At 39.3% G+C, this 67,081-nt stretch overlaps 1 protein-coding gene across 2 annotated transcripts; it reads left to right on the top strand.

The window, feature by feature from the left end:
• Positions 1-30,066: 30,066 nt before the first annotated feature.
• On the top strand, positions 30,067-61,517 carry LOC101918547 (putative N-acetylated-alpha-linked acidic dipeptidase). 2 transcript variants are annotated; one of them, XM_055802468.1, is made up of 19 exons: positions 30,070-30,326; positions 31,654-31,759; positions 34,863-35,049; positions 35,837-35,938; positions 40,326-40,451; positions 42,185-42,371; positions 43,819-43,912; positions 46,074-46,172; positions 47,280-47,365; positions 48,367-48,486; positions 49,873-49,955; positions 50,248-50,311; positions 50,859-50,926; positions 52,974-53,065; positions 53,894-53,984; positions 54,766-55,030; positions 56,218-56,299; positions 58,007-58,099; positions 59,164-61,517. In XM_055802468.1, the coding sequence occupies exons 1-19, from the start codon at positions 30,209-30,211 to the stop codon at positions 59,351-59,353; spliced, it is 2,253 nt and encodes a 750-aa protein (XP_055658443.1). In that variant the 5' UTR covers positions 30,070-30,208; the 3' UTR covers positions 59,354-61,517. The 2 variants fall into 2 exon arrangements, 1 of the variants encoding a protein (XP_055658443.1); XR_008746905.1 differs by lacking the exon at positions 59,164-61,517 and having other exon boundaries at positions 30,067-30,326; positions 54,766-54,876.
• Positions 61,518-67,081: the final 5,564 nt, after the last annotated feature.

The following is a 67,081-nucleotide window of genomic DNA, read 5'->3' as shown; positions in this document are numbered from 1 at the left end:
AGAGCTCCCCAGCTACAATTCTGGAGTCCTACAGCTCCCTCTGCTCTCCCCACTGATGAAGAAGATATTGCACTGCCTAGGTCTAAGGTACCAGCTGCATCAGTGCTAGCAAGGTAGCTCCTGTATCATCTTTAATGATACAAGGGAGGCAACATCAGCTATGGGACCTAGGGAGCTAAGAAGAAATGAACTGGGTAACAAAATTCATGTTTGAGAAGACACTATGTTGAGACCAGGACTGACCTGGGGATCTTTACTCCATCCTCCATTCTGCACCACAAAGTTGTGAATCTGAGGTGCCTCAGACTGCCAGCAGTGGGAATCACTTGTGCACGTGCCAGTCAAGAACAGATTTAACAGCAATTCTGTTTTCCCTTTTGTAATATTGTGTAGGACAAGGCAGTTTCATATCCCTCTACCAAAGTACTGCACTGCAGATAAATTTTGTCCTAGTTTGACATTCTACTATCTATCTGATCTTCAACATAACTTTCTGAATTCCTGAACTATGAAATTTCACAATCAAGAGATTAACAACTTGTGACTGCATCTGCAGGAATAGTAAAATCAACAAAAGCAAAGTGGTGCACCTAATTTCTGGGTTTTGGTGGGTTTTTTTGTGGATTGTTTTTTTGGGTTTTTTTTTTTTTTCCTTCTTTTCCTTAAACAATTGTGCAGGGGGAAACTTCAGTTAGGCAGAAAACAGCCTCTGAAATTTCTGGATTATCTGGAAGTTGAGAATCTAAACAGCAGCAAATAAATGAGTTTATTTCCAGTCATTTTCTTTCAACAGCTAGCAGTAGACTGATTTACTGACAAAAGCAGCTCTTTTCCCCACAGCCTAATACAAAATAGTTACATTTACAATACAATGCACAGATTTAATATAATGCTACTGAGGCAAAGGGCATCTGCAAATGAACCAGATATTGTTAGATCATAAAGATGACTCAGCAATATACTTTTGCACGGTTCTCATTTGACTGTTAGCAGTTGGACAGAACATCTGGTGCCGGGAATTCATCGACTATTCTTCATCAACACGCTTTCTAACAGAGTGGTCTACGTGTGACTCTGAATGCTGATCAGTTTTTCCTAGATTCCAGGGAAATCACAACAGGTAAACTGAATATAAAAAAAAAGGAAGAGAAATAAGGCAGGGCCGTGAACATACAAATAAACAAACAGATTGTTGGAGGCAAGGAAGAGCCAGGTAAAAGCATAAATCAATTTCACCTATTTTAACATCAGAAACCCTAAACTGACATGAGAATACGCAAACTCATTGTATTAGCTGCTTTTAGTAAATCAAAGCTCCACAAACAGCAGTACAGAAGCATCTACATTATAGCAGACTTGGGATATGCATATATTTTTACCTCTGCAAAACTTCTATTACTGTAGTCTGTGCTGGCAGCCTTGCAATCAGGTTCTTAGCCAAAAGGCCAGCACCACTTACACCTCTGCAAAATATGCATAAAAAGCAAGGGACAACTCTTATGCTGAGTATGCATGTTCTTGAACAATGAACTCCTTTCTTTTCTACTTAAGCCTTAAAGAAGGCATCAGAGTTACCACACTTGTGCCTACACTTGCTTTTGGCTGCAAGAGCAGCTTTACAGTTTCCTTAACCATTTGGCAAATCGCCCTGCAAAATTCTACAGGGACTCTACTCACAAGGCTCTTCCCACAAAACTGATGACCAAAGTTTATTTCTACTCATTAATCAACTCTAGGAATTCATCAATCTGGTTCAATGTTCTCTCTCATGGGGATTTAGACTCTTAATGTTGCAAGTAATTGCTTCTTTTAATAATTTATATTCCTGCATCAAGACTTCCCCCCAAATTAATAGGGCTTGTGCTGCCTAACATGAAAAGGTTTTTAAAACACAGCTAGTCCGAAACAGAAATAGTGTGCACAGACCTCAAACCTGAAAGTGCTACATACCATCAAGTCAGTTGCTGCAGTGATTTGCTCAGTCCACGCAGCACCGTAGGAATAACAAAACTGTACCCCACCCAAAAAAAAAAAACAAACTCAAAATGTCCAAACCTTCTTTAATAGGAGAGCTGAGAGATTCCAACAGCTTATGGAGAGCTGTGCTCCATACAGCCTTAAATCTCTTTGTTGGCAAAAGTATCTTCCTTTGTCCTCCTGACTCTGAACCCAGTTTTATTATTTGGATTCCGATTCACGTTGTCCACTTTCAACTCCACACACTGCCAATCTACAAATACATCAACTTTTTATCAGAAGTTTTATACTGTTCTAGGATAAATATCCTGGGGGGGGGAAATGGCATGTGGATTAATCCTTCCACTTTTAGCAGTGAAATACTGGCTTTAGTGATCTGGACTGTGTTGAGTCAAAGGTCATTACACTGATTTCTGAAGGGCTTGCAATAAAATTCTGCTTACACAGGAGATCAAATAAGTCAGACCTGCCCCTTTCAGACCTATCAATGTTATTAGACCTTGAAGAGGCCACCAGAGTACTACTATAAAGCCTCACATCAGACAGGTGTGCAGCCCTAAATTAATCTCTAAGTTATCTGCTACAAAAACAATTACTACCCAACATCTTTGATGTCTTTTTATATTTCCCGATGCTCAGTTTTAACACTGCGTTAGACATTGCGATGACCTACTAGATCCTCCAGGCTATCATCTATTTTACAGTCAAGCAGTGTTTAAAATTACTTCATCCAATTCTATGGGGAGTCTGGTGCTCCTGTCCTTTTACTTAACCAGAACTATGGACTAAAACTTCAATGAAATCTTCATGGTATTTTTTAAGTGACCTAGAATTCCTTGTTCTTACCAATAAAGTCTGAGTTTGCTTAATGAGTTGGGATATCCATTAGCAATTTTATGTTGGACTAGAAGCATTGACACAGATCCTTGAGTCAAAACTATAATTCCCAAACAAAAATCCTGATGGCTTTGCTGTCCCTCATTTAATCGTATGGCTTTGCACAAAAACAAATTCCCTGCAGACCTTTAGAACTTCACCTTCATCCTCTCCCCTCTCCTATTTTCCTTTCTACCAGTGTTCAACAGATGTACAGATTTTGCCAAAACCTATGTTCTATAATCAGATCTTTTTTCCTAACTGTTGTTGCTCAAACATTCAGCCAGAGCACTATGATTCTCACTGTTTCTTCACTTCTACATCTTGATCCCTTTTTTCTTTTGGTACAGAAAAATTACAGAAAGTGGAGTTTCTGTAATGACTTTCCCCTGAAGTAGAGTAGTTCCTGGAAGCTAATTGCTTACAAACTATTGCTTGAACCTGTGCCAGATTTTCAAAAAGCAGACCAAAATTTCAGCAGACCAAATCTGCAGATACTTGCCATATGACTGACTCTAAAGTTATTAGCCATGCTAAAATGCAAGTCAGTTTTTCCATGACACAAACTTCTTTCTTGGATTTTTGAGTAGTCACATCCCATTTTTGGGTGACTGCAAGTTCTTGGATCATGAACTTGATTTAGAGCAGTTCTGCTCTGAACATCCCCCTTCCCACATTTTTTCAGAATGCCTTTTCCAAGAGTTTCTCTGGAGTTTGCCTCCTCCTTTTGGCATTTAAAAAACCAAATACTATTACTGAGCTGCAGACCTAATGACTTCCTTGCACTTCCAAATCTATCCATTTAACTTGGTAGGTTTTTCAATCCAGGAAAGAGACTTTCTTTGGATATTTCTGATGCTCTCTGCTAACCAGCCTTGCATTTATAATGATCTTTTCTTAAACAGGTTTGGATTTTTGTGGGTTTTTTGGTTTGGTTTTTTTGGTTGTTAGTTTTTTTGTTTTGTTTTGTTTTTGTTTTTTTTTTTACACTGCCAGCATTAAAGGAATTACTTTCCTTAATTTTTGCATTGCCAATTTCCTTTATGTTTAATAGTTCAGTGATGGTATAACTGGTTAAACCACAACACCTAGGGTAGAATCTTTTTTTCCCTGGACATGGAGCTGTACTTATGATTGGTTTTCACCTTCTGTTGTTCTCATGTTCAGCACCATAGCAAACTCTATTTTCCAAGTGTCATAGAATCACAGAATGGCTGAAGTTGGAAAGTACCTTTGGATGTCATCTGGTCCAACATCTCTGCTCAACCAGTGTCACTTAGATCTGGTTGCCCAGGACCAAATCCAAACAGTTTCTGAATATCTCCAAGAATGGAGAGCTCATAACCTCCTTGGGCAAGCTGTTCAGTCACCCTCACAGTAAAATCATGTTTCCTGATATTCAGAGGAAACCTCCTGTGTTTCAGTTTGTACCCATTGCCCCTTGTCCACTCGCTGGGCACCACTGGAAAGAGCCTGGCTCCATCCTCTTTGCACCCTCCCTTCAGGTATTCATAGACGTTGGTGAGATCCCCTTGAGCCTTTCCTTCTCCAGGCTGAACAGTCTAGCTTTTTCAACCTTTCCTCATAGGAGAGATTCTCCAGTCCCTTCATCACCTTCATGGTCTTTCACAGGACTCTATCCAGTATGTCTATATCTCTCCTGTACTGAGGAGCCCAGAACTGGATGTAGTGCTTACTCCAGATGTGGTCTCACCAGTGCTGAATAAAGGGGGAGGATCACCTCCCTCAGCCTGCTGGCAATGCTTTGTCTAATGCAGCCCAGGACACCATTAACCTTCTTTGCCAGAAGGGCACGTTTGCTGGCTCATGTCCTTGGTATTCTTTAGATTTCACCCCCATCAACTCAGAGACAGTTGATACTTTCTTCAATCTTTAGCTTTTGACATGCTTTAGCTAGTTTACTTTCTGCTGCATGTCCAGGACCTTGCATCACTTCTGGACCAAACTTTTGCCTGAGAACAAATTCTTCAGTTTTATTAGACTTGGGTGACTTACCTTGGCCATTAAGATATACTTTCACACCTAGTCATTTACTTGTGCTACAATACTGAACTAAGAAAATAAGCTATCCTTACACATTTTTATGTAAGCTGGGACATGCTGACCTCTGGCCACATGACCCTCTGTCTAAGCTGTGCTATCATTACAGAAAATACTTCTGTAATTGTGAATTTCAGCCTGCCTAGACATTTTGCATTTATTGTTCTAACAAGAGTATTCAACTAAATGTCAATTTTTCCTGCTCTTTATGGTAATAAAGATATAATGGTCTTTGCATTGTTTAAAGTTCTGGAAGAACTATTTGTTCCACATTATTGTAGGCGAGTACTAGCTCATTCTTCAGGTGGCCTTCTGGCCCAGAAAAAAAAGCTAAGTTAGCTTCTTTAAAATCAGGCAGATTACAACATTGTGGAAAAGCTAGGTGAAAGCATATGTTTGCTGCTGATGGTGGTTTATAAGCATCTGAACCCTCTCAAACACAAGGGATGAAGGCAAACAAAAGCAGTTTCCTGGCTTACAGCAAGCAGTCTTCTAACCCATTCTCCACATTTCTAAATTTAGATTTGATTCTTTCTTCCAGCCTCAGTTCAACCTCTCCTTTCTCCACCTCGGTTTCGTGCACACCAAGGATCCTTCACAGAGGTTATGCTAACTACTGAATACCATCATAGCTTCTTTTGGGCAGAATACACACTCAACTGTCTTCTGTAGCTATTTTACATGAAAAACAATGATTCAGTGACGTTTTGCCTTAGCCTTTTAAACTTAAGTACTTCATTGTTTACACAGTAAAAGAGTTTAATGTAAAAAAGTTAAACACAGTTCTAGCTCCTCTGTCTTGTCAAACAAACATTGCTTTTGATTGAATGGTATTTCTCAAACACAACATCGCATTAAGAATCTTTTGTTCTGTAAATTTACAAGAATGTCAGGTGTTTCTAAGAGGTATCAGAAAAAGCTTTTATTTTCCAGGAGAAGGCTATGCTGTTGAACTCAAAATACATGTTGTTTCATAAAAGTACCAAATGTGAGGGAACTAATAAATGTAAGGGAATCAACAATAAAATTGGTATATCACCAATTACTCCACCTGGGATGTCTCTGTGTTAGAATGGCTACCTCAGTCAAGTGTACCAAAGCACGGTAATCCAGCTGATTGATGCTAACAGCTTGTTCAAAATAAATTGCAGCTACTTCATACTTTACTTCATACCTTCTAAAACACACAAGTCTCATCTTAACAAGGGTCTGGTGCATCAGAACCTGGCTCCAGATATATTGAATTCATCATGCAATTGATATATCATCTGGGAATGCCTGACAACCCTATCTGCGGCATCAGATTTTAATGAAGTTCAAAGACAGGTGGTTGCACTGATTAAGCACAGCTTCACTTGTGCCTGCATTTCAGTTTTCTATATGCATGAATATGGGAGCATTCCATTCTGTCAGACTAAAGACTTTTGCCTACCATCTGTATCTCTTCCAGGATACCTCTTCATATGTCTGGTATGTAAAGTCACTTAATTTTCCTCATGGCAATCCAGAAAATACATGGATCAGCACTAATAAAAAGATAACCAACATTTACTAGAAGAAAATAAAATATGGAGCTGTTTTCTCTAGAAAGGGAAGGCTAGGGAGACGTGTGTTGACTTTCAAATATGAAGCCATAAAAAGTGAAAGGGAATAAACTCCTCTCTATGCCTACCATGAGTAAAACCAGTATTAATTAATGGTTTAAATTACAGCAGTAGAGATTTTGTTCAACAATGGAAAAGAAAATCTTCCTAGTAATAAGGACAATGAAGCACAGGAATAAGTTCTCAAAGTTGGTTGAACCTCCACCATACAAGATTTTAAGGAACTGTTGGTTCAGCACCTTTCAGAAATTAAATACATCCCATGTACACCTACTTCAGGTATACCTGCATGTATACTGTCCTTTTCTTTATCTGTGCTCCTTTGCAAACTGTTTTCTGTGATCAAGTCCTCCCTTTAAGTCAGGTTCAGAGAACATTCTCAGGCAGCCCTGTCTGCTTCAGAAGGCACTTAGACATCTGTCTATGTTCTGACGTACTTCCAACTTTACCACTTTCAGATAATACAAAGAAGCATTTCAGTTGAAGATTCATTGTTTGATGTCTAAGTCATAGATTTTTCTAGGGCTCTGAAATGCAATTGCAGCCTCTCCAATATATGCCATTTTTATTCTCTAGACATTCCCATTGACTGGGTAGAAAAAAGTAGCTATGGAGTTGCACCTAATGACGATTTTGATACATAAATACCAAATCTAGGAGGGGTTGTGCGATAAGTGGATTTTAGCACTCTATCAGTGTCAGGGCACAGAATTTTGATTATGCCAATTTTATTTCTTATACTTATCTTGCTTGCCATATTTTTTGCTGCACAAAATTCAAATGTAACTCCACTCAAAGTCTTATTTAATTTTCTATCAGTTTTCTTTCTCATAACTGTTTATGGACTTTTCTGATATGAAAATCCCAAGCTGCCAAGATTCATCTGAATCAGTTCTGGGAAACGAGCAAGGCTGCAATATATTATATACTTCTAGTTCACAGGTGACTTATTAACATATCAATTTGCTCTAGACCCTTGAATGATGACTGTAAAGTACAATCAGCCACTGTTGTAGTTTAACACCAGCTGGCAATTCAGCCCCACACAGCTGCTCACTCACTCCCCTCAGTGGGATGGGGGAGAGAAGAGTAATAGTGAGAAAAGTTGTGGGTTGAGATAAAGACAGTTCGATGGGTGAAGCAAAAGCCACGCACACGAGCAAAGCAACCCAAGGGATTCACCCAGCGCTTCCCACGGGCAGGCAGGGGCTCAGCCATCCCCAGGGCAGCCGGGCTCCGTCACGCGCAACAGGGACTTGAAGACAAATGGCATCTCACCTCAAATGCTTCCCCTTTCCTCCTTCTTCCCCCAGCTCTATATGCTGAGCATGATGCCATAAGGTATGGAACATCCCTTGGGTCAGTAGGGGTCAGCTGTCCCAGCTATGACCCCTCCCAGCTTCTTGTGACCCCCACCCCCAGCCCACTTGCTGGTGTGATGGCATAAGAAGCAGGAAAGTCCTTGGCCCTGTATAAGCCCTGCTCAGCAATAATGGAAACAACTCTGTGTTATCAACACTGCTTTCAGCACAAATCCAAAACATGGCCCCATACCAGCTACTATGAAGAACATTAATCAAAAGCAGGACAGTCACCAGCTCTACCAACATAAGTCAAACTGTACTTTTGCTGAAGGGCAGAAGGGTGCTCCAATACAGAAGAGAAAGTATTCTACAGTACCTTACATAGCTTATTAAAATGTTTCAGTACATATACAAGTTCAAAGTTACCCTAATGCTCAGTCTCTCTCTCCACCACTGGAAGCCATCTCCAGTTCTCTGCTCCTCATGGTAAGGTGAAAGTGGAAGTTTACCTACTTAAGCTCCACTTTCTTCCCAACTCTGAGAAAAATCTGAGAAACTTAGAAGATCTGAAGTCATTGAAGACCTAAGAAAAAGGCTTTAGTACAATTTTCTGACACTAAAAAGTGCACTGAGAACAAATACTTCAGCATGCTCTGTAAGAAAACACCATACCCAGCTGAAAGTACAGAACATGAAATGCAAGGGATTTAAGACTTATTGTAGATTCTGCTTCTACAAAATGCATCAATTAGTCAAAGATTGATTTTCCAGGGCAAGCAGCTCAACAGGAGATGTTTCCTGAATGATCAATATATTATTGCTTATTCAGTGAATGATAAAGCTTCTCTGCCTGACAGAGCATTATCAGCTCACCTGGAAACACATCTTCCCTGTTCTCTAATACGGAGACAGGCCATGAGCAGTGGACATCTGTGACACAAATGCAGTCCACAATGGCATTACCATTATCACATTTTCACTAGTAGCTGGATTATTGATGTATGTCACTGGCACAAGTGGAAAAATACTTCAGTTTATGGTTTTTTCTAATAGCACACTTTCCCTTTTCTGGCACATTTTCCTGACTTTTGACATTGTAATCATGAAGTATAGCTGAAGTATAGAGCCCGTCACCCTGTTTAGTCATTCCCTCTCCCCTCAAAAGGCACATGAATTTGTGACCCGTCCTTAAAAGCATCCAAAAAAAGGAGATTATGCCCTCACTGTGGATAGCGTCTTTCTATTTTTCATTCATGAGAGAATTAATTAGACTCCCTAAGAAAAGTTATACCAGGTCAACTCAAGAGTCCTTATAGTCCAGAATTTTATCTCCAACAGCTACAAACAGAAAAGTGTAACAAGACAAACACGCAGTAGTATTTCTTCAGACTACATTCACTGGTTGTAATGAATTCTGACTTAGGAAATCACTGAACCAGAGCTGCTTACTGTTTTTTCTTTATACGCAACTTAAAATTCACTAAAAGGGTAAATTTAGGTGGAACAAGGAAAGTCTATGCTGAAGAATTATACAGTTAATTCAAGATTCAGCATTGCAATTTATATTGTCGTGAATATCACTTGAAATGCTTCAAAGGCATTCAATTAAGTTTCAGTTAAGTTCCAGTTATCCCATTTCATCTATCTCCACCACTACCACTTGCTGCCACGGCTCTTAAAAGACTTCAGTGTGCTCTGAATCGGGCTCAGGAAAACACTTGAGCACCAGCTTTTGGAAATTGCTGCCTAGAGTAAACTAAGGGTCAATTAAAAGTTTGTACAATAGGATTCCCTTCCCTCCTCTGCTTGAAGAAGACTATATTCCTCTTCCCCCCCCCCAGTTGGTTATCTAAAACTAGTGACTTTGGTTTAGGAACAATTTCCTTTTCAAGTAGGCAAAAAGGACTTTGTAAAAATAAATAATAATCATTTGAAAATTATGATTTCAACAAAGACACCCTTGCCTAAATTATAAATGTGCTTTTTCTAATCTTTCGAAAGAAAAGTATTTAAAATCTTTTCTCTTTTTTTAATAGGAATTTTCCTCTTCCTGTCCAGCTTTCTTTCATATATTGCTTTCTGCTTCAAACAATATACAAAAAAGCCAACAGTGTTTCCCACATGTAAGATGACAAGGATTGTTGGCGAAAGATATATTTACAAATATAAACAGGTGTTAGAGGTAAGAAAAACCATGTTGCATTTATTAAAATTATTGCTCATGTGCCTTTTAAAAATCGTTACTTAATTAGCATTGACCTAACATCCTCATTTTGCAGTTGTATCTCATCATACTTGTGATTTTCTTCTTTATTTTGATTTGCCTGATTAATCTCTGCCTCTTGTAAAGATTAACCACTTTAGATGGCTACATTCTGCCGCAAACAAGACGCTAGGAATATCTCAGCTAAGTCAGAGGATGCAGCAGTCTAATACTTTCCCCAATTTCAATATAAAGATTCCTGAATGCCAAGAACAGTTCTCAGATTTTAGAACAGCTCTGCAGCATACTCTGAAGGTATTCAAATGGAATCACACAGTTTTGCTTTTAACTAGTGGCTAGGCAGCTGAAGCAACTAAGGAGATAGTAACATGGAATAGTGTCGATTTAGTACAACTGGCCTGTTGTTAATTCACTAGGCATACTTCCTTGACATGAAAAAAATTAGATGCAGTGGAGACAACATAGATATTAATTCGTTTTCAGATGTGGGCTTATGATGTCTGAAGACCTCTGAATAGTGACATACTTCAGATAGGCAACTGCATAAATTACCAGTTCACTTGGACTGCCAAAAGGAAAAAAAAAAAAAAAACCAAGTTCACCTCTTAGTAAATACCCAACTGAACGAAACAGCAGCACAGATTTCTGAATGCTCTGGGCTGAGAGCTAGTAACCAAGCCAAGTTATGAGGTGGTTTCAGCTAAGTTAATTTTAATCTTCTTTGGATGTTTTCTGTTTTTTCTCCTCCTAGCATGGCTCCCTTTGGACAGCTTCAGTTAACAAACAGGGATTTAAGTCAAAAAAACTTTGAGCAAAAAAATTATGAAGGGGAAAATAATAGAGAAATGTTAATTTGTGTTGCTTAAGAAAGTCCTGGCAAATATTTGAAGAAAAAGAATACTGGGAGGCAACTTAAATCCTTAAGACCCCTTTGTTTAGATACAGGTGTATTGCACTTAACCAACTTAAGAAGTTTCTTTTTATTGCTGTTTAATTAATTAAAAACATGGGAAAATAGCTTATCTTCTCACATTGGATACACAAGAGTAGAATGTACATAATATAACATATGATGGCATTTGTGTATTGTATTTCTAAAAAACAAACTGAAATTGTGAAAATGCCTTTGAATGACACAGGAACCTATGCCAAATTAAAAACCTGACTGAAAGTCTCTATTGAAATGAGTGTTCTTAAAGGGTAAAGACATAAATATTATGTTTAAATACAGCTATAGAAACCAGCTTTAGAATACAAACCTGCTTAGCTTTCCCACCCTGGAATACCCAAGGGCTTCATTACCTAAGGTGGTCTAGCCAGGGGAAAAAACCTTACATTTTTAGGGCTCCAGAGAGGAAATAAAGGGCACATGACTTTGCAAAGCTTCAGTAATGCTATTTTGATTAAAGGAAGGTTTCATTCTAAGGAAGCTATTAACTACAGGAATTTAAAAATGTTATTTTAAGATACAGGAGTACAGCAGTTGCACTTCAGTGAACATTAACAAGTTATTTCTGGCTCCTTTTAAAGGGGTGCCGAGGGGTTAATTGGCTTTCTGCAAAATTGCAGAAGGATATGCTGACAACCCCAAGTATTATTTTGAAGACCAGATAAGGAAATACACATGCATACACACAGTTTGTTCAAGTGCTGTCAGCTAAACTGACAAGCACTGCCAAGTTGTATGTACATAAGGTATCTAATATCCTGTATAAACACCATACCAACCTTAGAGAAGTAAAAGAGCCTGATGACAGTGGCTTGCTCATTTTGTGGGTACATCGAAGGGAGAACTGGGATCCTCCTCAGTTGCAATTTGAGTTAAGATGGACAACAAATATTGCAATACACCCATATTGATTAGTTGTCAACGGCTCACCTTGCAGTGGTAAGGGTCACAGGCTCTCCCACTTGTCTCAGCTACATTGGGCACCAGTTGCTGTAGCCGGAGTCCAACTCAGTCAGCCTCACACAGGGCACCAATTGTTGTACCACAAACAAACTACCAGGCTGCAACAAGGCTTTTACCATCAGTCAGATTCTACTGTCCATGCTGTTTTCTCCTTCCTCCAGAGGCCAGGTCAGACCACACCACTCCTCCTCCCATCCAACCCCCTCTCCCACACTCCTCAGGGCTATTTAACCACTTAGCAGAACGAGCTACAGCTGCACATCATCCATGTCAATCAACCCACTGCCTCTGAGGCAAGGCCACAGCTGCATGTTATCAATGCTAATCAACCCACTGCCTTCATTCCTCTACACTCCTCCAAAGAAATCTTGGGAGACTGTGAAAGGTTTCTTTTAACCAACTCCAAGAGCTAAGCAAAGAGTAAAACAACTACTTCATGCATTTTTACAGGTTTGCCATTTTGCAGCAGATATCTGGGGTGAGGGCTTCTGAGCTCCAGTGATTATTGAGTTTCTTCAGTCAGCCTGGATGCTTTGGGATATCAGAGTTAGTCTGTCAGTGCTGTTTTCAGTCGTGGATCATGTCAGTCCTAGACCCATCACATTAAAAGGACCCAGCAGAAAACAGCCCTAACAGCAGCTGTTGAGGACAAGTGAGTGAAAGTGAATGTGCAGCACATCTGGTGACTTTCTGTGCATGCAAGATTTCTGCACCAGACTCCAAAAGCCCTGTAAGCCTCACTGACAGTGTTGGCCTCACCACCAGCTTGTCATTGCAGAGGAAGATTCAGCCAGATATACATGCACACACGATATGATGCCTGCCCCTTTTTCAACACTGAGAGGAAGAAAGGGTAAAGTCAGTGATGGATTATCTTTCCCACAAGAACACCGACCAAGACAGCCTCCTTGGCATTCCAGTAACAGAGAGAGTACACAGTGTATCGCACACAGATAGTCAAGTCCAATAAGCAGCTCTTTCTTGGGTTTATCTAAGTTTACCATCATTTCTGCTTTCTGCACTTCTATAAGCTCAATGCTTTCGTACTGGCATTCTTTTTGTACCCACTCTGTCTGATGCCATCAGTCAAATGTGCAGCAGAGAGTCATCTTGTTTTGAAGTCTTTCCCTTACACCCATTTTAAGCCCAGGAAGGGATGGCCAGGCCCCAGGATTCCTGCTTCAAATTATACAGCTTACTTCAAATAAGCTGGCAGCAAAGTCCTGGACATACCCTTCAGCGACAGACATTGCTGCAGAAAGGACTGCACCCATTTCAAACTGTGAGTGAAAACAAATCTCAGATACTTGGTCTCTCATGAACAAAACCATCATCATTTATTGTCTCCTGGCACTGTTGAGTCAATGTGCATAGCTGAATGCTAGAGATGCAGGAGGACAGATAATGGCACTTGATTACGATTACGGAAATGTAACCCAACTATCTGATGCCAAGACAAGCTTAACAAATTTGTAAACAAAATCCAATACTTTTAGTTAAGATACTACTGAGAGAAAAATGCTACAGAATGCAAATGCTGGTTGAAATGGCCTAAGATTCAAGCAATTTCTTGTCAACCCCTAATTTCTATTTATTTTTTGTAGAAATTGTGCTGAATAATGAAGAGAAGCTACCTAAAAAGAAGCATAAGAAGGTAGTTGTTTAGTATGACACCCAAGGCAAAATAAGGAAAATAACAGGAGAAAGCAGAAATACAGACAACAGGTAAATCTAGAGTCTAACCATCTTATGGAAGCTGATTGATATTTTTCACACCTATTTTGGCAGCAAAAAGGTCTTTTCATTATACATGGCAACACTGGCACTTTATTGTCCCTAAATTCTTACTAACCAATGTGCCCCACTACCCAGAGAAGAAAAAAAGCTAATTAAAAAACAAACTCAATGTAGTAAGAACTTCTTCCCACTCTTGCTACCCTTTCTGAAAAGCAGGAAGTACTACATCTTTGCAATGTTCACAAAGGACTGGTATCACTACTGCTGTTCTTTGCAGACAGCTACTATAATGACAAGTATAAATGTCCTGCAAGAAAAGGATGTTGGCAGCATGATACATTATATTTGAAAATCTTTTTGAGATTGACCAGGCTTTCACTTAGTGACAGCTTTAATCATAATGGAGACTTTGTGACAGGATCTTCAAACTTAAACTACTCATGAGACACACATTAATCCTGGAGAGTAAATGCCATTAGTCCTGCTCTTCAAAAAGGCTATCAAATCTGATCAAACTCTTATCTAACTTAGAAAAAACATCCTAGGGAACCCTAATAATGGGAAGGATAACCCACACAGGCTACAATTTACAGGAAAACATGTGAATTTCCTAATGTAGAGCTCTAATCCCACAAAAAATCCTTGGCTTCTTAGTTTGTCAAGAGCAAACTGATTTTACTCCAAGTATGCAATTCTATATTTGAAGTTGTTACAAATGAATTGCTCATTTGTTCCTTAGTAGTTTCACTTTTTTTCTCTCATCTGAACATAGAACTGCAATTTATGAGCTACAAACACTGCACAGGGAAGTTTCATTCTTAATGAAACAAACTGTTTCACCATTTTCTTTTAAAACTATCCAAGAAAATGTATGCATGTGATACAGATAAGAAAATTTGGAACCTGAACTTCTACTGTGGCATCAGACCACACCATCTTAAGATTTCTTTATATTGTCTGTGGGCTTTGGCAGCTATCCTAAAATAAGTCCTAAACAAAGAGGTATAGCTTTACTCTCAATACAGTTTGAGATTTGTTGCTGAGTTTAAAAGCAGAACTCAAGTCTCTAAACACAATTCAAACATGATGCAAGAAGACAGACATCTAACCATGTAACTGACTCATCTCAAACAAAGGTACACGATCTGGCAACTAAGCATCATCTGTCTTCATACCCTTACTTGAAAATATTGCAAAAAAAAAAAAAAAAAGGTGGTTTATCCAAATATCGCTGCTCTGAAAATCACCAGGAAAAGTCTTCTGCAAGCATGACATCAGAATACATGTCCAAAGGTCAACGCAAATTTTATAAGGGAGATATACAAAGCGGCAGTTTTGAGGACAAGTTTATAATTTCATAGCTGTCTGTTAAAAATAAAGGACCAGATCCAGACAAGAATGCAGGGGCGGGAATTATAGAAAAAGGTTTTAATGCAACAATACTACTAGACATTACTAAGGCAGTGTGTGAAGAAAGATTAAATTCAGGAATACTATGGCTGCCCTAATGATCCAATGGATAGGATACACATAGGATACACAACTATAAATTCCTCCAAGGACAGAAAACAGGGAGCCTCAGAGACATCAGGCTTTAGTCTTATTTTTTAACTGAAAGGAGTTCAGACATTTATGGGGACAAGGATAGTACAAGAATATACACAGAATTAAAAGTCAAATATTGGGAAGTTCTGCCTGAATCATTTGAAGAATTAATAAGACTATTCAAAGCTCTTATAAATACTATGGCACAAATTGTGGCCAGGAAAGGAGTAAGTTCTCATCTTCCTGATGTAAAATTTTATGCCAGCGACTTCTACAGGAGCACAGAGCAACTGGAATGCAATTGCCACAGCCTAGCTAGATTTGCTGACATAGAATAGAATAGAATCTCATTTGTAAATGTCTGAGTACCTGTGAACAATCTGCAGAGACAACTAAGACACAGTGATGTATATAGGTGAATGATGGGTAGAAAGAGGAAAAAAAGGGTGAAGGTAGGGGGAGCTTTGTTTTCTGAGAGAGGCAGTGGTGGAGATGGGACAGGGTGAACTGTGTAGCAGAAGGAAAGAATGCCACATCACAGCGTAGTGGGCAATATTCTGGTTTGAGACTCTTTCACCTTCTGCTGAATTCTTTTATATTTCATACACAGAGGAGTGTATGGCTCATGGTACCCTAGGGTTTGCTAGAAACCAGACACACACATTAGAAAACAGGTATATGCAACAGCGCAACATTCCTTAACCTCATGTGATTACAGTGCTCATCACAAACCTCATAGCACCATTCACACCCTCCAAACTATTGGTCTGAAACACTGCAGTGCTTTCATTATGGTATCACAGACAGAAAACACTGCAGTCCTTTAACAAAACTACCCTCCGAATTATGCTGGGGTGACATTCAAGGCAGTGAATCTGAGTAGCCAATCTGTTGTTGATCTAGGCTGTTCAAAAGACCCTTTCAGTTATACCCCTCACATTTTCTGCCTCCTCCCTTTGTTCCAATGCATAATTCAGTTATTCAATAAGAATCTTGTAGGTACAATTGCTATGCTATCACTATGATTGCAGAAGCAGTCATTCTTTCCTAGCTTGATCACTTTCTCCCTTTGCTGTCCTCTACGTAGTTGTAAGAGTACAAATGAGTGAAAAAAACAAGACCTGTTTCACTGTAACGATTTTCATTTGAGGATTGCTTTATATTCTTATGGGAATGAAACGGGAAATTGAACAAAATTGTCTGTGTTTTATTCTATAAAAGAGTGAGTCCCCAAAATAACACTTTTTTTTAAAGGGGATCATTTTCTAGTTAACATAGCAAGTCAGAGCCAGAGTAAAGACAGGATCTCAGATACAAACCTTCACACAGCTCAGAGAGACTGATTTTCCATAAGTAGACTCTCATGCCTGTCTGCAAAATCAGATGAACAACAGCAACAAAAACAACAAAAAGATAAGGTCTTTTGCTTTCTCTCAAATTGAATTCTTGCAATAAGTAGCCATTTTTTAAAGTCTTAACACAGGTTTCTATTGCAGTTGTTAGATAACACTTTTTCCACCCAACACGCATTCGAGTGTAGCATATGAGAAGCAGGCAAAGATATAAGAGCATACATTGTAGCGGATACAGTTGATGGGAGTGTAAAGGCAGGGGCATTTTCATGTGATCTCAGGAGTAGTACCAGTATTGCTCACTGGAATATAAACAGATATCTTCTGTAATAATAATAAAAGTTCAAGATGTTTCTACTCTAAAAAAGCAAATATGCAGGATGGAATTTCCTCGTGTATAACAGCTGGTAAAAATAACCACTGAGCTTTTCTGTTGCCATGCAGCACAGAGCACATAAAAAGTTCCAAGGGTACAGTCCTTGCACAACCAGTTCCTGAAGCAGTAGGATCAAGGCAAGGACCAACAGTCAAACTGAGCTTCACAAACATTTCTCCTGTAAAAAGCGACTGGCTGGCTAAGCACCACAGCATCATCCTTACTAATGACTCCGTTCACAAAATGACAAAGTATCCCAACAGCCTAGCAAAATACCAGGTAAAGAAGATTGCAAGAGTACTTTATCCAACAGAAAAAAATATCTCCCACCCCCAACCGAAGCACTTAGCAACCTCAAGGATCTTTCATAATATAAATATTCCATAGACAGTACAATTGCAAATGCATTTTTAAAATGTAACTGGTTTTGCAGCAAAGGACTCTAGCAAGTAATTTACAGTTTCTGCAGTGCTCTGTAGTCTATGTCCCTCTTAAGTAATAGCAATATAACATGTTCGTTCTTCCCTGTGTATCCATCTACTGAAAGTGAAGAAGTTTATAATATAGCAGCAATTACAGATCTATAAATTATACAATATACATTCTAGGAGGTCAGGTTTTACCACTTGTCTAGTGCAATACTAAATTGAATAAAAACAATTATTTTATTATGAAACATGATATTGTTTCATAGCAGAGAGGGTCAGTTTTATACTCTCAGCTGTGTGGCATTGCTTTTGGGGGGGGGGGGGGGGGGCGGTTGTTTGGTTTGGGGGTTTTTTTTCCAAGACATTAGGAAATCTCAAAAGCACTAATAGAAATGAACTGTAGCTTAGCTATTCAAGACTGACCACCTGATTTTCAGGACTGGAAACAGAAAGCTTGGGTGTATCCATGTTGGACCCAAAACATCTTGAAGATATAAGGGTGCAGCATCTTTTATTTTAGTAAAGCACTGGCAGTTAATATTCAAAGCAAAAGTTCTAATAGGAGCATTCTTTCACATTACCCTAAACGGAAGGCAAATGACCTTGCCTTAGGACACGAGTAACATTCTTTTTTTCTAACATGAAAATAAAAATAGTATTGCCAGCTTTTCTTTCCAGAAGAGAATGAGCAGTAACTGCTGAAATCCTTCCCAGTCTACACATGTGAAATAAAGTAGGTCAAGAAGCAGTCAATGGTAAAGCCCAACAGGAAAGATACCAGCAAATGAAATACATGGGAAGGAAAGAAGTGGGCCTGCGATTTCTCATCCATGTAGCATTTCAAATTTGTACGCTTCTGTTTAAGGTAGAACTGAGACAAGTGGCTACGTAGGAATCAACTTCACATGCATGTCCCTTTTGAAGGCCAGTCCTCAGATCAAAACCAAGGATAAGAAAACTGAAATAGCTGCTGGCAGAATCAAGACTGCACCGTGCTTCAGCCTCTTGCACTCTCCTTCAATGTGTAAGAGAAAGGGCAGAAATACAAGGGACCCATACAAGTGGCTCTCACCTCCCTCCTAGGTACATCATCATAGCTTCCTTCCTGCTAATTGATTTAATGTGTTGGCTGCAACTAGCTGACCAGTGCATCCCACCACCGTGCTGCACCTTTCCATCAGGTAAACAGAACAAAAGAAAAGCCTGTGGCACTGTACTTCAACTACAGATTTACAATCCAACAGGACCCTGCTAAAGAGCACACTGTCCTACTATGAGACACTGTGATCCTAGTACTTTAATACAATTTTCCATTTGAGCTTGTACATGACTTGATTTCCATCAGCCTGGAATAACCTCAGGGTGGCACTACAGCCTGCTGAGCCAGCAGCTTGCTGATGGCCAGGATGTCATACCAGAGAGTAATTAGATGTATCTATAGAAAAGTAGTTCTGCAGCAAGGAGGAAACCCCCCTCTTTGTTCATCCACATCACACGGTGACTGAATAAAATAAAATTATGTTACTTGGCTTATCACTTCCTCAGACTACACAAGTGCAAGATTCCCAAGATTCCCCAGTCACCATCACATCCTAAATCCCTAGCTGTGGAGAAAGTTTCAATTTTTGTTCCACAGAGGAAAGGACACACACCACCCACAATGCACCATTCCACATTACAAAGCAGTTTTGGTGGAGTTTTAGCATCATTTTTTGCCGGCCACTCAGCCATGCAACTTTTTCTCTGGATTTAAACCTCCTTTGAAGGCTTATTTTCTTTCTTTTTTTTTCTTTTTTTTTTCCTTTCAAAGATAAAAGGTGTTTAAGGAACCAAATAAAAATCCCACAATCAGTTTAGTTTAATACCCTGAAGGCTGGCCAAAGTCCAATTAGTTTTAGAGTGCCATTTGCTACCCTTCTTTGCATTCAGGAAATCCAGAAAAACTACGCTAATATAACAAGATTTCCTCTGGAAATAAACAAATATCATTTAGCCACTAGGCCTCATTTTAGTTAGTGCACATCTTTGTTACCTATGGGCCCTCCCAGCTGCCTACCCAAATTATCCACTGGAGCAACAAAGGTATAAAAATGCAAGGGTTTTGTATGTTCCCCAGACCCTGCCAGCTCAGAACAACCTAGAGCACACAGGCAAAATAAAAGCCAAATCCAAAGCACGCATCTAGCAGCTCACAGGAAAAGGCAGCTTCTTGTGTTGCTGTTCTTGTGCCCTCCTTAGACAATAATTACTAAATTAAGTAGCCACTACACCAAAATTGAAAACAGTTCTAACAGCTCAGGAGAACAATAGACTGAAGTGATATTGCTTGTTCAGTGAATGCTATAGTGCCAGTAACCCAGAATACCTGGGATCTCTCTCAGTTCTGTCTTGAAAAAGATCTTGGATGTCTCCCTACTTATCCTGGTGATAATTCTCCCACAGTATTTAGATTCTAAGTTTGCTTCTAAGGTTCTGTCCCATGACAAATTTGCAAAGGGTCCAGTCCAGCACAACTCAATGTCTGCAAAATGCTGTCAGTCATCTGACTGAAGAATTTAAGCATCTGTTTTCAAGGTACATAACACAGGCTTCAACATTCATGCTACTGATGATGTCAGAGTGGAAGAATGGAGGTATTTTTTTAACATTAGTATGCAAGAGTGGAAGGCTGGGCTGAAACAAGGATATGGCATCCTAACAGGGTTCCCATAGGAGGAATACTCTAAGTAAGCTATAGTACTGCCGTATCTCTTGCTCAGTAGGCTTGATGGGGGAAGAAAGAAGGCATGAGAAAGAATGAAAGAATGAATGACGGTAAAGAAAGTTAAACAGAGTCTCTCACATTGAATGTATGAAATTTAACGAGTGTCAGTGTAGTTGGTAGGCTGCATGACACCAGTTGCTGTAAAACTAGGACTATTGTTTTCACAAGCTTAGGCCAATATAACTCGATTAAATATGTATCATTGTGTCTTTCTGCAAGCTGAGGACCTGACCTGACCTAACCAGACGCGACCAGAAAAAGAGTTGTGAGAAGAATGTAGCTGTCAAAGAACTAATTTCCTCTGTGGATTTAAATGCATTACACAGGCACATCTTTGCACACACACGAATGTAGCAGGCCTGATTCTTCACTTTCTCAAATGCTGTAGCTGCATTTATATAAAGCAAGTGAAAATCAGAAGAAGCAAACCCGTGATGTTAATTTTACAGTTGTATTTCTTTTTGCTGACTTCCTTGAAAGCAAAGTGGCTCTGTTGGATGCTGAACTCGGGTCATAGAAGTTACATAAATAGGAAGTGGAGATGCTCAGATCGGTGGGCAGGCTGTGGTTGCCATCTGGTGGCTCATTCTAAATAGTACAGGAAAATAAGGAAATACTCCCATCTCTCCAGCGTGCTTGCTTAGCATTTTTAAAGAACGGTCGTGCATTACCACTGGTGTCATTTGTTTCGGGGTTAGTAATATGTAAGTAAAAGTCCAAGATTCATTACCTATATCTGCGAATTCTCAGAAATTTAATTATTCTCTTTTAACCTTTTGCTTCCAGAAATCATCAATTATGGCACTCTCCCTCATGTAACTTAATTCTCTGCAGACTAGCTCTAAAAAGACTTAAAAGTAACTGCATGTAGAAGAGCAAGAGATTCTCATGTGGTCCTCACCCTTTGCCTAGTAGAACACCAACCCTACAGACCATTGCCTCGCTCACCACCCCTGTACCAGCACATCACTAGATCCTGTAGAATTTAGACAACATTGTTAGAGAATAACAGATGGTGGTGATTGATTTTCATGTCTGGGTAGCTGATATTGAGGAGGCTAAGAGCATCAGAAGAGGGACTGATAATATGGACATTGTGAGGAAGGCGGGTGACTGAAGTGTGATGTTAGGATGCAATTCTATAAAATCTATGTAGGAGAGAATGTTCACTTCCATTTTCCTATCAAAACCCCTGCAATTTAAGGCCTTGTCACTTATATCTTCAAAATACCAATATACAAGCTTTCCACGCATTCTCCACAGCTCCCTTATTTCTATGCTGTCTTTTCAAATAACTTCAGCTTGTTCCAACAGAAGAACAAGTTGCTATTGGCAACATTTCTTTTTTAACTCTCCTCTGCAGGACTGTCTAAAGGATTCACCCTGTGGGTTCAGAATGTAAAGCATAATTTCTCTGAGGACTCAATGAAATGCTATAGTAAGTCAGACTGTCTTTATCTAAGCTCTTCAGGTGAGGAAGAAATGATTACACATTTTGGTAAAATACTCATATAAAACCTGCAGTCAAGTATGTATAGTCACAGTGCCGTATTTCACAGGCATCCCTATGTATGCATAGCACCAGCCCCATCTCAGGCTGTAGGTGCCCATAAAACACAAATTAATAACATAGCATATGAAATGTCATGTATGTTCTACAGAAAACATGTAATTTTATTCAGATGATCACATTTACAGGTTTGGTTGCAGGATACAGACAACCTTTGCAGGTCTTTCTTAGCATCCTAGAAAGATCCAGTAAGTTTTCACCAACTTGTTTGCTTTAGTAGTCTTTTAGCAACAAAACCTAAAGTCTGCATCAATTTCACTGACCATCACCAGCTGCTGAAGGGCCAGAACCTGTGAGTTAAAGGCTGTTACACTAAATACATCAACAGAGCTAAAGTCTGTGTCACCAGTAAGATTTAGGCAGGACATGGTCAACGTCAGTACCCCATACGTACCTACTGCCATACATCCTTTCACTTCAGTCTTCCACTACAGAGGTGCAGGAAATGTGTTTGGTTTGCCCTTCTTGCATAGCCACTGAAGCATGTGAGAGGAGATCTTTTACATGATAATGATATTCAGCAATTAAAACAGACCAAGACATGAATGGGACCTGCCCTCTCATGCCTGCCATTCACATACAAAGAAACGGAAAAATAAACATGGGAGGTCTCCTCAGAATTGCTGATTTCATTGACTTGATACTTGAAGTTGAGACATAGGTGTAATTTTAACTGAACCACAGAGATATATGAATTATTATGGTATCTCTTCACAAAAGAAGAAGGAGAGGCATTTACAAATGAAGTAATTAATCTTGTAGTGACTGAGGTAAGAAGTGGACCCCACAGATCCAGTTTCACTCACCCTGCAATCTGCTAGACTCTATTTTCAATCAGTTTAGTTTAGTGCTTGTTTTAAGCTCAGCTACAACGATGCATTTTCAACATAAAAGGGCTCAGCAGAAGTGGGCTTTGCTTACACTGCTGGGTAGGACTACCAACGTGACTGAATTCTTGAAGTTAATTTCTTGCTTCAAACAACATCATATGCACTGACTGAACATGGAGAAACAGCTGTTAGCACTTCCTTTTCACACAGAATTTCAGAGAACTGATGGCTTCTTTTTAGAGGTCAGGGCAGCAGAAAGAATTTTCCCCCTTACACTCCAGGACTTTCACGAGTTATTGTAAAGAGTTGTTTATTTCTTGCCTTGCCTTTCTTCAGCTTCTGTCTTTAATCTGAACTCTGTCCTTTGCTCATATTTTTTCTACAGCTGCATATCCTTTTATTGCTCTCTCAATTGCTTTTTTTGTTTGTTTGTTTATCTGGAGGATGGGTGTACTTTAATTTGTCCTTCGCATGGTGATCACACAAAGTTCAGGAGTGTGATTTACTTCTGTATCATTCCAATTTCACACCAGTGCAGTTTCTTTATAAAGAGATTAGAGAGTAGCATGCATGTAATTCAGGCCGACACTACAGATTTGTATGCAGTACAGAAAATCAGCTAAGTATTTAGGTGTCTGTTTAAGGGACAGTTCATTTGAGCCACTGGGATATTCTTCAAGGAAATGCTTGAAATATGCAGACAAATAGGGGAAAAAAACCTTGCCACTTTTACTGACAGCAGAAATTATGATACAGTAAGTGGAAATTTCCCTGGTAGCATTTTTTTCTACATGTGCACAGTACATAACTAACTTTGTCAAATTTGCCTTTCCATTAACAGCAATTGCAAAGACCAAGGACTAATTAGCTCATCATCTGAAAATCAGATGTAGACTTCAGGAATACTGTAGGCTTTGGATTCAGGGAAGTTATTGTAGTCTTGTGGTCAGGACCCAGGGCTGAGAAATCAGAGACCTTCCTGTCTACTACAATGACCTCAGACAAGTTAGAAAGATTCCACTTCAGACCCAGAGAGGACCCTGCATAAAGTGCTTCAAACCACGCAGGAGAAATGGTGCTGTTTAAGGCAAGTACTCTAATTTCTCCATATAATAAAAGAAATAAAAGAGCATGAAATCTCCAACCACAGAATTATCCTGAATAGGACAAAAATTGAAACAGCCATTGTAAACTTCTGGAGCAAACATTTAGTTCTTACATCTGACCACAAAAAAATCCCACTGAGAATTATTAGCCTCTCATTTCTGAGAAAATGAAATTCACAACAGGAAACTATTAAAAAATGAGCTTCATACTTTGCATTACAATGCAATCACACAACAAACACAAATGTCCATAACAGTGGTGCCTATTTTTAACTTGTTTTTAAAATTTAAAGCCACTATGTCTTATTCACTGACAGAATTGAAATGGTTCCCTGCTTCTGACTACATATACTAAAACTCTTCCAGCTGCAACAGAAGATCTTAAAGAATAAACAGCTAGGAGCACACAAAATTGCCAAAACATATACAACAGTGATAACCACACCAACACCACTATTCTGTAATATTCAAAGAATACATATTGGTTAACTGACACTCAGCATCAGTAAAGATGGGTATTTAACAGAAAATACAATTCAAGTCTGTATGGGTAAGCGCAGAAAAAACCCCCGTTATTCTTTTCTCCTGTAGCACGCAAAATCTAGGATATTAGTAGGCTTCAGAGCGCTCCAGTGCAGCTAGGAGGAAAGCAAAAATGGTCAGAATGCTCATCTTAAGGCAGTTGCAACATGACTAAATTGCATTTATTGATTTCTCAGAGCAGAAGGGCACATATTTTAACATCAGCTATGCCCTAACACCTGAAAGGATTTCCATGGATTTCCATTAAATCTACTCCATTCTGCTTGTTTTCCACATTGACATCCCGGTCTTTGCCAGAAGAAATTGTGCTTGCTACATGCAAAAGATCAATGCCCTGGGAAGGAAAAAGCTGGAAACAGCCACAGAAGGAACTGCCTTTCTGTAAAAACTTGTTCTCAATCCATAGAAACATTCAAAGCAGTTCATACATGTAGGGTTAATTCTACAGTAATAACAAGCCACTTATCTTCTCACGGTGACATTAACACAGAGAAGCTTGATTTAATATTTTGCTGCCACAAAAGGGGAAGATACTCCCTGGATTACCTTTTGCCATATCTGCAGCTTGTCTGACTCCTCCACAGATCAATTCAACACCATAATCCAGATGGAAACTGAACTTGAGAGAACTAAATACTCTTCTGTGCCATACTGATTAAGCCCAATCAATCAGTTCATGAGCAGTCCAGTGAGCACTACGACTGGGAGAGAACCAACTTGTGAAACCAAGAGCAGAAGCAAAAGCAAAAGCTCCCTCATTCAATATGACAAGCTGTTAAATCAGGGCAGGCATCTTCATTTAGCTTTATCCTTCTGCATCTTGCAACACTGGGGCTGAGTGTTACAATTCAGAATTATCTCAGGTCTTTCCCTGTGGAGCACAGATCCTTAGAACCTTCACACTAGTTCACAGTACCTTCTTCTACAATGTACTACCCTAAATGCTATATTATTTGAATAACTAGACTTCCTTCTGCAAATAGATGGATATTTACTACTATGACTTCTGTAGAAGCTAAAGGGTTCCAGCATTTCATTAGCAAGCCCCGGAAGATAGAAGCATAATTACTCCTGATAGAGTAACTACGGTCACCATTAAAGATAGAAGGGAGTCAACAGCACAGCACACCTGGGCAGGTAGTTACTACAGCCAATTCATTACCACTTTCACTAGGGCATAAGAATTGATTTCCTTGCAGAGTTTTAAGAGCTGGGAGAGGAGGAAAGAGGACTCGAAAAGAACTCAGAAGACAGAGGAAGGGCAAATGAGTGAAGCATTATGGTAGGAAAACAGCTCTGCCACCCCTGCTTTTTCAGGCAGTTACCAGAGCCTCAGCTGAAGGAATGTTATCACTGCAATGATCACTCCACAAATCTCTAAGCACACTGCATAGGGACAAGGCACAGACTCGACATGGAAAGGTAATAAACTTAACTACCAAAAATTAAAATCAGGGAGGTGCTGGGAGGTGATTTTGTCCCTCTATTCTGCTCTCATGAGATCCCACCTGCAGTGCTGCATTCAGCTCTGTGGTCCCCAGCATACGAAGGTCATGGACCTTTTGCAGCGAGTCCAGAGGAGGCCACAAAGATGATCAGAGGGCTGGAGCACCTCTCCCATGAAGACAGGCTGAGCCAAATAGAGTGGTTTAGCCTGGAGAAGAGAAGGCTTTTATAGCAGCCTTTCAGTCCTTAAAGGGGGCTTATGAGAAAGATGGGGACAGACTTTTCAGTAGGGCTTGTTCTGATAGGACAAGGGGTAATGGTTTTAAACTAAAGGAGGGTAGGTTCAGACTAGATAGGAGGAAGAAATTTTTTACAATGCAGGTGGTTAAACACTGGCACAGGTTGCCCAGAGAGGTGGTAGATGCCCCATCCCTGGGAACATACAAGATCAGATTGGATGAAGCTCTGAGCAACCTGATCTAGTTGAAGATGTCCCTGTTCCACTGCAGGGGGGTTGGACTAGGTGACCCCTAAAGGTCCCTTCCAACTAGACTATTCTATGATTGTTCAGTGCTTCATGTAGGCGCAGAGACAGCATTCCAACTTCTTATATAGACACCTACAGGGAGAAAGATATTAAGAAACTAAGTTTTGTTTCAGGTACATAGGCACATGTGGCACCTTGCAGAATGGGATGTTTCAGAAGCACTGTAAGAGCTTGTGAAAAAAGCAGCATGATTTCTAGACACCTGAAAAAGTTTTATGTATGCAATGTCTGTTGCAAATACAATGAGAAGAGTATACAAAAGGGCAAAGCAAACATCTGCATGCCTTATATAAGTAAAAAGTGTGAAGCTGGTATTTTGAATAGTTTGAAAATACAAAGCTAAAGTGTAAGGAAAATTTCCTAGGTGAAAAGTCTTCAAGGTTTCATTTCCTGCTCTTGCATTGACACTTTACAACAATACATCTAATGTAATTCACTCGTGATGTAACAATAACTTATACCAGAAACACTTCAAATTTAATCGGAACTCATTAATTTTTTTTTTTTTTCAAAATAGATGATTTAATCCTACAGAACCCTTGGGAGCTAGGCAAGTCTTTTCATTTTATCATCTGTATGGCAAATCCCTAACAGAGAAACACAGACTTTACTGTTTATAAAGTAGGCCACGAGTTAATCCAGAAGCAGCTCTCCATTAAAACCACAGAATTGTAGGTAAATGTTAGAAGGGATCCTAGGAGGTCAATCCAGACCAACTGCTGCTCAAAACAGCTCACATCCTAGTTAGGTAAGGTTGTACAGGGCTTTCTTCAGGTATATGCCACATTTTGGGGCAGCTTGTTCCAGTGCTTACTCAATCTCGTGATGAAGGACCTGTAATCACGAGACTGCTTCTAGTTGTTTGAAAAAGGTTTCATCCATTTTCTTACCTCGAGAGAGCAGTCAGTAGCAGATGACTGACATAATGTCCCCTTGTTGGCCTCCTCTCAAACCCTGACACATGGGCTCTCAGGCAGCCTATCACCAATTCCACGGTACAATTCCATGCATTTGAGTATATCCTTTGCATCTACACTCTCACAGTTAAAACTGTAACAGAGACTGGCAGCCATAAGTAAATACACCTGTATTTGACAAGTTATGTAAACTGTCCTCAGACACTACAGTAACATTACCTCCACGTTAAACTGGCTGTTCCTCCAGTGGGTTTAAATGACATGACCGGTTTCACCTTCTTCACTTTATGCTCTAATCAAAAGTGTGTGGAAACTCCTGTCCCAATCACCTATCAAACTAGCTTTGTGACTCAGAAGAATGAAATGCTACTGCAGAAACTGCCACTGAGACAACTTTTCCCCACACTTCCCAAATCCCAAACGAGTAAATGCACAGGATGCATTTAGTAGGTACATCAAGAACCCTCTCCACAATATTTGTAACCCTTATTTGTGTAAATTAATGTGACAACATTTTCACATGCTGAAGGGCTAGCAAAGAATAAAGGAGCAATCCTGCAGGTATATCAAAAGAAAGCAGCACAGAGTTGATCTTACTCTATCTGTGTTTGAACAGCATCTTAACACACAACTGGGTTCCTCAACACCTTACAAGTACAGCTCCTAAGAGTCACATGAAATTGGTTTGAATTGGACGTAAGGAAAACTGTCATGATAAATTATATGTGAAGGGATAATACATAATCAAAACATTGCCTAAGATTTGCATATCAAAACCCAGTTTGTTTATTCAGGCAACTGTATTGAAAAAAAAATTTTCAGACATTTCTCCCAGCTCAGAAATAAGAAAAAAAAATTATAGTACTTTGATTAGTAGAAGATTTTCCACTAAAGCATAGAAAAGAAGCATTAACTTTTCCTGCTTTTGGTTTATTGAACATTTTTGGTTTAGTGAAATGGCTTTGCCTGCAAAGTGACCTAAACAATTCTGTATAGGAACAAGAATAGCATTTTATGCATTTATCATAACTGTAATCTACTCTTGAATAAAGGTTTCTTATGTCCTTTGGCTGCTGCTATTGTGTATTTAAGAGTCATAATGTCCTGTCCAAGCTGCAGGCGCACTGGAAGACTATAAAATGTCTCAAAGCAGTAATTCATAACTTCTAAGTGCTATGGGCAGGTTAGTTTCAGAGTACTGAACAAAGAGCACCAAACTTTTGACTATATTTCCATCTCAGTTTCCTCACTGTTTCTTTCCATCTTATTTTACTTTGAATAAGTGTGGCGATAAACCACTGGGATTGATTAAATCCCTCTAGAATATTAATCAAGAGATAAGATATGCTTTTGCTCCGTGCCTAGTCCCATGGTGCTTCATTAACTTAATTTTCAAGTGCTTCAAACAGAAATAAGCTGATCCAGGAGTTCTTCCAAGTTTCTATGCCCAAAGGTGCGCTGTCCATATTAATCTTTTTAGGAATATCGAAAAATATGCCCATTCGTCAGCCCACTTATCTTAAACACCACATTGATTTCAGCTTCCATCAATGAGTAGTGGTGGAGTAGCAAACATGGGCACATTATGCCCCTCCAGGTACAGAATGGGGAAAGAAAGTAGACTGCTGAGTAGAGGTAAAACATTCCACTGTGCTCATTTCCAAACTCAGGTTCCCTGTATATTATAGGGGAGAGCTGGGCATTCCAGAATGGTATCTACAACAGCCAGCATGCTGAGGGCAACTTGGCAGGTATCTGGGTTTGACTTGACAAGTGGCAGAGTACCCTGCTCAAAGTACCATTAAAAGCTGGGCTTTTGCACAATAAAGCCAGTCTATGTAGGAGACAGGACTAATATCACAAATACTGACTTTTTTGTTAGTATCTGTCTAGTCATTTGAAGTTTTTTGTCTCTTAAAGATTTTGCAGCATGCTACTGCCACGTTGGTATATTGATGTTTGCAACAAACACTTCTGCTTGCCACAGGGCCCATCTAGCGGTCTTGTACTAAGATTTCCTAGTGCAACGGGCTCTGCAGGTGAGGTCAAAGCTCAGTGTCTGGAATTTATCCGAGATTTTGCCTGCATCAGCAAGTAGTGTGGTGCACTAGGAGCAGTCCTGTAGAGAGTCTGTTGAGAACATGCTGCCCAGACTGTATGTGGATATGGACACAAAATAACCACAGACATTGTGCCTTAAACACCAGCTGTCTCCCTAGCTGGCAACTGGGCCAGGTTCTGGGGATGAAAATACACACAGAGCCCCGGAGCTCCCCTCCATGTGCAGTTCCTCTCTGGTCATGGCCCTCATCCCAAATCCCCATGAGCAAACTGAATGGAGAGGCTTTTCCCAGAGGTGGAAAACAAGACTCCAGCAAAATCAAGTGTGTACAAATTTTCAGGTTTCTCCTCAAAGCAGCAGCCGGGGTGCACCAACACTCCGGCATTACACCTCCATAAAACAGAAAGAAACACAGAGGACAGATGTGGGGTAGTCAACCCACCTCCACAGGGGCACATTTCTCTCTGAAGCGTCTTTACAGCTTTTCAGGGCGTTGGGTATTGAGATACAATCTTTCTTAAAACAAATCTCTTAAAATAATGGGGTTTACCTTTCCACCCCACCCCCGGGTTTGCCCCGCTGCGTGTGCCTGGCAGAGGGTGGCGCGGCCCCGTGTGTAGCAGCCCCGGCAATCACCGTTTCCCTCCTCACCGCACATTTGTAGCAAATTAAAATAATTAGGGGATGGCAGGCTCTCTAAGACATGCGGGGAGAGAGCGGGAAGGTACAGGGGAGGGTGTGCACGTCTGGACGGACTGACATCCCTCAGCAAGCGCCCGGGCAGAGGCTTCGGCAGCCGGGCGGGCTCCGGTATCTCCAGCCTCGCCCGGGCGTGCTGGCGGGAGGACCTTGTCCCCGGGCGCGGGGGGGGGGGGGAGGAGCGGAGCCCTCACGGGCGGCGCCGGGGGTGCCCGTGAGGCGGCCGGGCCGTGGCCGGAGCCCGCCTCCTGCCGCCTCCGGGGCGGGCCGGGCCGGCCGGCGGCGCGGCGGAACTCGAGCGGGCGAGCGGGTGGAGCGGGCCGCCGCGATGTGGTCGTCGCTCGGCAGCGTCGCGGAGCCGGCTAGTCCCAGGGCAGCCAGGGGCCGCTTCTGGGCTGTGGCGCTGGGAACAGCGGCAGGGCTCTTCCTCCTCGGGTTCCTCATCGGTACGGTGCAGGCTAACCGTCCTTCGGATCGCGGGGTTCTCCCCGCCCTCCCCGGCCCTTCCAGCCGGGGGAGACGGCTGTGAGCCGGGCCGGGGGCGGGAGGGGGCGGGAGGGTTCCAGCGCCCGGGGCTCTGTGCCAGGGAGGTGCAGTCGCCGACCCCTCCTGGGGTGATCAGCTCCTCCGCAAGAGAAAAGGGGCCTTTGTCTTTTTGACTTACCTTTCACTTTCCTTTTACATAAAGTAGTTACGCTGTGGGCGTGAGAGGAGGCGCTGGGTTTGTGAGGAGGGGACGGGAGACCGGCCACTCGACCCTGCTGGCTGCAGCTGCACCAGCCCAAACCAGAGGGGCGGGAAGATAAATGCGGGGCTGGGGCAACGCCGACAGGAGGGGTGAAATAAGACTTTGATTTAATGTCCCATCTCTTCCAGGAGGGGTGAAATAAGTCTTTAATTTAATGGCCCGTCTCCCCCTCGGCCCAGGCCCGGCAGGCCTGCAGGCTGCTGCCACACAGGATTTCCTCTCCCCAGCCACCCAGATGGATGAGGGTTGGCATGCGGGAGGAAGGAAAACAAAAGAGCCACTTGTATTTCGAAATGCCTTTTGGTGTGTGCTTGAGGTTCCTGGCATTGGGAAGCCCAGACTGAATTCCTGTCTTGTGGAAAGAGCCTTTCACTGTGCCAGTGACCAGTGCCGTGCACCGGTGCCAGCTTGTTACCCGCTCTCTGCTCCCCACCACTTCTCTCCTTTGCACTACCCATGTCACTGCTGCTGCGTTTGCGCTGAACGTGTCCACAGATGTCAGAAACACTTTCTTTCTAGCCAGGTGTTCCTCTCATCACTTACTCTGGTAATGTCTGCACGGTAAGGGATGGATTCCAGACTAAGAGCCAGACAGACCAGAGAGTGAGAAAGGAGTTGCAAGACATCTGTTCCTTACAAAGGGTGTCTGTGTTTCTGTGCATTTTTGTAAAGCTGCTGCCTTATTACTGAGGTGACTGACATGACTGACAGCATGATGTTCTGGTGCTAAAGGGAGACAGTCAAGTCTCCTTAGAATCTACAGTAAAACAACTGTGATGAATAAACATAGTATTTTAATCCCCCTCAATATCTCCCTAGGTAAGTTGAGTTCTCTTACTGTGTGGGGGACTGCCATTGCCATCACAGTGCAGCTGACATTAGGTTGTGGCTGCTTGTCTGTGCTGAGAGAAAAACAGTTGTAAAATACACAGTGAAAATCTTGTGGTGATACCAAAGAAAAATGGTGTGTGTCATGGGAATGTTGGACTGGTGTTTTTACTGTTGTATTTTGGTGTGTTGTACAGGTTGGTTTGCAAAACCTGCAGAAAAGACGACATCGAGTCCTCATGAGGACATGAAGGCGGCATTTATGGCTGAAATGAAAGCTGAAAACATCAAGCAGTTTCTTTAGTAAGCAATGTGTAGATTAATCAGTCCAAAAAAGAAAAAAAAATATTTCAAGCAGGAACAAGCCCAAGGATGCCACCAGACAGGGGATGGTGTGCAGGTTCTCAGATGTAGGTTTTATTTAATGCCTCCCAATTAAAAATTAGCCAAGCTCTTCCTCAGCATTTAGTGAATGCTTGTACAATGAAGTGGAAGTTCGGCCTTTCTCTTTTCAGTCTACAACAGTGTTATCTTACATTATTTTTTATGGAAAAAACATTCACTTCAAATTAGGCTGTATGAATGAACTTAAATGAGAAGAGATTAAATGGAAAATAGTAGAGCATGTCAATGTAAAAGAGAAGAAAATCATACCAGTGTTTGAGCCTTTAGTTCTTCCTACAGCTTAGGCCTTAGTACTTTATTTCTACTTCCCCTTCACACTTTGTCATGCTGTGACCAGACCCAATTTCTGTTAATTTGTCACCATTCCAACCTTGTACTCACTTCCACGAAGAAAGATAGGTTTCCAAGCTCTGTCCCTCTCACAGTGAATAGCTAGGACATGGTAGATACCTGGTGTCATCTCATGGTACATTAGACTGTTCATAATACATCTAATAGTCTTAAACCTTTAGTCTTTTTTTAAAGACCATTTATTTTCCCCAATATTTTTTTCATTTCATCTACCCTTTAAATTAGGTGATCTCAAATATAGTTTTATTTATTTATTAAATCATGTAAGCGAAGTTGCTGGCATTTGTTCCTGAAAATTCAAGCAATGCAAGATAACAATATATATATATTTTAAAATCTATTACAGTTTAATACTATAATTGATTTTGCAATTTCTGTAACTTAGAAGCTTTAACTACAAGGAAGCTGGTGTACTGTTATTTGTTTGCTTTAGGGATCTTGTAAACAGATTAATTTTCTCTTAGAAAAGTATAGTATTTGTTAAAAGCATTAATTTATTCCAGTCAATAACAGACTAGAAGTCACACTTTTTTGATAAAAAATTATAGTCTGTGGAAAGAAAGTGTTAAAGTATCGGTTATTTTAGGAGTAATCAACAAGCTTGGGTTTGCCTTAAATTCCCAGCCTGACTACATAGCATGAAGTTGTATCTTAGTACAAAGCTAAATTACTTAAAAAAAACATTTTTGGTTTATAAGACTGTGGCAATCCCACTGATTCCATTTTAAATGCACTTACCATAAACTATTGCAAATAATTTAGTTGGGAAGTACACTGTCCTTGCTATATAACAGTCATGTCTTGGACTATATAAACATTGAAAACTGATGACTTAGGATTTTTTTTTAAAAGTCTTAACCTGTGGTTTTGCTCCTACAAAGTCAAATGTTGTTAAACAGCTCTGTAAAAGGACTGCTGACTTCTCAACTCCCTGTCTCTGTGCAGCAGGAAACATTGTGCCTCGTTTACTGGCATGCAACCAGTTCTGTGGTGAAATATGGCAGATATTTAGTCACTGCTCAGAACTACCAGTACAGTCAACAAATTAAAGGAGGAAATGAAGAAAAACATTCAGTTAAATGGGGTTATAATACAGGAGAATGTTATTGCATAATTCAAATGTTGATGAAAACTTGAGACTTAAACATTCTTAGCTCTTACAGAAAACAGCCTTTGCCTCTAACAGTAACTGTGCTTATGGTTCAGTATGTCACCCAGCAAATGGTACTGTCACTGTAACAGGGACTTTTGGTAAGGTGTTGGTACTAGGTGTTGACATTATCAGAAGAACATGGTTTTATCAAGCAGAATTTGGCTGCTAAGGAGTTAGGACTTGTTTAGTTTGGAGAGAAGGATGCTGATGCTGAGGGGTTATCTCATTGCTTTCTGCAGCTCCCTGAGAAGGGCAAGTGGGGAGAGAGGTGCTCATTTCTTCTCCCTGGTATCCAGTGGTAGGATGTGTGGGAATGGTTCACAGCTGCACCAGGGGAGGTTTAGACTGGACATGAGGAAGCATTTCTTTACCGAGAGGGTGTTCAGACCCTGGAACAAGCTTCCTAGCAAGGTGATTGATACCCTAAGCCTGTCAGTGTTTAAGAGGCATTTGGACAAACCCTTAATAACATATTTTAACTTGGGCAGCCCTGAATTGGGCAGGCAGTTGGCCTAAATGTTTGTTATAGGTGACTTCCAAATGAAATGGTCTGGTTCTGTTCAGTTCTATTCTAAGTGTATAGTTCTTTCAAAGTGCTTTGTTGGATGGCTTTGTTCTCACATGAAGTCAACAATTAAAATTTTTCCCAGTCTTAAACCCCTTCCTTATTGAAGATGCAATTTCCTTCATTAATGCCAGCTGGTGCAACACATGCTTTTGTGGCATGTTGATGGCATGGTCATATGACAGAATGAGGTCATCATGATGACAGCCTCATTCAGCTGGGAGTTTCTTCAGCTCACTTTACCACTGGACTTTCTTGATGGTCTAGTCAATGGGTTTTTTTCAGACAATGGGTTGCTTACTGTTTATGGTATCTTTCACTATTTTTTTTTCACACTGCATAGCTTTTAAGTCACAAGCTGTTGAGTTTTTCTGTTCCTTGTTTGTAAGCCACAGTAAACTCACTCTCTTATTTGCCAGCAAGACATACTCAGAGTAAACTTTTAAATAAATCAGTATTTCTGCCAAAATTAGCTAAAATAGTGGGATGCAAAGAGAATATCCAGTTAATTAAAAGTAGAGATCAGAGTAATTATGCACATTTCTAAATTCAACACAAAAAAATAATGACACTCAATGCTTTTATCCCTTTGCAAGGAAGGTCAGTCTCATTATGGATAGGAGTGATTGGCCTAACGGCACTTAGAAGACAAGGAGTAAGGGACAAGACCCCATAGCTGATGAGATCGTGCCATTCTTGCTAAACCATGCTGTGAGGAAGATGCAAACATCTGTGATAGCTCAGGACACACTGAAAACCTTTACCTCAGCTTACATATAACAGGCAAAAGCATAGATGCAGAGGGGTCTAGGTCCTTATTTAGCCTGGGCACATCTGGTCATCTCTAGGGGGTTTATTTCCATCTAGGCTAAGAGGAGTTCTGCTTATGAGGTGCAATGCTTGATACTGATTCATTGCTTCTTTTTCTCTAGCAATTTTACACGGCTTCCTCACCTAGCAGGAAGCAAGGAGAATTTGCATCTGGCACAGCAAGTCCAAGCTGAGTGGAAGGAGTTTGGTTTGGATTCTGTTCAGTTGGTTCATTATGATGTCTTGCTCTCTTACCCTGATGACACTAAGCCCAACTACATCTCAGTAATTGACGAGCATGGAAGCGAGGTACAGAAAACACCATTTTTTGCCACCAGGGAACAAAATCACCTTCATATACCTTGGAAGACTGGGAGGGAAAGCAATCCTCTGCTCTGTTAATGGCTTTGGGCCTGATCCAAAGCACACAGAAATCAGGAATTCTTGTTTGCTTTTATAATTTGTATCTTTGTTTTGTAATGTATGTACTAGGAATACTAATAATTACTCTGGTTCATATAGCACACTGACATATGGATTAAAGAAGAATGATGTAAGAGAATTACTTCATGTTATACAATTGTTTTAATATTCTGTTATTTAAAATTAGGAAAGCAGCTGCCGTCAGCATCATTATTTTGCATTGATTCATTATACGGTATTGATGATTGTGCTAAATTAAGTTTCTTGAAGATTAGAGATTAGGCCTGGACGTGTACTACCACAAGTAACATCAGTTCATTACAGAGCTTCTCTAGTGCTCATAGAAGCTCCAGGAATGAGCAGAATGCAAGCGTTTTTTACCATTACGGTCTAACCTGCTCTTATCTGCTGAACTGAGACCACCTTAAGGGACCCTGTGATCATTTAAGCAGGATTCTGTGCCAAGGGTGGAGATGGGATTTGCAAGATGACACATTGAATCTGCATACTAAAAAGGATGCCCAGTGCTTGCTAAAGTATCGGCCACTCCTTGTTTAGAGTCCTAAAACTAGAGTCCTTTAAACTGCAAGTACCTGTGAAATGTGCCCCAATAGACAGTACTCCTTTTCCATGTTGCCTGATTTACTTTTTTTCTTTCCTTCTTTCCTGTTAGATTTTCAACACATCATTATCTGAGCCCCCTCCTCCAGGCTATGAGGCTGTTAGAGATGTGGTACCACCCTACAGTGCATATTCAGCCCAAGGAACGCCTGAGGTAACATAGTAGAATAGTATAAGAAATGGAGGGACAAACGGAAACAGAATTAGAAACAGGAACAGAGGTAGAAATAGAAATAATAGAAATAGAAAAGATGGAATGCCGTAGCGTAGTGTAGCATAGCATAGCACAAAATAGCAGAGTGATACAGAATAATGTGAAACTCCTGGATCTTAGGCTTTAGTCCAAAACCTGACATATCACCAGCAGGAAAAATGTCCTAGCTCAGATGTTCTTATGAGTTTTGCTATAGAGTAATGTTCAAATTGAACAGTCTTACATATATGTTTGATTTTTTTTCTTTAGTTTGAGTCAGAACTGGGTTTTATTTTTACCTTTTCTTTAAAAATTATGATAATAAATCTTCAATGTTCTGAGCTGCTATAAGCTTCTCCAGCTATTTCTGTGACTGTGCACCATTGTTTCCCATCTTGGTGAACAAATAAGACTGTTACATTTATTGGCCAAATGAACAATCTTAATTTTCAAAATGTTGCTTGCCCAAGGCTCACACTGACAGGTATAACTACACGATGTACAGTATGATTGAAAATGGCTTTTGCTACCATTTCTAGCAGGCAGTAAAAGTGTTGCTGTGACCAGAGCTTAACACTAATCCTTTCTATCTTGTGCTGCTGGTACCAGCTGATGGGTTTTCTTTTATAAAGCTGACTGTGTAACAGGAGCCTTCTATCCTATGATTGTTAGTGGTTTCAATTAATATTTTGTAAGATTAGAAATGTTTTTTTGTTTTTCTCAGTATCTTTCCTGTCTACACATGGAATAATTTAGGTTGGCAGGGCCCTCTGGAGGTCATTTTGTCCAATCTCTGCTTTAAAGTTTGATCTGACTTTGAAACCTGCTAACAATGCTTTTACTCACACAGTGCGTTACTAGTCATGTACTTTCTGAAGTTTGTTAATAAGCTGTGCAAGTCTAGGAAACAAAAGGTATCTTATATTCAATTGCCTCAGGCACTCAAAGTGAGCTGGAGAATCAGGCGGATAGTCTGTGCCCTAGGATATGAGACCTTTGAGTGTTTCAAGAATTGCAGTTGGAATTTTGGAACATAATGTGAGGAAAAATTAATGGATTCTGACTTTGTATTGTAACATAATATCCCCAAAGAAAGACAGAATAACCTCCTTGCTTTACTTGGTCTGTGAAGAGCTGTAGTAAGTGATGGGGTACGGGCAACAATAAAAACAAGTTTAAGAAGCTGCAGCTTCCTCCTTAGAAAATTATTTTATTTTAATTAAGTACAATAACTTAGTTTCTGAAAAAAACAAACCACAATACCTAAAAAACAGATTTTATTTTTTTAAATGTGATGCTTATGTTCACCTTATTACATAGTATTTCGACAAAAACTCCAGGTACCTAGCTAGCAGTGTTAGCAATTATAGTCTCCAGTGAGCGGTTGTCTGCACCTGTACTGCAAAACAGCACAGGAGGGAGCATGTATGGAGCTCAGCAGCGGGAATACTCAGTGGGTTCAGGGTCAGGCTTGTTTATGTATTTTGTGTTAAAACCCATTCTATTAAAAACCACAACTAAGTTGTGGAGAGAGGTCTTTGGAACTTGCAAACTGCAATCATCAGTCATAGGTTCTCTTTTTGCTCATTGATTTTGCAAACGATTCCTGCATAAAGCGCCAAGTTCAATGAAGGGAAAAGACGGTAAAGTACCTGCATCCCAGCATAACTGTAGTCTCATGAAGAGGCCACCTGCCTGGGAAACAGGAGAAATGGTCAGCGTTCTTTCCACTGAGAGAGGCCAATAACACAGCTCACATTTTCTGGATGAGTGCTATAATTAGGGAGTTGTGGAAATGCTGTTCAGCACTGCTAGCAATATTACTTTTTCCTGCAGCTGCTTTTTGAAAATAAGTGGCAGTGACTGTGTTTTGAAGGTTAAATACTGCTAGAGTGGGATAGTAGCTGCTAGAGTGGGATAGTAGCTACTTGCCTGCTGAAGTGAGACCCCACAAAGATTTAGAAGTAGTTCCCACTCATTTCAGGTTGTCGGTAGATGGAACATGGAATATATCCTCTTCTGTCATACAGATGGACAGCAAATTTATGTTTCTTCTGTATGGTGTGTTTTAACTAAATCCCAGTAAACAATCAGATGAAAACAGTTAAGTTTTGAGCAGACAATTCTTTTAAAAGAAATATTTAGCAGATAGCAGACAAAGTAGCAGAGTCAAATTCTGTCAGACAATAGTAGTGTTTTGAACATTTAGCATCATAAATAATGGTAAAATTCTGCTTTTCACTTCCTTTTTAAGTGACTGCAGAAGTACTTCCATCTAGTTAATGACGGTCGCAGGTAAGAGGTGTAATTGAGATCTCTAACTATGCTAAAAGAGCCCAGACAAGATATTTTATGAATCCACGTTACATTTTCAAACCTTGCATTTCCTAATAGTTTTATAAACATGAGGGATTTTATCACATCACTAGGAAGTTATGATGCAAAACTGTCACAATGCCCTGCTGACAAATTTATTACATTGATGTAGTTCATAGTCCTGTTAATGAAAGTTAAATATGAAAAGTTTTCAGAGATGCTAAAAGAATTTAATTAATAAAGCCTGATTTACTATGCAATAGATTAAATATTGCCAGAATCTTCAAATAAGTACCTTTAATGTAGTTTCAGAAATCTAGAGATTGAATCTTAATTATTGCACAACACGCAGAAAAATGCCATGAGTACAGATTATGTACTTTATATCGGGTATAGTTATGAGAGCTTCTAAAGATCAGAGCTGTTCTTGTCTTTATGTGATGGCATCTGCTTAATGAAAGACATTATTTAAAAAAACCCTGTAAAGTGTGAACAGGTTTTCAACGTAAAATGTTACTCTCATGTTTTACGCTTCATTGTAGATCAAGGGCCCTGCATGTGAGAACCCTGCAGGTTGCTGTTAATTATTATAATTACAGCTCTGCACTTAAGTAAGCTAAACTATTGAAAACAACATTTTTGTATTTGTCATAAAAAATACAATAGCCTACAAGCGTAGGTATTCTCTACAAGATATTCTAAAGAAATTATGTTAAAAGGGAGGACCAAATTCCCCTTCTGCTTAATCTAAATAGACTTGAAGAACTGTCTTGACTTCAGTAGTTACACTTGATTTTACTGAGGGGGGAAAACTATTCCATAAATTCCGAAAAGCCTACCTGAGAATAATCCTTGTGTTTATTAGTTAATTCTCTGAACAGAGAAGACCAGTCTTACTAGGTGTGAAACCGCCTTATTTAAATACAGTCCCCTTTATTTAATGGATTTTTCCTAACTGCATTAATTTTGCTGAATTTAAGAAGAAATTGCAAATTAAGCAGAATACTGATGAAACCACTACAGTCAAAATGACTGTACCACAGTGTTATCAGGGCATGCTGTATGCTGTTACATGAGACCACCTGAATGTCTAGTCCGTGATATTTATTGGTATAAGAGGTTTAAGCATATGCCTTTTAGAAATTAAATTGAAGACCTCTGTGAAAGTGACTAGTAATATGGAGAAATGCACTAAGAGTTTCTTGTCATCTGATTTTAGTTGTCTGAAATTGTAGGCATCTTCCCTAAACCAGTCTTTGAGGGTTGTTATAGACATCTACTCTTAATAAATGGTCTTTGAGATATAATCAATGAGAGGTATATCCAGAAGGCAATTTATTCCTTCCTAAAATAGGTTTTTAAAATAAGTTTGGGGTGAATTCTCCTAGAAAGGGTGTTCTCGGGGAATTTTCCAGCTCTTCACTGGCTATGGAGTGCACTACAGGACCTTCTTAGGCAATGCACACAATTTTCAGGTAGCTGACATTAAGGAAGATGAATCACACCTCCAGTATTGAATAGCACGGTTGAAACAAATCATGAAGAATACTTTATTCATGTGCAACGTGTATTTATTTTGACAGGCAGCCACCTGTAAGCTTCTGCAGTATTATGAATAAGAATTAAGCGCTGAGAATTTCAGAGGGCATTGACATCTTACTACATAAAATAAATTGATATTTACTGTGGTGTCTGAGTCCAAAATACCTCCAGCTGTCCAAGACTGACTACAGCTTAAACAGACTGTGAAAAGAAGTAAGTGTCATACTCTGAGCACTTACTCTTAAGTTTCTCATTCAGAAGTCATATCTTAACATTTTCCATTGTGGACAAAGTCTGGCAGCTTTGGATGGTAGGAGTCTAAATTCATTAGAAATCACTTACCTATGTATTTGTCTCATGATCAAAGAAGAATTTATACTGAAGCCAGTCCCAGAGCATATTGTTCCCAGCTTATTCTCCTACTGGATCACATCCTCCTTTTGACATGCTAATTTATGTTCTTGTTTCAAATTCTACCTCTTTCTATCAGGGTGAATTAGTGTATGTGAATTATGGCCGCACCGAGGACTTCTTTAAGCTAGAACGTGAAATGGGAATTAACTGTACAGGCAAGATTGTTATTGCCAGATATGGGAAGATCTTCAGAGGAAATAAGGTAATGCCTCTATATAAAAACATTAATTGTGCTGTCCTTCAGTTGATTTCAAGAGACTGAAACACTTAATTAAAATGATCTGGAGATTACTTAGTGTAACTGAGTTTTCTTAGAGCTGTGTTCAAAGATGACCCTTCAGTAGAAGGGAAAAAATACATGTTTGATATGTATATAATACATCTGTAGGATAAAGGTAAAAAAGTTGGAAAACAATACATATTTTAATATTAATTTTCATACTATAAATTGCTCCAAAATATTACTAATAGTCTTGGGTAATGCACTCTTAACTCTGAACTAAACTGTTCTCCGGTTGGTTCAGCTGTGCTTTAAGATGCTTATATTGTGTTTCTTTGTAATGGTTTCTATTACAGAGACTATAACTATATGGAGGTTATTTTAATTTCTGTATTTGTTTATTCAATGTCCCTATCATATAAATATTTTTAAACTAAAGATTTCTGCAGATATCCATGGCCTGACAGGAAAGGACATAATCATGTACATGCTTGAGGCATACGTTCAAGTTATTTTCTCAGTGAGGATGTGAGAAGACAGTCTATTTTAAGTGTGTTTGGCTCTTGTACAAAAATCAGTTTTCCCCAGTGAAAGTGACATGTAACTCATATCCTGGGTCATTTTTACAAAATTGTTACTGCTTTTAAAGATACTCTCTGAATGGGAAAGACTTAAAAATTGAAGAAAGTGTTGCTGTCTATGAATCTTTTCTAAAAATGAAATACAAACCCTCAAAGTTACTAATATCTAGAAAGGCAGTTGTCCTGTGGTTTAGAAATTACATGCCCTCATTGACACAAAGGGACAATATGTTAATTCTTACAGGAATATTTGTAATGACTGTTTATATACTGAAGTATTTGGTAGCCTGTATAAAATCTGGAGAACCATACTGTCATTTTCCGACTTTCTAATGGTGGGCAAGAATAGCATAGAGCATGAAGGCAAGTACTGTGTTTCCAAAAAAAAGGCTATGGTATTTCTGAATTAAAATACCCAAATTTAAAACTGTTAAGGATTAGTTGTCATGCAGTCACTATACATCACTGTCATATCCAGTAGCAAAAGTGATTGGGATGTCAGAATGACATATATTTTCTCTCTCTCACTCTCTACCAACCGGTATTATACAATCATAAAGTCTACCATGAGAACACTTTTTAAAATCAAAACAGTATGCAGTTCAGGCCTTCTGCCATAATGAGCCTAAGATACACACTCTAATTTAGTCTTGTCAACAGCCGAAGACAGTGTCAATCTCTCCAATAATAATCTTCCTGTGTAGTTTGAACCCTGAGATACATTCAGGAGATCATTTAGGTAAATAAGGTAAATACGTGACTAACTGAAAGACAAGGTTTTTTCCACGCATGATGTGTACATTTCAGTAGTCAATTGATTTGATCTGGATGACAGAATACAAACTCAGGTTATGTAGTAATACTGTGAAGGATGTTTTCTGTGCCACTGCAGTTATCTCCTAACTAAAAATCTAAGCAACAGCAAACCTCTTAATTTCTTATGGAACCTGATATATGCATATATATTTTCAGGAAAATTTCTGTTACAAGACAGTTATAGGCCCTTTTCTTAGCCCAAGCACTGTAAAAGGCCCTGAGGAGTAATCACTGTAATTTATAATACTTTCTTTTGCTCGTTGAACTCTGGTATCAAGCTATAAAGGACTGGATAGGGACCAGAGATATGCTTTGCAGGTGAAGAATGCTGAATTGGCAGGTGCCAAGGGTCTTATTCTGTTCTCTGACCCTGCTGACTACTGCGCCCCGGGAACAGATCCCTATCCAAATGGCTGGAACCTTCCAGGTGGAGGAGCCCAGCGTGGAAATGTGTTAAACCTGAATGGGGCAGGGGATCCTCTCACACCAGGTTATCCTGCAAAAGGTGAGTAACACTAGAGAAGTCATGCTCTGAGGGTCTGGTTTCAGGAAAGGGGTGGGGGTTAGTGAGGGTGTTCTTTCCCTTGGAACAAACCACATTTTTTCTTGGTCTTCCTGTTTCTCAAAGGAGGCAGCTTTGGGCTTCAGATCAGTAGGCCGCTTGTGTAAATGGTGCATGAGGGAAAGTGAGTGAGGGGATGTTAAGGGAGCCACACAGTGCAGTCCTGGGCTGCTTAACTTCACAGATGTACCCAAGTTAGCCCAGAGATCATGACAGAAATATTCAACAGCTGAATCCCTGGTCTTTTCTTTCTGCATCTCATCAGTAAGTCAGCAAGGAGCCAACCTGCACAGCTCATGGGTTTCTTTGCCTTTGCAGTTCTCCTTTCTGCAGGATTTGGGCTGCTTTCACTGCACAAGAGCCCATGCTGGCAATGCTGAGATCTTTCATGTTGGGACTCATGTCACCTGGCTGCAGCTGAGGCTCCTGGGAAGATGACCATTCCCCACTGGTTCATGACCTTCACCTCATGCTTCCTCAGCTGCTTATTTGAGCTCTGCCTAAGCTGTTCCATTTAGCACCTAACCCAGATCATTTTGACTGAAATGCATTAAGAACCATTCATGACAGCACTTGAGCCAGCGTGTCTGAGGGAGGCAATCACCTCAAGAAGAGTCATCCCAAAGTGATGGGGAAAGTTTCCTCTAGCCAGCACGACTTGAGCTGGAAGAGGATCCATGTTCACAACAGCAGCATGGTAGGAGCAGACCATGAGGAAGATTTCTGGTTCCTCATGCAAGGGTCAGTGATCTGATAGGTGAATCCCTGTCTGCTTCTCTCAATAAGGGCCCCTGTGACTGTTTTATTAAGGAGGAAACTATTTTTTTCCATATCTTATCTGCTGGCTTGCAAACATCAAATTTTGTTCACATTGTGAAAATTAAGATTCCCATTTGTAAAAAAACAAACATTATTTGTGTTTGAGCTTTGTCAAAACAAAACCTAGACTTCATTTTGTTCAGCAAACCAGAATATTCAGTAGCCCAGTGTGTAAGATTTTATCTTCATCTCTTATCAACTGGCACAATTCTTTTAGTGCCCAGCTGAATTTTCTAAGCATCAGACTGTGGGCTTCCTCTTTGCCCTTGTTCTTTATCTGTGGCTTACTCTGAAGTTCTTTCTAAAAACATTTCAGCACAAGTAATTAACAAAATTTTAAAATTTCCAGCTGGCTCTAAATGCTTGACTGCAGACACTATGGGAGATCCTTTGTTGGTGTCTCTCTGAAAACGTGATGAAGCATAAAGAAGGAAATCACTGAAGTAATGTCAGCCTGACTTTGAGGACAGTGAAATAATTATCCCTGACTCCAGTGTTAGGACTGTGCTACGAACTGTACAGATTCCTTCTGAGAGTTGTAAATTTGAAAATATCTGTCTTTTGCTTTCAGAATATACCTACCGATTAGACAAAGCCAGTGGTGTAGGTCTCCCAAAAATTCCAGTTCATCCCATTGGCTATCATGATGCCGAGTCATTGCTGCGGTAAGTGTATGGGAGACATGAGGAATTTCAAGCAGACTGTTTGTTGAAAGTTATGAGAGTATTTGAAAATAAAGGGAAAAGACTTTTTCACTGTGCTTCTACTGTAGCTGTTGAAATAGTATGGTTGTTTGTCATTAGGTTCTCTGTGGGAGGTAAACATGCTAGCTGTTCCTACATATCAGGTGGTCTGCGCAGAGCGATCTGGAAATGATCATTTGTAATATATCATGATCAGTCAAGAATACTGATGTTATAAAGTGCCTCTCAGTTTGAACAAAGGCAAAAATTTTTGAAGGTGGCATGAGACCTGTCTTGTGAAAAAGACCGCAAATGAAGTCATTCATTTGTCCAGGGAATTACTGGCCATGCATGTTTGATGGGACAGTATCTGTACTGTCCTGTTAAATGAAAGCGTGTGCTTTCTCTCATCAGGTGTATTATGTCGCTTAAATATGAAATGATGCCAGCGAACTAATCTAAGGGCACTGTGCAAATTCTGGAGTATTATAGGCTATTTAATAGTCACCTACCAGTAAGTAAGTGTGCTTACTAAACATACAAGTCACATGAAGACTACCAGCTTGCCAGAGGAATCAAAATTCATAATTATCTCAACAAATCGAGCAAGTTATCTGAAAAAAACTAAGATGTGATTCAGTTGGCAAGTGTATCATTCCCCTAAAGATGTAACAGCAATCATCTGTATCAACTGTAGAGGGAGAGCAGGAAATGCCAGGGTTGGCAACAGTACCATGGGTGTTTAGTGCAATAAGTGAACATAATCTTGGGTGTTTATATAGGAGCTTTACATCTAAATCACACAAGCAGTCATTCTGCTCTGTCTGATGCCTGTGTTTGAATACAGAGTCAAAAAAATGTTCTACATTGGTTTTCTATACCGGTTTCTTCTGAAGTACTGAAGCTATTTATTTTTATGTGAGGCAAAATTTGACTGTCTTTGGTGGTTTTGCATACCTGATGTTCATTAACACTATTCTATTATTTTTCTTATTTCCTCCCAAACTTTACAGACTAATACATCTCCAAACTTTCTTTTCTTTAAAACTTTACAGTCATCAGTGTTATGAGTATAACTGCTCATAAAGATAAAGGTATCAGTTAAAACCCCCTCTTTTTCCCACTGCCAGCTGGTAGTGGTGGAGCAGATTACTATGTATGAATATGATGTAGCTAGATATTTCTTTTCGATAAGTTTTAATAATTCTAGAACTTGGTTTTAATAATTATGAATAAAATCTAAATCTTCTAAAAATACTGGGTCCTGTTTTTCACTTTTGTCTTGAGGAGTCATAACTTCTAGTTATTCCTGCTATCATATTTTTATATAAAAAATTTACTGAGGACTTGGAGACATGCTGAAGTGTTCTGCATAATAAAGCTTGACTGAAGTAAGCATTTACAGTAAAAGACATGCTTTCATTTGTAATAAATATATTTTGCCTAATAAGAACCAGAACATCCAGCATACTTTTACATATTTTTTAATGTTTCTCAGAAGTTCATGTAAAAAATGGAAATCCTTTAGAATGTGTGATAATTATGGGTTATTGTGACCCACTGACTTACTGCATTTCTAGTTGTGTTAACTGAGAAAAAACATCCCACCTTTGACAATGGAACAAGAAAAAGTCACTTGGGCTGATCACGTTTCTCCAGTTTTAGGCATCTTTGAAACACATCAACTCTGCCTATGCTACCAGATTAAACAGTGCCCAGGGACAGGCACTGGAAGACAACTGCCTATGCTGTTAAACTATTCAAATAGTACAAATCGATCTCTGCTAATTCAAATGCAAATGGAGTTCAAGGCAGTAGAAAGTTCCAGGGACTCTTTACAAGAGACAGTTTGTATACAAAACATTTGGGGGCCAACACTGTTTTCCAACATAGCTGCAGGCCATTCCAAGATAGTCTCAATGCCCACAACTATTCCTGTATGTTAATTTGCTAGTATTAATGTAGCTAAAAAGATTATTCTCCTGTGGAATCTTATAGTATAAATTGCCTGAGACAATGACTATCACTGTGGTCTATGTGTGCATGGGACTTAATAGTGATTCTTGGTTCCTCGTTTGTGTTTGGTTCTATTGTAAGATGTCTGTAACTAATAATCTTTTTTTATTTTTATTTTTCATAATAGTAATATGGGAGGATATGCACCGCCACATAGTAGCTGGAAAGGAAATTTGAATGTGTCTTACAATGTTGGTCCTGGTTTCACAACAAATTATTCTACGAGGTCAGTTTTATTTCATAAGGAAAGAGTGCTTGGCATCAGAGAAAAAAACAGCTAGAGCAATAGAATTTGACCAGGATAGAGTACTTGGGGTTATTTGCATCATTCCTTTGATTACGACTATTTCCTGGGCTGAAATGCTCTCAGTGCAAAGCTTCAGTAGATTCACATCTTGATTGGGTGAATATGACTGAATTGCTTTCGTTTCCAGCTAGTCTTGAACCAGTTTCATTTGAAAAGCAGCTAACCTTTGACAAACTATTTTATGAGACTGATTATTTTTTTGAGAACTGCATTTGTTGGTTTTCTTTTTTAAATTCATGAGGGTCCAGCTTCTGATCTTACCTATTGCCTTATATAAACCAGTATTAACCTACAGGTCAAGTTTTCCAGAAAAAAAAGCTTGAACTACAATATCATTTTTATTGCTTTGGATTATTTTTGAACTGATTTAGTTGTTACAGTTTAGGACTAAAGTCCAGGGGTTTCAATATTGGCTGAGCTACTGTACTGATTTCATATGAACTGTTTGACCTTTTCCATATGGCTTAGTTACACCACATGAAAAATTATTTCTGAAAAATATACAGACAACCCTTGAGGATGAGTTGTTGCACCTCCAGTTGTATTGTAGATAAACAAAGTCTCTTGATGCAACTCGGGCTGTCTGATTTTTTGCTGCCAGAGATGCCACATCAGTATTGACTCTGCTGGAGTCAGTTCTGATTTGCACCAACTTCTAAATGATTAAGAGCTATTCACCTTTTTGACATTAGGTGGTTTTAATTTTTCTTTCATTCTTCCAAATTTAAAAACTAGCTGCTAGCAAAAAATCTTTGAATTTGGAGTTCTGAGCCTGTTGCCAATATAAAACTTACTGGCATGAATAACACTACATAGCTTTCAAGGGTTAAATATTGTTCTCAGTCCCACAAGTATAAATCCAGGGAAAAAAACCACACTAAAATCTTTTTACTTTGGTTTAATGGAAGGTGAATTTGGCCAAAATGCTTTCCTTTCAGTTTATATTGTGCGCTTTTGAAAGGTGTCAAGATGTTTTATTGTATAATCTGGTGAAATTTGTCTTTGTCTTCCTTCCCAATACACTAGAAAGGTGAAAATGCACATTCATAGCCACAATGAAGTAAGAAGGATTTTCAATGTGATCGGTACCATCAGAGGCACCGTGGAACCAGGTGAAGGCATTTGTCTTCAGTGTAATGTGAGCATGCAGTGACCTCTACATGCACTTCATAGTTACAGGGGGGAAATAAGGAATATAGTTTTCTCTGAAGTACTGTACTACATGATCATTTGTGTTGAAATATTTATTGCATCAGCTTTCATGTGGTTCAGGGTATGTCAGCACTTTCAGTATAAATGCTGATTTTCAAGGGGGAGTCATAACCAAGATGAAAATACTTGTCTTCAGGCAAGTAACTTTCAAAGAGTATTCTTAAGTGGATATTCTTCCTTACTGACACAAGAATGGATTTTGCATTCCATCTGAAGACATCATATCCACTGCTATTGACTTTTTGTCTGTCTTACAGTCTCTTGTAACCAGTGTGATTTTACACTCTAAAATCCCAAATACATTGACATTCCTAGAGTGATGATAACATCATTTAACTTGTAACTTCAGCAGTTCCTTTTTGCTTGATAAAACAATTGTTAACCATATTATAGTGGCACAGAGATCTAGCCTGACTTTGATCTTATTAATCACATCTCTGTCATGCTTTGGTCAACCCTTTTTTTGATTGAATATATATATATATTTTTTCAGAGAAATACTGCGTTCAGCGCACCTTAATGTTGTGAGTTGGCGTGCTGTACAACGAGTGGATCAGTTTTACCATGGAACACACTATTGTAAAATATGGAAAGATGCTCCTATCTTTAGAGGAAAGCTGCAGTATTTCTAAGAATAGAAGTAAAAGTATGAAATATAATAGTTTTAAGTATTATGGGGTCAAGTTATTGTGTTTGACAAATTCTTTAGCACTGGCCGAAAATACAGAAAAACGTCTTTGGAGATTTAAAATGCTTTTGCCTTTCTGTCGTGCGTATTACAAACTATTAAGCTTTTTTTCCTGATACTTACATGGAAAATTAAAAATATCTTACAATTAACATCTCTATGGCAGAAAAGAAATGTTTTTTCTAAGTACACCTCCTTAATTAATTTCTCTAGACAGATACGTCATCCTGGGAGGCCACCGTGACTCATGGGTATTTGGTGGCATTGATCCTCAGAGTGGGGCAGCTGTGGTTCACGAGATTGTGAGGAGCTTCGGAAAACTGAAAAGGAAAGGTAAGGTAATGAAAGAACAAAACACACCAAAACCACTGCTCTCAGCAGTGTCCATTGACTTCTCTGGGATTTATGTTTATGCTTAAAATTAAACACATGTATCTAACTGATCTCTGGAATAAGCACACTGTTTGCAGCTGTTGACTAGTTCCGATTGCAACCTTGGTATATGTAAGGTACTTCTACTCAAGAGAAAGTACACTTAAAGGAAAACAAAACACAAAATCAGGGATACTGAAATAAATATGACATTTAGGTACAATTGATTACAGTGTATTTGAGGCTGGACAAACTAGATGTTTCAGTGGTCCTGTAAGATTGATACAGTGGTGGAATGATCGAGGCTTCATGAGGGCAACACTGAGAGCCTTCTCAGCATTTGACTGTAGTTTGGAGACAGACACAAGAATAAACAAAGTATTTCTGTGTAATGCAGAATGAGCTGTGCAAACATAGTCAGAGGTAATGGTTAAAAATACCTCATGCCTGGTTACATTAGAATAGGAGCAAATGTCAACTGTACCAAATTTCTGCTGCTGTCAGAGCAGATGTGTCTCCCTATCTGACATCCCATGGAAAAAAAGCTCTGACGTAACTCAGTTACTGTACTAGAAGAGCTTTATTTGCCCTACCCATTGCACTTAAAACTTACTGATGTTTAGTTTCCTTTCCATTCCCTCTCAGTTATTGGATACCAGGGGAAACTGTCTTCAGAATGCAAGCTGGAAAAAGAAAGAAAGAAAGAAAAGGTATAAAAGAAAGGGAGAAAGAGATGAAAAGGTTCTAATAGCCTCAAAGAAAATTTTGGGCGGAGATAAAGGGGCAGGACAATAAGACCCTGTTTCATCTGGCCTGGATTTAAATCAAGTGAAAGATCTTTGTTTTGAAGGTGATCTGTCAAAGATACAGAGAACTCCTGAGGTTTTGAAATCTAGCGTTTGGGACAGGTCAAAGAATTCACTAACAGACAGGAAAACGTGCCAAACACTTTTCTGTCAGAGTAGACACTGGTATGCAATATGTACTAAATTGAACACAGCAAAAAGAGTAGAAAAGCATTCTTTCAAGAATTTTTGCACAAGCACGTTATTTTTCCTTGTCCAGAGTTTTAAAGTTCAGAAGATTTTCTTGCAATTAAAGCTGAGAGAAGAAAAGTAACACATTATTTGGCACAATATTGAAGAAATGACATTGCTACAAAATTAGAAAACCATTATTAGATTAGGTTATTGAAGAAGTTGGTGTTAAAGTTCCTTAAACACACCTCTTTCAGCACAGATCAGGATGAAAGATGAAACCCAAAAAAGTGACATTTGTTTTCATGTTAGTTGCCATGTAACAAGCAGTCTTTAGTTCTGATACAGTTTTGATGGTCTTTTATTTCAGGATGGAGGCCAAGGAGAACAGTGATATTTGCAAGCTGGGATGCAGAGGAATTTGGCTTGTTAGGATCAACAGAGTGGGCTGAGGTAAACCAATAGTGTTCAAAGAGAAGTTTGCACAGTGGCAGGTCTTTGATTAATCTGTACTAGAAATCAACACTTCCCTCCCTCCTTCCCTCCCTCTCTCCCCCCGCCCCCTTTCTCTTAAGTTTCTTTTTTTTTCAGTTGTTTTTTTTTAAGTTTTTGAACTACCAAGGATATACGGCTCCTGCAGCATATGATGTCTTTCCATGAAACAGCTGTTACTTGTGTGGATAAAAAAGTAGTTCCAAGGACAAAAATGTTTATCAGCATTTTCTTCCTCTTTTCCTTGTCATAGGAAAATGCCAAAGTATTGCAATCACGGGGAGTGGCTTATATCAATGCAGATTCCTCCATCGAAGGTACATAGTTCTGATTTGTCTTTTACAGGAATAGTGATGGTATATACAGATGACTGGGAGGCATTTTAGTTCAGAGATCCATGAAAGCTTCAATGGGATAATTTTGTTTTATTAGTTTGGGAGTAGATATGGGGGGAAACCATGCCCTGGAATCATAAAGTATCCTTTAGATATTCCTGTTGCTTCAGGGAAGAAGTCAATTACAGTAGCTACATTATTTGGGAAGTCATGGGGAGGGACAAGAAGTGGTGTGCACCTGTCAGTAGTTTTATGGCAACACTTTAGTCAGCTTCGCCTTTTATAATGTGTGTAATAAGCACAAGGACATAAGAAAAACTCTTAAGGGTTGCTTCAAAAGCTGGGCTGTAATGAATCCTAACCAATACAAACGCACTGACAAGATCACAGGAGAACTCTCCTTTAGGGAGAATCAGCTTGTTCCTTGTAGAGAGTGTAGCTTTTTTTTCCCTTTCTTATTAACAAATAATGGCACAAGGTTTCAGCTGAGTAGAATTTGCTTCTTTGAATAGTTTTCCCTGTTTTTCAGGAAACTACACACTACGAGTGGACTGCACACCACTGATGTACAGACTGGTATACAGTCTGACTAAAGAGGTAATATTGCTTGAAATTTTTAGCCAGCATGTTCAGTGCTCACTTACTGGATGGGGCTCTATGTACAAAATACGGTGTCAGTTGTTTGTTTTGTGACTGTGGTACCCTTTTAAAGTCAATAGCTAAGTAATTGGAGCTTTTTTCCCAGGAGTGGCAAAGGGGTTTTAAACTTATACCTTTAGATTATTAGGTATTCAGGAGTAGGGGATTTTTCTGCTCCTCCTGTGAAAGTATTCCTTCTATGAACTAAAGAACAAAAAAATGCCGTGAGCCAGAGGACAGAAACAAGCACAAACCTGGCTGACCAGTCCAACTACTAGAGTGGTAGTGGCAGACTGACTCCCTTTGGGCAGGGGAAGAAATTACGCTTGCTACAGCGTTGTTCTTAGCATGAAATGACAGGTTTAGTCAATGTGCTCGGCTTCAGTGTACCCTGTTAGATATTCACTGGCTCTGACCATGATGCTTTCACACATATTTGTGTGGCACACAAAATAAAAAGGTAGGGACCTTTCTCAGGAAATAGCCTCACCATCTTAGATGTATGATGTTCCTTGCTTTGAGAGTGGGTCTTAGAGGCTGGCACTAAGGGCTTTTTATTTCTGGGATTTTTTTCTGTTCATCTCTATTAAAGCATGGAACATTTAATTAGTCTTTTTTGTGGTTTATATACGTATATATAATGTACATTCAACTACTGTATATATTCTATGAATCTATTATATCTGTCTTCATCTGCTGTTATATATTCACTCATCTGTCTTTTCCAGAGTCAATAATTTATCTCTTGAAAGCTGTCATTAGACTGGTACAACAGTAAAGGAAATGTAGTAATTCAGTATAATAATTTTCTGGCAATTGAAAGACATCAAATAATATTTTGTTAAAATTAAGTGACCAGATAAAGATACTTCTGTCCTGAACTGTAGAAGAGCTCATCACCTGCAGTTCCCATAGTAACCTGTCCTAAGTGCAGGTGTTCAGAACAGTCAGAAAATCAGGTCGGTAGAATCTGAGTTTGGACACCAAAAGCCATCATTAAACTGTTGACCTAAATACCAGTAAACATGGTTGCATAACCCTTCCTCAAGCTGGGAGGTAGCAACAAAGGCTGATGATTGCATGTAACCACATCTTGTTGGTAGCTGATGTCTGAAGAGAATGCTGATCAGGAGGCGGGTCCTGTGTGATCCCAACCAAAGTTAATCTGTGGCAAAAAGTGTTAAGGCTGTTAATGCCATTCTATGAACAATTAGCTTCATGACAAAAACACAAATAGGTTAATTTTATTTTGATTCCTATTGTGGAATAATTCATAGATAGTAGATACAAATATTAATAATAGAATAGACATTAAAAATTTATAATAGCTTAAAAATAATAAAACCTCAGCAGACCACCAATATAAAGGAAAGATAAAAAAATACCCACATTGTCTAACCTGCTCAGTCATCTGGAAAGTAGTCAGAGTGGTAGGAATGAACTTTAGGATGATCATGGTTTGTATACCTCTGTAGCAGCTATGATGACATAAATGCCCAGTACTGTACACTTTGCCCTTCTAAGGTTACAGTTGCATCCATGAAAATAACTTTTGAGAACTAAACCAAGGTAGAAACAGGTTTTAATTAAACCGAGACAAAATTGAAATTTCCTGCCAAAGCAAAACAAAAAGTTTTGGGTTTGTGATGGATGTTTGTGTTGCATATTTAAATTAAATGGCTGAAATTCTCATAAAGAGGTATCAGAATGTAAATATTGACTTGAAATATTTTCGTTTCCCTGTGTTTTCTTTCATCTAAAATTACCTGGTTTATATATATGTGTGTGTGTGTGTATATACATACATACAAATAAAATATTTCTCTGGAAATTTCTATGCAATTTAAATGTTAAAATGGAAACGCAGAAAGGTTGAGAGACTTAAGACTGTGACTTACTCATTGCCCAAAGCCATAGGCTTTATGTGATGACATGTTGTAGATTGGTTGCTTGGCAACATTTAAAATTGTACTCTTTGTCTTTTTTTACAATATACTTTTTCTAGATACCAAGTCCTGATGAGGGGTTTGAAGGCAAATCTCTTTATGAGAGCTGGTATAAAAAAAATCCATCAAAAGAATATGAAGAGGTCCCCAGGTCAGTGAGAAAAGAAAATAAATGATATGCCAAAAGTTATTATAACTTGTAGAGTGTGGGTTTTAAAGAAAGATCCACTTGAAAAATTGGATCTACGTGCCTAAAAGAAGTATGATTCTCAGCTGGTATAACTTTCAGTTTTCTTGATTGCAGCTGATAAACTATTGTACAACAGTTTGGTGAACCTGTCTTTGTAGCGTGTACAGGAGGCTTTATATATGAAAAGTAAAGTGTTCCCATAGTTTATAGAAATTTAGACAAATAAAGGCAGTACGCGCAAGCTAGCAGCAGGCACACAAGATGCTAACACAGCAGCTTTCCCTTGCACTTGCTCCCAGAATGCCTCAAAGTTTGGGTGGCTGGGGAGCATACCAAACAGGACTTTACAACACTGTCCTTCAAGTTTACCAGGGTTTCTCTATGGAATCTTGAAGACTGATTCTCTTCCATGGAGCCACACTGGTACTGTTGTGATTTCTCAGAGTTGAAAGCTTGGGATAGTAGAGTTCAGTGGGAGGAAGGGCATTGGGTCTTCTCAATGATTAAAGAATAAATGATTAATGAATAAAGTTAAATTCTTCTCTTGAGAGTCTGATTTCTCTGACACTAAGAATGATGACTCTGCTCCTCTGAGAATGCAGCTGATGAGGTGCATGTAATGTAGGGGTCACAGGCAATTCATGGTATGTTGACAGAAAAGAGCGTACTAGGGAAAGACTGTAGTGACTATGACTGCACAATAAATCATTGCCACAGTACTTGAAAGCAAATGAAAATTATATTTCTACGTATTGTCACTCAAGGTATTTTCCTTTTTCTTTTAAAAAGAATAAATAAACTGGGTTCTGGTAATGACTTTGAAGTCTTTTTTCAACGTCTTGGCATTGCTTCAGGCAGAGCACGTTACAGTAAAAATTGGGTAAGTTTGTGTCTTTGTAATTTTCTCTCCCCTGTAACTGCCTGAATAGTATCACCTGTAAGTGAGCCATTTAGACTGCCAGCTTTTTGGAGTAGTTCAGGTTGGTGTATCAGAGTGGAGTCCCAGTGCATTACTAGAACTCCATGTGCTACTACAACACAAATATTTAATAAATAAGAATGGTCAGCTTGGTGTCAGTCAGACATAAGGACCTTTGCTTAGGGTAAATGGATGTGCTCAAAATTACCTGTGGTTGATGAAGGCTTATGAGTGGCTTATGAAGACGTTTGAATGACTTGTAATAACTTATGAAGCTTTGACAAAACGGTTCGTGTATCGTGGAAACCATGGGTTTGACTCTGGAGCATACCGTGAGATAAGACTAATTCAGGGAGCAATCTATTCAATGTGGTCTTTTCCTCTGAAAAGGCATATCCAGCAGCACAAACAGAAATTACTCTTGAGATCCGAGCAAAGAGAGGAAGAACAATCTAACCTTAATTTAACCAACTAAAAGTTATGCGTCTGTTCTTCACTGTCCTTTTTAGACTCTGTACATGGTCAATGGAGAGAGACATCTCCAAATGACCGTTTGTCTCATCATAGGTTGATGTCTAAGAGAGCCACCACTGAGCAGTTTGTCTCATTCAATTGTCTGTAGTTGCTACACAGGATTAGTATGACCTGAATACTTTATAATGTCTTGAATCCCATAGCAAAGGTTTTCAAGCAAAGCTGAATATCTGCAGCTGAATAATGGTTTTGTTTCGCTTTGTTTCAGAATGTAGAAAAATACAGCAGCTATCCAGTTTACCACAGTGTCTATGAAACCTATGAAATTGTGGAGAAGTTTTATGATCCCACTTTCAAGAATCATCTGACAGTAGCTCAGGTACGGGGAGGGCTGGTGTTTGAATTGGCCAACTCCGTTGTGCTTCCTTTCGACTGTAGAGATTATGCATCATCTGTGAGCAACTATGCTCATATCATCTATAATTTGTCAAGGAATCATCAAGAGGAACTGGCAACGTACAATGTGTCCTTTGGTACGTACAGTCTTTCGTTGCACTCCTCTGTAAATGCTAGAGGTGCCTTACCTTAATGTGTGTCTTACTCATGACTTGGTATTTACCTTGTGCTGTATGAACAGTAAATAAAGCAAGAGCCACACCCCCTAATAATTTGAAATCTGAATATTTTGTCACTAGTATGTCTGTGTAGAGACTATGCCACCGCCAAATAGATCTAATATTTCCAGTTGCATGTTTTTTGACCTGTGTGCAGTTCACTGATGCTGGCAACAGGATATCTTTGTCTTGGTCCCCCCAAAATTCACACTGCTTTGCAGTTTATGGTGTTGGATAATTCTCTGTCCAACACTGATCATAGGGATAATTCACGTTAGAAGGAACCTCAGGAGGTCTCTAGGTCAACCTGCACAAGGTAAGGTCAGCTCTGAGGTCAGACCAGGTTGCTCAGAGCTTTATCCCATCTGGTCTTGAAAACCTCCAAGGACAGAGACTACAGAACCTCTCTGGGTCACAGTGCTTGACTGTCCTCAGGGTAAAAAAGATCCTCCTTACATCCATTCACAACTTTGCCTTTCAGTTTATAGGCCCATGATGGCAAGTGCAAACACCATGAGAAGTTTTCCTTGGGGCTTGCTCAGGCAGGAATGGTTCATCCCTATGCCACAATAGGGATCGTGTGCTTGCATGTGAAATTTTATTTCACGTTATAGAGATTCACAGTATGCCTCCTGCCTGAGAAGCCTTTATTTTATTGAGAACATTATACAGTATGCAGTTTAGGACTTGTCTGCTAATGACCAATATCAGGTGTGTGTGCACACACATATATACACTCAGGCTTTCTCAAAACTCTGTGTGTGTGTAGGGACAAACCAGTAAAACACAGGTTGTTGGGATTTATAAAATCCCAGACCTACCTGAAAAGTCTGGTTCTGGCAATCCATGCTCCAGTTTTTGGTATTTCAAGTAGCAAATCATAAATTATATTCAGAAAAATAGTGATTTCTATTGTATCCAAGGGAGGTTTTCACACAGAATTACATAGTTTTTAATGTAGGAATAGGGGGTCATCTGAGTTTCATTCGGTGGGAGTTGACAGATCATGATAACAGTGAAAGATAAAACTTAAATTTGAAGAATTTGATTTCTTAAATTATTCCTTCAGAATCTGAAATTAAATACTTCTGTCCTGCTCCCTCCAGATGCTCTCTTTTCAGCTGTGAAGAATTTTACAGAAGTTGCTGCTAGCTTTCATGAGAGACTGCAACAAGTAGATACCAATGAGTAAGTTTAAGGGTTTTTTTCTTCCAAATACTTGATCTAATTCTCTGGGCTCAGAGGGCGTAGTGTTCACTTGCATTTAGTCCCCCAAGTAACCTTGGTGACAAATGACTGTCAGTCATTTGTTTCATTATATGTCCTTATAGACTTTTGTCTTCAAGGATCTGGTTACTCTAGGAAATAAAGTACAGAAATGTTGAATTAGTGATCATCAGAGACACTGCAGAGCCATGTTAGCTTTGAAAACTGTTCAAGCTAATTAATGTCAATTCTTAACAGCTTTTAGTTGAGGAGCAGTGCCAGGTTGATACATGGATGTGACTAGAATGCTGGCTAGCACAAGTAGAGGCAGCTCAGGCGTGTAACTCCCTCTGAGCAGAGGTATGTCCTAAGATTTTGTCACTGCATTATCATAGAGCAAGTGTGGACTCATGGGCTTTGTTTTCCAGTTTTTCTGGAAACAAAAAAGAAAACTTTCTAGTTTTCAAGGTAATGGTACCACTTAATGCAAAAAAAAAAAAAAAAAGCTTCACCGTGATTGTAGTTGTGGCAGGCTTTTTGATGAGCTTTCAAAAAATTCTATGCACCACCTATGTATGCCAAAAGGCCTAATTTGAACTTGACTTAATTCTTGATTTATTCTTTGTAGGCCATGCCCAAAATGACAAACCAAACTTCCTTTTGTATATACATATGTGTATGTTACATTTCTTCCAAAGAATTTATTTTAGCCATATGCTTACCCTTATGCAAGACTTAAGTGAGCATAAAAGCCATCTTTTTAATGGTGGCAACTCTCAAGATAAATGAGTTAACAATAATGTCTTATGTAAAACATGGAATTTATGACATGTATGTGACATTTTCAAAATGGTTTCAATGATGGTGGCCTAAGTCTAAGCTTTAATGCAACCAACCAGTTTCGGTTTCGTTTGACACTAACATAAACTTGAAACAATTTCATTGATGGTAGTAGAGTTACTCCATGCTTACTGTGATATAGATTTTACCATTTTTTTATTGGTGAATGCTTTGAAGCTCTACAATAAGTTATTTTGGATGTAAACTGCTAAAACCACATATATTCAGTATAATCCTCTTTGCAATTCATTTATTTGTTAAGCATCAGGGTAAATTCAGAGCTATTCAAAGCACACAGACACAGATGGTCTCTGCTGTAGGGAATTTACAGTCTGCCATCAGAACAACACAATTCTTGGATGACTCAAAAGAAGACTCTAGCATCACAAGGTTCCCGTTTCTCAGATGTTGTGGTTTTACATAAAAACAAATGTGATTTCATTCAAGTAATTTGCGGCTGGCTGGCTTTGTGGAAAAGAGGGGCTTTAGAAACTGTTGTACAAAAGAAGAGAACAGTCTGCCTAAGCATCCTAATGAAAAGGAGATAAAGGGGTGAGATGCAACATGAGATAAAATAGCTGAAAGTATCTGTCATCTTTGCCACGATTCCTTGGGCTTTAAAAATAGCTTTAAGAGACCTTCAGGTTATGAACAAGACTGTTTCACGATACAGATCAGCATAATTCTGTTGTGCAGTTTAGCTGACATGGGCTGTGTTTTGTCGGCTACACTTTAAGTTCAACATCTTAGATCTACTGTCCTTTGTAAATCCAGAGCCGTGCACATTGGGGCATGGGGTGAGAGTGGGCCAAACGCTCTGCAGCTAACATATTCCTGTTTTCTTTTTAGCCTACTTGCTGTCAGATCACTAAATGATCAGCTCATGTTTCTAGAAAGGGCTTTCATTGATCCTCTTGGATTACCTGGCAGGCCATTCTATAGGTAAGAAAGGCTTATTTTTCACTTTCTGCCTAGAGTACCCTATGAGAATGCCTTGAAAATTTATAGGTGTCTAAATGGAATTGTAACAATTTTTTCCAACATAATAGTAGATTAAACAGGACAAATAAGATTGAAAAGGGCAAACAACATTAGGGAAAACTTCAGTGACACACTATACAGAATGAGGAAAGGTCTCGTTGGAAGCCTATTCAGATCAGCATTTCCATTGATTTCACTGGTCTTCTAAACAGATCTAAAAGTTTGGCCCTGGACTCAGTTTAAGTAATTTCAGTAGTAAAGGATCTTTAGGAAGTTGTTACTAATATTTGAAAGTGAAATATGGTATAATTGAAGTTTCTATAAATTGATCAATTATAGCATAACAGTCATGCTAGGAAATACAGTGTGGAGGGCAGTACTTCAACAGCAGCGAAGTGAATTCAGCAGTCCTCCCATCCAGTTCAAGAAGTAAATATTTGAGAGGCAGAATAATCAAGTGAAGTCTAGCTTCTTGGTCCTTCTACCAGTCTGCATAATTAAAAACAGGAATCTTTCCACTAAAAACTTCCACTAAAAAGTAAGTGTGGAAGGAAAACTTAAGACCTTCAATCCTTGTACCTCTCACAGTTTGGGATTAAAAATCTGTTGAGAACAGTCTCTTGTTAAAGCATCAGCTTTCCTACCTCAAAGCATGCTTGTATCTGTTGGAGATTGTGCATGTCTGTGAGAAACGAAGCTGTCTTTCTTTTTTTTTTTTTTTTTTTTTTTTTTTTTTTTCCCCACCTTTCCATTTAATCTAAAATGAGGGGAAGGAAAATACTTTAGTCAACTTTATCTCAAGTCTTCTTAGCTATAAATTTCTGGAATTCATATGGAATGATGTAGTTTATATTCTTTTCTTGCATCACAGATTATAGGTACTATTGCTGCAATAATCTTATTTATATCTTCATTGTAAAGAATTTAACAGATGGTATAGAAACAGATTCATTTTATCCAGAAAGTAATGTGTTTTATTTTCCTAATGCAGAATACTATTTTTTTTCCCCTCAACTTCCCTACAGACATATTATCTTTGCTCCGAGCAGTCACAACAAGTATGCAGGAGAATCATTCCCAGGGATCTATGATGCCATGTTTGACATTAAAAACAAAGCTGATCAACATGAAGCCTGGGAAGAAGTTAGGAGACAGATTTCCATTGCAGCCTTCACTGTGCAGGCAGCAGCAGAAACACTGAAAGAAGTACCATAAATATCAACAACATAATCATCAATGAAGACTATGTGTGACAGTTTGCAGAAAAACCGAGTATTTAAAAACACTAGGAGGATTATTACAAAGAATACAGAATAAAAAAAAAATATCTTATTCTTTGCAAATAATACACTGAAGTGGAATGCATTTAGCAATGTGACAAGGTAATGTACTTCATTCGGACAGCTCAGGCTTTAGATACGATCTGAAGTGAAAGTAAAAATGTTTCAGATTTTCTCTCAGCTTCATATTCTAAGAATTGCTAACCACTGGATTTATTTTCAGAGCTGTGAAGCTGTGAATTTTGCTAGCTTGATTGTTGTAGCAGTCTTCATAGTGCATCAGGAAACCAGAAGTCATTTCATGTTTCTGTCAGTTTCTAATTTTGTTGTTGACGTTTTATTGTTTACCTTGGAGTTGCATAATTATATTCCAAAATAGCCCTTTCAGCTCTCCTTTTACACCGAAATTCACGTATGAAGATGGGAAAATTGTTACATACCATGTGCAGGATGTATAATGATCATAACGAGTTTTGGGCAGCCAGCCCAGAATACTCATCCATGATGTTCTTCTCTTCACGTGCTGAGGCTTGCAGCTGTTTGCAAATAAAATTAGGCAAGAAACCTTCTAATCACTGGAGTAAAACCAAGGCAGTGCATCTTGTCAGATGTATAATCATCTCACAAAACACATCTTTTGAGATGAAGACCTACTTTTATTCTTTTATCCAAAATCTACCCCTGCTATGCCTTGTTGATATCAAGGTATTTTTGATATGAAGATAATTAGAAGCAAAAAAAATTCATCATGTCCTTCGTTTGAAAGGATACCAATTAATTACAACCTTTGTAGAGTCTGTATTTCTGATTTTGGTGTGCGGCTTACTCTTATAACAGACTGCAATGGAACAACCAAGATCAGACAGAGAGGACTCAGAAAACCAGATTCCTTCATCCGCCACTGCTACTGGAGGATTACTGACTTCTTGCAAATATTTTGTGTAATTTGATCTGCCATTTTATCTGAGGCCTCCACCATGTCTTAGAAGGCTGTCCCATGATCTGATGGTTTTCAGCGTCATGGTAGATTTTTTTTATTTTCCATAAGATCTCATGTATTCATAAATATTTCTACTCTTCACATTAAAACCCTTTAGGCTTGTAACCATAATGAAGTCATTATTTTACTTATCTCTTGTTCTTTCTCTAAAATAATCCAGTTTACCAGATAATAGGTAATGCTCTTACACCCACAGTTACTGCCCAGTTATTTTCACGTTTTTATGAAAGTGATTGAAGTAAAACCATGGAGATGTCTTCTCCCAAATCTAGTTGTGCTGATGGGAGACATTGCTGTCTCTGTTTTATCGCTGCTGGCTGCTCCCTGCTTGTTTTGCCAATGGAGAATTTATTATGATGGTCTATAATCCACCTCTGGCAAAATTAGCCAGGTTAGTTTAAATCATCAGTTAGGTTAACCGATATGATTTTGTCTGCAGAATCAAAGGAATGATAAATTTACCATACAGAAGGGGGCAGCAATAAACAGCTTCTGTTGACCAGGTGGAGACTTAAAAAGAGCTTTTTGCTGTTGCCTAGGAGGATGAACTGAAGTGCCAAACTCCAAAATTGTGGAGTTCTTTCCCTAAATGACCTGTAAGCTTCCTCAGCAACTTCTTCTCTCAGCCCAGAAGATGTAACTTTTTAATCTCTGGTTTAACCATAGCATTGTTTCATTTAAATTTAATTAGGGCCCTTTTTGGCAACAGCTAGCAGAAAATATACAATGTCAGGGCCCGGGACCTCACAAAATGCAGAGATAGTTACACTCTTAAACTACAGCAACATCCATTTCAAAAAAATATCGGTAGGCTGTCTCCTAACCACTGCAGGTAAAAGGATATAGGGACAGAAGTTCTCTCTCTCCTATTGACTCTGTTCCCCTGCATACAAAAAAGTCAAGGCTAACTAGTCCAGAGAGAGGAAGCATCCATAAAGCTGGTTATAACATGATGGTTTATGTGACGTTTTGGTAAGGTGAGATTCAAACTGTCCAGTGCCTTCTCCCAGGTTTGAGTTTGCTTTGTGACCCATCTTTGTTCAGTGCAAACCACAACATGTAGCAGTTGAATTTTTAAATAAAATGGAGCTTTGCTTAATTTTTTAAGAAAACGAGTATCTTTAGATGGTCTCGGTCCGGCTCTTTCCCCAAGCCCTAACCCAGTCTCTTATCTTAATGATTGGAGGTCAGAGACCCTATGCTCCTTGCCATCAGTGGGGGTATTTCTCCACTTGCTTGTCAGCTTAAAGCTTTTCTGATCTCTAATCTGAGAAGTCTAATACTCGGTGCTGTCATCTTTTGTGACAGCCACTGTGATTCTTATCCCTAGCTTATCCAGCATCATCTTGGATGTTCGTGGCCCCACAATTTACAAATTTGTTATGACAAACCAGCACATGTTCTGGTTTTGCTGCAACTTGTACCTGTTCTTCAAAAGCTGCTAAGACATCTTTGTATCTTTGTCGTGGACTTGCTGAGAAGGGGGAGGACAGACAGTGGGTGGTAAGCATGGTAGGTATTGCATGGTAAGCTGTCCGTGCTTGTAAGCGTATACCTCGGACTCCTTCATTTCTGTGAGGAAGGAAGCACAGCTACATAATTCTGCAAGCCCTAAGTTAACATGTGGCAGCACCTAGCATTCAGACACATTATGGCCGATTCTGAAGTTCTTGATCAGTTTTTGAATTTAAAATAAAGATGCTTTTTAGTTGTCGGGAGCTTCTGTGGAAATTCTAATAAGAACATTCTTCTCCCTGAATAATTTCTTATTGTTAGTCTTCTGTGGAGTCTAGATATAGTCACTGCAGCCTTCAGTTCCTCGAAGACTATTTCAGGCAGAAGTAGCTGGTGTCATTACTGGACAGCAAAGGGCAAAGCCTATGTAGCTAATTACTGAAGTTACATGATTTGTAGTCAACTGTCCAAGCCATATGTCAAAATATATGCATGAATGCCTATGCAACTGTCTATTTCCTTTATGTGTCACTAGGATTATAAGTTCTAAACAAAAGCAAAAAATGAAATAGTAGTTGTGCATGCACTGAGAAATGTCCTTTCACATGACTCATTTACTAGGAGGATACAAAGAATCAAGGGTGACATTTCGCATTTATGAACAAAACGAGACCAATTTACATGTGCCACCAAATGAAGACATCTAGTTCCTACCAGACAAGTGGGGAACAATTGTTAAATAAACAAGTAATAGGCATTAAAAGCGCTGTGTGTTTATATGTTCTTGCAAACTTCATAACTGTACGGAGAAACATTTCCAGTCCATTGATCCTTAGAGCTCAGAAAACTGTCTGAACCAGCCACGTGAGCAAGGAGGTGTACACTATGAAGCAGTCTTCTAAGGAAAGGCAGACAATGAGAAGTCTACAGGAATAATTACTTTTTAAGCATCTGTGGTTTTTGTTAGATCTGCCAGGGTATCTCAGGGGCATAGCTATTACCTAACTCAGCCCTGAGTGCGAAATCCTTTCCTATGCAAGAAGTCAAGATAAAGTTTGTGTGCTAATTCTCCTTCAGTGAAGTAGAACTTCAAACAACATTAAAAGTCTGTTTTCCCCCTAGACTTTTACAGTGAGTTGAAACCCACTTTTAATGCTTCCCAAGTGCTGTTGACCAGATTAACTGGTTTGGCTTTCAAGCTTTGCTATTATTCCTTAGTAACTGGCTGACAAAGACTGTTGAATTAAGTAAAAAAAATAAATCAGTTATTAACAGGAACAAACCTCAAAATCAACTAAGTGTGTTGAATTTACAGGTTATTGATCATCTAATGTGAGCCAGTTGTTAGTGTAACTGCCGATGTTTTCAGCTAGAGATGGCCATTAGCAGAGTTGTTTACTATAATCAACTTTCAGTTTGTTTATTTTCTAAGTATGCTGTAATTAGTACTTGTAAGAACTAAGGTCCTAATTCCAGACAGCTACTTGCAAACACTGATTTGGCTTTTCCAGTTACTGCAGACAAACTCAGCAAGTGTTTGATTTATATAGAGCAGCAGATGACTTAATTACAAGATGAGCTTTACAAGTATTTAGTAAGCAGAGGGAGGAGCCTGGCTGGTGTGGCGTTGTTGAGAGCATCCAAATTGAGCAATTACATTAAAGAATCAGGAGGTAAAATGAATGGTTTTGGTTTTTTTTAAATAAAGTACTTCCTTTCATATGATCACAAATGGATGCTGTCGAAATTTTCTAAAGAACTCAATACAGTCACCATCTCATGCACTAAGAGTCTAAATCAAATGAAAGGAAAGCATACCCATGTGTGGAAAAGGTAGAAACTATACCTGGATTAAAATTAATCCTTGCTTTTATGACACCAGCAATGTTCATGTTCTTTTGGCTGGAAAATCTGTTCACCTGGCAGCATAATTTCTAAATTAAGATGCTGTCAACACAGATCTTACTTTCAAGTGTTGTTTTAGCTAAGGCAGAGCAATGGCTGGTAGTCAAGATCTTTGGGATGGGACCTGTGCTCATCTCTGCTTGTACAAGCAGTTTGAAATGTGCTGCTGTACTACAGGGAATACCATGGTGGAGCAGAGCAGCCACCTCTTGCAGCTGGAGTCAATTGTATTCTTGCACTTGATGGACAGCAGCTCCCCCAGGGCAGGAATGGAAAAGTATCACACAATCAGAGGATCATAAGGTTGAAAAGAACTCAGAAGATCTCTAGGCCAAACTTATACTCAAAGCAGGGTGAGCTCCAAGGTCAGAACAGGTTGTACAGAGGTTTATCAAGTTTGGTCTTGAAAATCTCCAAGGATGGAGACTGCATAACCTCCCTGTGCAACATATTCCACTGCTTCACTGCCTTGACGATAGAAAAGTTTTTCCTTATATCCGGACAGAACTTGTTTCAGTTCACGACTGCTATTTCTCAGCATCCTGCGGTGCATCACCGAGGAGGCTGGCTCTGTCTTCTTCAGAAATTTCTTGCGCATGCTGGAAGATACCGTTTGGTTTATGTTCAACGCACAATCCTTGACTCTCTCTGCCTCACTGGGTACATTCCTCTTGTAGAAGAAAGGGTCAAAGTTTACAAGCTGAACTTGTCAGCTGCCAGCAATGTAAACTTTAGTTTAGCTGGAATCTGATAATGGACTCCTGAAGTTAAAGATAACAGAAACTTCGATTCAAAGCACTGAAATGTACTACCCTTTTATTCTGGCAGTCAGATAGACTGCAGAGGCCGTGAGAGAGTTCTGGGGGACTGTGCAATTGGCACAATCGGAAGGAAACTACTCATTTGAAATTGCGGTTGAGCATCCCCCTGTTGCCTTTTTTTCCTGCAAGAGCTGCCTTTCCCACAAACCAGAGCCCTTTGATCTCTCAAAGCACAAGTTCAACCTTTAGTCAAACATTAGGTCAAGTAGCAGAACAGTAGCATTTATTTTTTGCTGCAGATACTAACCTTTGGATCCCAGTTGCTGAGCAGCTACAACCTACACTTTACAAGCCCTGGCATTTGTTCTGCGTATTACGCATTTTTACATACTGTTGCTGGTTTTGCTAATTGGCTGCATAGCATAATTATGCATTCAACACACAAATGTCTGTAGTTTTGTATTCGGCATGTGTATCCTTGATATTTTTTTTGAGCTTTTCTAGTTTACCAGGGATGGTTTTGTTTGGAGTTTTTTAAATTTTTGTATTATTAAGTAGAATATATGTAACTATCTGCAAGTTCTGTTAGCTTCAGCTGAATCTTACTTTTGTTTTCACTCTCAACACAAGCAATTCTCACCACTCCTAAGCTCAACATGAGGCCTACGCAGCAAGTGATAGTTTTCTTGCTAGTTTTGAAAGTGATATTAATTGAAAGAAGTACTGCATGTTCATGAGTTTGTCTGTGTTTTCAATCTTTTTTGCAGTTTTGTCACCGGGTAAAAGAAGTCCATTTTCCTAGTAATCCTTTCACAGTTCGTTTTGCGTAATTTTTGTGACTATTTAGGGTGGGTTTTATCTCCCATCAGCCTCAAGCCTTAACTTTGATTGAACTTAGACTAAAGCAAGTATTTTCAATATTGAGTAAAATACCCAAGTATTACCAGAGCATCAGCCTTAGCAGTGTCTTGCACTGGTAATATCTTAGTTCTAGCAGGAAAAGCCCCGTGTAAAAGAACAGAGTGGGCAGCGGATGTGGTTTTGATTTGGTCAGGGAGTGACTCAAAGAGAAATTAGTCTTATGGGATACCGATTGTCATAACAGCTCTGAGTTTTCTCCTTGTCTGCTATGTGAGATGCTCAGTAGCAGCTAAGAGTGCGATGAGGTTTCATTTGAAGCGGCTTCTTCCACCTCCTCACAAATATGACTTGCATTCCAGGCATGCTCTATGTCAGATCTCACCACGTCGGGCTCATTTTTCTCTGGCTCCAGTTATTCTGAGGAGCATTTGTAAGACATGATACTACAACTTAGGCTTTGTGATTTAGTAATGTGTATAGTGGGTCATTTAGGCCACATCCCAAGACTGAAGAAACACCGAACATGCAAGATAAATACTGCCTTCCTTATGCTGCGCATCTTGGAACTGGTAGTACCAGCAAAGGGGAGAAAGTAAAGGAGATATAGAAACAAAAAGAGAGGGACAAGAAAGGAGCAGCAAAACAATGCTAAAAAGAACCCTGTCTTCCAGCCCAGGCACTGAAGAAAATGGAAGTGGGTGTAGGAGTAAGCAGCTTTATTCCTGCTCCCTTCTTCTGGAAAATTTACTTCTAGCTGCTCTCTCCTCACATTCTTTAAAAAGCATCTGGATGGCTGCAGCCTGTTCTCCCTTCCAAAAGGGAAGAAAGTAGCATCTGTAAAATCTGTTATCAAGCCAAAACTTCTGTTTTGCCTGGGTGAATGGTATTTATTTAGCCTTTATACACTGTTTTTCTCATCTTCCCAGGAAGAAAGTAGATGAGATAGCTCAGGAATACTTCTGCAACATACCAGCAAGCAATTTCAAATGTCTATGTATAAAACGTATTATACAAGATGGGTAACAAAAATTATTGTGTAGTAATGTCACTCCTTAACACTGGCCTCCACAGCATAGCAAGCGGATTCATAGAATAGAATTTGGGTTCGAAGGGACCTTTAGAGGTCATCTAGTCCAACCCTCCTGCAATGAGCAGGGACATCTTCAACTAGATCAGGCTGCTCAGAGCCCCGTCCAGCCTGACCTTGAACATATCCAGGGATGGGGCATCTACCACCTCTCTGGGCAACCTGTGACAGTGTTTCACCACCCTCATTGTAAAAAATTTCTTCAGTATATCTAGCCTGAACCTACCCTCCTTTAGTTTGAAACCATTACCTTGTCCTGTCAGAACAGGCCTTAATAAAAAGTCTCTCCATCTTTCTTATAAGCCCCTTTAAGTACTGAAAGGCCACAATAAGGTCTCCTTGGAGCCTTCTCTTCTCCATGCTGAGAACTCCCAACTCACTCAGCCTGTCCTCATAGCAGAGGTGTTCCATCTCGCTGATCATCTTCGTGGCCCTCCTCTGGACCCACTCCAGCAGTCCATGGGAGAAGCAGTAAGTAATCCCTTACTTGGCTGAGAGACAAGAATTAATCTTTCAAGAATTTTGGGCTGGAAAGAACCCAGAATTTCCAATTTATGAAACTATGACATTTCAGAATGTGGCTTTATTCAATAC

This window comes from Falco peregrinus, chromosome 4 (genome assembly GCF_023634155.1).
Source record: "Falco peregrinus isolate bFalPer1 chromosome 4, bFalPer1.pri, whole genome shotgun sequence".
Taxonomy (NCBI): domain Eukaryota; kingdom Metazoa; phylum Chordata; class Aves; order Falconiformes; family Falconidae; genus Falco; species Falco peregrinus.
The sequence above is the reverse complement of the archived record's forward strand: the minus strand, read 5'-3'. Positions and strand labels throughout refer to the sequence as shown.

What these genes read in the sequence shown, in the direction of transcription:
- LOC101918547 (XM_055802468.1), top strand. Translation starts at nt 30,209, where the DNA reads ATGTGGTCGTCGCTCGGCAGCGTCGCGGAGCCGGCTAGTCCCAGGGCA. An exon ending in TATACAGTCTGACTAAAGAG is followed by an intron (nt 50,927 to 52,973) that starts GTAATATTGCTT and finishes TACTTTTTCTAG; the next exon opens with ATACCAAGTCCTGATGAGGG. An exon ending in AACGTACAATGTGTCCTTTG is followed by an intron (nt 55,031 to 56,217) that starts GTACGTACAGTC and finishes TGCTCCCTCCAG; the next exon opens with ATGCTCTCTTTTCAGCTGTG.